The sequence below is a fragment of the Salvia hispanica genome, chromosome 2 (genome assembly GCF_029641045.1).
Source record: "Salvia hispanica isolate PSC_SH4W2 chromosome 2, Shi_PSC_v1, whole genome shotgun sequence".
In the NCBI taxonomy this organism is placed as follows: domain Eukaryota; kingdom Viridiplantae; phylum Streptophyta; class Magnoliopsida; order Lamiales; family Lamiaceae; genus Salvia; species Salvia hispanica.
Window position 1 is genome coordinate 54,595,487 of NC_142693.1, and position 60,948 is coordinate 54,656,434.

Below are 60,948 nucleotides of genomic sequence, written 5' to 3' on the forward strand. Positions count from 1 at the left end.
AATATATCTATGCTATAGTAATAGTATAGAAAAAAACCATACAATTGATCTTTTAAACCCGCTTCAAGCCATGATGACTAATCAGCAAATCTCGGGGTAAACAGCCTTGACTGCTTATGTTTACTTTCACTTAATTCTTGTACGTAGGAAATGAGATTTCATTCTTTTAACATCAAATTTTTAAGCCGTTTTATTTCACTCATATAACTATCTGGTTTAATTCATCAATCCAATGATGAATAAAAAACCGATATTCAAACTGTTTGACTTTCTTGTTAGAAAGAAAAGAAATGGGGAAATTTTTATGTCTCACCGAATCACACGTAGAGATATTGATAATACACATAGAGTTAATGGTATTTCATAACTAATTGATTGAGCAGCAGCCCTTAATCCACCTAAAGAGGAATATTTATTATTTGATCCATATCCTGACATAAGCAATCCAACGGGAGGAAGACTTGAAATGGCGATCCATAAAAAAACACCAATACTAAGATCAGCTAGAATAAAGTGATAGCTAAAAGGAATTATTGAATAACTTATTAAAATGGATATGACTGCTATGGATGGACCAATACTGAATAAACGAGTATCTCCTCTAGATGGAAGAATATTTTCTTTGAAAAGTAGTTTTGTACCATCGGCTAAAGCTTGAAGAATTCCCAAAGGCCCCGCATATTCGGGTCCAATACGTTGCTGTATCCCTGCGGATATTTCTCTTTCTAACCAAACAATTACTAAAACACCCAGTGTGATTCCTAATACAAGAATGAAAATAGGGACAAGCATCCATATGATCCCATAAACTTCTTTTAAGGCTTCCAATATGGAAAAAGAATGTGTAGCTTCTATTTCTATTATATCAATTATCATTTCAACGATCAACTTCTCCCATAATGATATCTATACTACCTAGTATCGTCATAATATCAGCCAATTTCATTCTTTTAACTAACTGCAGAAGAATTTGCAAGTTGATAAACCCCGGCAGTCGGATTTTCCATCTCCAAGGAAAAACACTCTGATCTCCGATCAGAAAAATTCCCAATTCTCCTTTTAGTGCTTCGACTCTTACATAAAGTTCTTGCTTGGATAATTTAAAAGTGGGAGAAGGTTTTTTACTAATAAATCGATATTCAAAATCATTCCATTCAGGGTCTTTTATTTATCAAAGCGTCGGCTTTCTAAATTCTCATAGGGCCCCCCTGGAATTCCTTCAAAGGCTTGTTGGATTATTTTTATGGATTCTCTCATTTCACCGATTCGTACTAAATAACGAGCTAATGAATCACCTTCGTTTTGTCATTGAATCTCCTAATCAAATTCGTCATAACACTCATAACGATCAACTTTACGAAGATCCCATTGTATTCCCGAAGCTCGTAGCATTGGCCCCGATAAACCCCAATTTAGTGCTTCTTCTCCACCAATAATACCTACGCCTTCAACTCGTTCTAAAAAAATAGGATTTCGTGTAATAAGCTTTTGATATTCAGCAACCCCAGTTAAAAAATAATCGCAAAAATCCAAACATTTATCTACCCAGCCATAAGGTAGATCAGCAGCAACTCCTCCAATACGAAAATAATTATGCATCATGCGCATACCGGTAGCAGCTTCAAATAGGTCATATATTAATTCTCGTTCTCAAAAAATATAGAAAAAGGGGGTCTGTGCTCCAATATCTGCCATAAAAGGACCAAGCCATAACAAATGGGAAGCGATACGACTCAACTCCAGCATAATAGCTCTAATATAGCTAGCCCTTTTAGGTACTTGAATATTGCCTAGCTGTTCGGGTCCATTTACGGTTATTGCTTCTGTAAACATGGTAGCTAAATAATCCCAACTACGTAAGGCAAATATTGTATAATTGTTCGATTTTCCGTAATTTTCTCCATTCCTCTATGTAAATAACCTAATATAGGTTCACAGTCAATAACATCTTCACCGTCGAGAGTAACGATCAGTCGAAGAACACCATGCATTGATGGGTGGTGAGGCCCCATATTCACTATCATAAGGTCGTTTCTTGGAATTGGTGTAATCATAAGTTTTTACCGAGTCAGTCTTCCATGCATTTCTGAAAGTAAAAAGAAGTTCATTCCCATTTAAATGACTAAGCTCATCAAAAAGTATCATGCTTCAAATTAACGTCTATTTATTTCTCGAATATCCAACTCATCAATTAATTCTTTATAGCGTCCTCTACTTCTTTTTTGACAAATAGGCTAGTAGTCGTTGACGTTTTCCCAAAATTTTGCGCAAACCTCTCTGAGATGAAAAGTATTTTTTGTGCAATTCCAAATGTGAAGTAAGTCTCCTTATCTTAGTGGTGAAACTGAATACTTGAAATACCTCATGGACATAGGATGAAATAGTATGTCCCGACCGCAAAAAATCAAACCCGCAGATACGAATCTTCTTGTGATGTGGTAATATGCCAAAAAAATGGCCACTTGTTCTTCAATATACACAAACCGCTTGTCACGAAGAGTACCCAGCTATCAGAACAACGCACATAGCCTACCAAATGCATTCCGGTCCATCCTAAGATAGACCAGGTAGTCCGTGTCCGTAACACCAACCAATCTATTCATGTCGCTGTCTTGTTTATGCACTATGTCGTTGGTGTTGTACGGTAGTACAAGTTGAGATCTGTTCCTTTTATTGTGTTGATCCAATCGTTTGAGGATCAGGTATACGATACATAGTCGAGCTACATGATAATTTTATATAATCTCCTCTATCATATGCAACACAGTTTTTTAATTAGGAGTAAATAAAATTACTGTGTCAAACAAATTAAATATATGAAGATACCAAACCAAATCTTTCATAATGATATGTATTGGCAGCATAAACTTGAAACTAAAATAAGTATGGACAAAAACATATCTGCATGGAAGGTGGATATCACAATTGTTCACAATCTTCAATAACACAATCTTTTTCATCACATCAATTTGAAACCATTCCAACATTGTATATTGTTTGATATTGCTAAGAAAAGATTACCAAATTAAAACAAAAACTTATCAATTTTTTGTCAAAAAGAATGAATTTTGACGCTTTCAAATGAGATGGCTTGTTGAACCCAATCGAATAAAGAAGAAGATTTTGAAAACCATAATTGAGTAACCCAGATTGCCAATTAATCGACAAAAAATGTTCTTCCGATGCTGTGGAAAATATTAGGGCTTTTGTACTCAATTAATGCAGCGAAAATCCAATCTCTGAATACTAACCTTCTCTCCACGCTGAAGTCAATGTGGGGTTCCGATGTACCTTCTTCAAAAAACTATTGTGGTTGTCGGTAGTTTTTAAAATAGCTTGAGGTTGAAGGAGGCAAAAATGGTGATATGTACACACAAATATGATAAATGGATATAGGGGTAAAAAAAGAGTTATTTTGGTATATTATGTAAGGTATAAATAAAAAAATGAGAAAAAGATATGCTATCTCTCAATTTTGTGTAGATACGCTCACTACAGAATTGTGCATTTATGGAGCGGGCCAGTGCACAAAACTTGGCCTTTTAGAAAAGGTAAATATTGAACCAAACATATGAAAACATTAGATATCAGCCGCTAACTATGCTTATCTGACGAACCAAACCACTCATAAATGTTAATGTATGTTATACAAGTTCTTGTATTGCTAGTTTTAGTAGAGCCATTATGTTTTTGTTTTTTGGTGAACGTAGCATATGCATTGTCCTCATCATATTGGAGAAGGTCCAAGGTCCCAAACATTAATCTAACTCATAACACTTTCATCTTCTTTTGTTTGTCACCATTTTTGTTGTTTCATTTCTTGGTTGGTTATTTTTGGGTTTATTGAAATATTTGTCATGGATGTGTTTATGTTTCTTAAATCCACAAGATTCATATTAGTGGTCAACTAGGTTCATTGGACACCAACCTCAACCGAAGCAATACATGGAGTCTAAACTAATCCAACAGTCCGGCGGAGAGTTTAGAACATGGGTGATGGTCCATCGAGTTCGCATATTTTCAACTCGATGGTCCATAGGAATTATCTGTAAAGAGGAATTTTCGCAGATTTCTTTCCTTTTATGACTCAATCTCTTCTCAACTATAAATAGAGCCATAGGATTTTGGTTCAAACACCATTTGAGAGTTTTAGTATCGATCAAGCAAAGCAATGAAATGATTCATGGAAGACTAGAAGTGCATAATTCTCCACGAGAATTTGTCTAGCTAGCTTTATGTTAACCATATTTTTTCTTGTTTTTGATATACTTTAATTGTCTATGAGTAGCCAGCCTCTTATGATTCTAGGATTTGAGAATAGTTGGTTATGATATTTTCCTGATTATTTATCCAATATTTAGATCTAGTTTTACTTTAATAACTCATGTTCCTAATGTTTTTAATTATCTGATCTATAATTGAATGTTCTGTTGTATTTTACAAGACTCTCGAGAGGTGAGTATCAATACTTAATATAGGACACAAAATATAAAATAACCAAGGATGTTTGAAACTAAGCATGACACCAATAGATCATAAGAACTCTTACGAGTTACATGCTCTTGGTTCGAAATTGTACCCAATGTGCAATCCACTATCTAAATGTTGAGGCTTCTTTTTATAGTGTGTCTACTTAGCGCTCCAAGTGATATCTAAAATCTAATGTGGCATAATTTCCTCGTTCAAGCCTCTTAGGCTAGAGGTTGGCCAGCCGACACTCTAATATTTTTCTCTTTGTTCCTCTTATTTCACATTTTCCTTGATCTTCTCCCCTTTAGACCTGTCAACTTTAAGACATAAAAAATGCACATTTTTGTGCTGATTTGTCAATTTTAGAGCTTATCTCTAGCACAACTATTACAAAAAGGAAATAATATAATCGGTCTATCAGTAAGCTTTCCCCGACTAGACCTATTGTTGGTTTGTTTTATTGTTTTCATTATAATTTATATCTTCATTCAGCTTTGTGTTTTTTTTTTACCTTTAATAGTTAGAGTAACGTATGTACGATAATTTTTTTTCTTTATTTCTAACAAAAAGCACAAAGAAGAATCCCTAATTCAGGCATCTTCCATCATAATCTACCATGTTGCAAGTCTCCTTATTGACCCAAAGTCGAAATATCTTAACTTCCCACCACAATCTACCATGTTGCAAGGTCTCCTTCTTAAACACTTAGCCGAAATATCTTATCCATGGATCCAGCATTGATAACAACTCTTACCCAACAACCAAGATCCTTTATGGCTAAAATAATAACTCAAAACATGAAAGAAGAACAAAGCTAAACTTATGGGATTTTGTGTACGAAATACTATTAAGGCGTAGCAAACCTCTTGCAGTTCGAGGAAGCATAAAAACAAAAATATATTTTGTGGGATTTATACTATGGACATATCCAAATTGGGCTCAACTTAATTGAATTAGGCATCTGGCCCAAATGTTATGTGATGGCCCAAACCCTTTGTGACTCATTACTTACCGAAGGCTTCATCGATGGCCGCCACATGTGCACTCCACCCGAATCATGCTCCTTGGTCGTTGAATGCAGTCTATGCTTGTTGTGTGAGTGTAAAGTGGGCGACGGTTCACTCCCACTTAATTATTCACTCATACTCTTTCTCTCGTGATAAGGATTTCTACTTCTCTCGCTTCTCTCTAGAACTCTTTCTCTCTCTCTTGTAACCATCTCCGGTCATCTCTTGCGGCCGTTCCTTCTCTCCTATTTGTGAGTTTGAACAGAGTAATCTCTAGCTGAAGCAACCTCCAGGTTGTTTTGCTTGTTCCGACGCCTGGTTGAACTTTTGTGTTCGACCTGGTAAGTTGGATAGAGAAATAAATTCCACGATCGAACTACCAAACTAGATAATCCATTAAATTAAGTTCTATTTATTTATTTTATTCAAAAAGCTAGGACTTTGTAATTCTTATAGATTTAATATATTGGAATTCCATCCAATAAAACAGAAGATTTATCCATTATGAATTTTAATTCCAAGGTATTCTTATATTCTTTAATTTAATTTTTTGATCTAATTAAGAGCTACGGAATTTCTCTTTCGAAGGGAAGTAGACTACTTAAGAATTCAACATTTCATTTATGTTGAAATTAAATATGAGATTTCTTCGGTCCTTTTGGTGAGATACAAGAAATCCTTGTGTTCTTGAGATGTGCGAATTCATCGTGAGTGTGGTGACATCCAGTGTTGAGAAGGTTGTAGTGTGCGATAATCGGTGAAACCCTAGGGTTTCTAGTTCAGGCTATCGTACGGTGTTTATCTTGTGATGTCGGATGAGATTGAGGAGGTTCTTAGTGTCACGACCGCACTTTGCTAAGGATAGCGAAAGCGGGTAAATCGCGACTAATGGGGGATTAAAGGAGCGGGGAAAGAAAGGGGGAAAGAACTTGTGAATATGCTCGAAGGCCAAGTCGAACATTTCATAGATTAGAAGCCAAATGTACCATCTCATGGTCTTAGAACTAGAATGAATATTACATCGATAAATCAGAGTTCGAAGGTGAGATTCTAAGATGTCTCACTTCACAAAAGAGCAGCGGAATAAGTCCATACTAGACGACTTCGTGTATGAAGACACGAATCGTGAGAGATCCACTTGATTATTTAGTAGCATCGACTCCGATCATATCTCCATCCTCTTGACGTTCAACCTGCACATTTATAAATACATGCAGGGTTGAGTACAGGAGTACTCAGTGGACACATGCCGAAAACAAAACATACAATATATAGTTGTCATCCATCCACAGTATCGCACGGGGGTTTTTCTTAAAAGGCCCGAGCATACTAAATTCTCTGTGATCTTAAAAGTTCGATTGATCAATCTAAGTTCTTTTGGATCCTCGCCTTATCTGATAATCGTGTACCGTGAAGGTGGCCACCTTCAGCGGACACACCGCCGGCCAACAGCTGATGGCTCACGGCTCTCGTGCACATTATTCCGAACAGGATTTGCGGTCCTATTGGGAACCGAATTCTTTAAACTCGGGCTGGCATCGCCAAAACCCACGGGCTACAACCCCAACAGATAGGCCTCAAAACAAACATTTTATGGCATGACAACAACTTTAAAACAATCACTGCTTCATTCTGAGAAAATGATTTTTCATAACTTCAAAAGTATTTGCTTTATATCCACACTATAGTGCTGGATATTAAAAGAAAGCCCACCTGTTGTTCTTGAATTACTAATGGTTTACTTAGTGTGCAGGTGATATAAGTTGGACAACTTGGTCTTCAGTCGGTGAAGACTTAAGTGCAGTTAGTGTTCCAGTTGTATCTTGTATCGGTAATCGTTTATTCATTTTGTATCTTGGTTTGTTGTTTTAAGAGATTGATCATCTCCCAATTTAATACAAAAGAGGTCTTGGTAAATAGTGAATTCGGAGGGATCTGATCCCTACATATTCGATTGAAAGACATGAAGACGCTTAATGTGTCTTGTACATGAACACGCTTGTTTCGCCAAGAAATCTGCGACGACATTCACCTCCCAGTATATATGCTCCACCTTATATACATATGTATCCATAATTTTATTAATCCGCACAACTCATCATAGTTCCTCTATAGGAGCACAAATGTACATTTTTACAATCCAAACGCTCGTATCTTCTTGGCTTCTTCGGTAATACTTTATATCTATTATGATAGACATACTCAAAAATGGTGTAGAATTTAAGTTTAATATAAGAGTAAAGGACAAAATTGGTCCTAAACATATAGCCAGAATACCAATTTCGTCAAAAACATTAACTTTTTGAAATCAGGTTCTAAACATTTGATTCGTTGTCGAAGTGGTCCTTTTAATTCGGTTCCGTCAAAAACTAACGGTGAGCGCCCAATTAATAAATTTTTTTAACTTAATTAATATACTAATGCATAATTAATTAAACAAAATTAGATAATTTTTTTTTAAAATGTTAAGAAATTTCAAAATCGACTCTTTCTCTCTCTTCTTCCTTCTCTTCCAACTCTCCTTCATTCTTCCCAAATTGGACTCTCTCTCTTCTTCTCTCCGGCGCTCAGCGTCTCGCGTCTTTCTTTCTCTATGCACACTCCTCCACAACTCGCCGTCATCGTGCATTTCTCTGCATTGCTGCTGTTCGAGATCAAAACCGTCGTCGTCCACCATTGTTGTCGCCATCAACCCCCATTTTTTTTGGTCCTCATCTCTCTCTCTCTTCTCGGCGGTCCGACGTTGTTATCTCTACGCTGACGCCGATGCTATTGCCAGAAGATGGTTTCGCTCCTTTGCCTGCTCGTCAACGAGCAGTATTGCTGCTCACGACCTCATCTTGCCTCGGTCCAACCCATTGTCATCCTCTCTCCGTCTCCCAGCTCCACCATCAACGCCCTCTCTTCTCTCCCTCCTTCTCAATCAATCTTACCCAAATTCATATTTTTTATCTAATCAATTTCTGGAACCTTAACCGTCAGCCGCTGCTCAACAATTCAATCTCTCTCCCCTTTAAATTTCTGTCCCGGTGCTGCCTTATGTGTAGAGATGTGTGTGGTTGATTATTGGCGAGTTGAGGAGATGGACTTTGTGGGAGGTTTTGACTTTTCTCCAAATCCAAACCTATTTGAATTTCTGGCATTGGAAGTAGTTGTTGATCTCCTCGCCACGCTCCATTGTGATATTCATGTGTTTTTCCTTTACGGGGCTTGTTGATCTTGAGGCAGCAGGTGATGGGGCTAATTTGGGGAGCCGAGATAGGAGGTTTAATCTTGCCCTGAAATTTGTGATGTTTGGCCGATTATGTTGATGGAATTTGTTGTTGGTTGAATTATTTGGTCATTCTAATGTACTGTGGTGATTGTGTTTTGATTATGCCATCCCCAATTTATTGTTGGTCGTTGTTGTGCTGATGGGGTTGCTTTGTGGTGCTTATATTATGTGTAATAGCCACCCCTTTATGTGGTATGGAGGCTTTTCACACTGCCCTATGATGAAATTTTTCTGAGGTGCTTTCATGATGGTGAATTGTTGATATACTTGCTAGAATTTGATGTTGGTTGCTGCTGTGCTTGTAACAGCCCGGATTTCTAGGGTATAATAAATATGACGACTGCTACTAAGGCGGACTTAAAAGCAATTAAGACATAGGCTAGGGTTTCATTTAAAGAGATTTGACTAAGGTATTAAACGAACTATCAAAGCAATAAGTCAACGGTTTAATCAAGAAAATCAATGAAGAATAGATATCATAAACTATGATCAAAAGTGAAGGGTTTGACATAAATCCAACAAAACACAATATGTCTCAATCTTCTAATTCAAAAAGAATAAATCAAATCAACCCAAAAGATAATAGGTTTCAAAATTTAGCGGAAGCAACCAAGAGAAAGTGGAGCCATGTATGACGACACAACTATACTTGAAGTTCAAATTATCCATCTTATTCAATTCAATTCTGCTCAACACCGCCGACCGCCCGTCGCCGCTCAACCTGCACATAGGGAAAACACATGCAGGGCTGAGTATTTTAAACATACTCAGTGAACTCATGCCAAAACTTTTTAATAGTTATGCCACCCTTACCATAGTGAACTCGAGTTTTTGCATTTATTTAAAGAATATCATCGAGTATCACAAAATAATTCATGGACTGGCCAGTCAAACAATACCTCCCATTTTCTCATCAATCAACAATATCATGGTGCGACGAAGTGTGGCCACACTTTCGCCCACGAGACCGGCCGACTAGCAAGGACGGCTCCCGATCTCCCGTGTACACTAGCCTGATAGGGTTTGCGGCCCTACTCAGACCCGAATTCGTTTACATAGCCCTATAGCCTAATGGAGCGCACTCACAATCTAGGCATCAGGCACACACAATATCCAAAACAATCACAAGCATGGCATAACAGTTTAATCCACCCTTATTTCTCCACTTTCATAAATTTGCAACATAAAAGAGTTTAAGAATAAAGCCCACCTTGATTCCTAGATCACGAGTATGTTCTTCTTCTTGCTATCACTCCGTGAGCACGAGTTAACACCTTTAATTTATGTTTATCACAAGTAAGTCTCAATCATTGATCAAAATCATGCATGTTCCACGTTTCCCTTTTTCCCATCGATTAGTTTTAATATCACCGTTCAAAATCAAAGTACGATTATCATATCGCTTTTATTCGCACAACAACTCCAGATTTATCATCAAATCGTGTCACGCATGAGTGTTTTTCACACAACACATGCACACACACAACACACATACCGAGGCATGCACACATACACACACACAGTCACACACACACATACGGTTTCACACACACACTCCTATGCATCCCAATTTCATCAATTATTTCCCCTTTCACTCATTCTAAAAGCATGAGGACTCAAGAACACCGATTAATCGGTAGATGAAGAAAGATTAATATAGAAAATACCTTTTTCGATAGAACGAACGGTAGAACAAAGTAATAGTCTTGATTCTTTAAAGATTCTTGAATTTCAACTTCAATTCTTCTCCAAAAATGAAGAAATAATGGAGAAAAGTAGAAGAAAATTTGAGAGAGAGTGGGAGAGAGAGATCGACGAGAGTGAAAGAGTGAGGGGCGGTTTTGGTGTGCTAGGGTTAGGGTTCTCCTCTTATATTTATAGAGTGCAAGATATAATCTCATAATTAAATAAATAGAAGATTTGGAAGAGATATGATGGTTGTAGTTGGCAAAATTTTGGAGAGAAAAATAGGGGAATTCGAATTTTTAGGCTATTTATTTAGCCTATCGTTTAATTTGAATATTTCACAGAGTAGGATAAAATATCACGGAGCAGAATAAAAATAATATTTCTCCCAAAAATAGTAGAAAGTGGCGTGATTTTCAATTCCCTCCACAAGGAATCAATTAAAATCCTAATTTAATTAGGATATGACAAGATATGCTAGGATATTTGAATTTATTTATGGAAGAGAATAAATAAGGGATCAAATAATATAATAATAAAATCTCTTCTCCCCTAAAGTAGGAGATTTCGAAATCTCCATGAAATAATGTGGGGTTCGAAAATTTCATGAAATAAATAGGAATATTCGGACTCTGGATTTAATTTGGATAATTATCCCAATCAATAATTAAATCCAAGAAAAATAGTTCTTTCCAACAATTAGGAGGATCGAAAATTCCAATTAAATAAATAATACTCTTATTAAATTCTCACTCATCCCTTAGGAAAATATTCCACCAAAATATTATTTCACCCCGCCTCAGATTATAATCGCATAATCGCATCACAAAATCCACCATTCTAATTTCACCTCCACGTCACCTTTTCAACGACTTTGACCATTCCACGGCCACGTCATATTTTTCCACAATATTGACTATTCAATAGCCACGTCACATATTCAACAAGTTTGACTATTCAACTCCATCTCAACTCCAAATCGCAATTAGGTCACAAAGAATAATGCAATAAATCACTCATCATTTAATCCACATACTTCATAGCATTAAAAGCATTTAATGCAAAAATTTTATATCATGAAAATTAGGGTTCGCAAAAGTGGGATGTTACATCCTACCACTCTTAAAAGAAATTTCGTCCCGAAATTTGGCACCTTCATTGGAAGAGTTCCGGGTACAGTTCCATCATCTTATCCTCGAGCTCCCACATGGCTTCCTCGTATTCGTGGTTTCTCCAAAGTACTTTTACACTGACAATAGATTTGTTCCTTAATTTTTGAACTTTACGGTCCAAGATCATCTGAGGTCGCTCTTCGTAACTCAAATCTGGATTCAAGGTAACTTCCTCGTAGTGAATCACGTGCTTCGGGTCGAACACATATTTTCGCAACTGCGACACATGAAAGACATTGTGCATGTTCCCAAGGCTAGGCGGTAGCGCTAATCGATAGGCTACGGGTCCTACTTCTTCAAGAATTTCATAAGGTCCGATAAAACGCGGTTTCAACTTTCCTTTTACACCAAAACGCAGTATCCCTTTCGACGGGGATACCTTGAGAAATACTTTATCACCGACTTGAAATTGTAAGTCGGTCAGCGTATGACTTTTGTCTGTCTTGGGCTTCCTTCATTCTCACACGAATTCATTGAACAATTTCAATCATCTCCTCGACTGCATCGAGTCCGAGTACCCTTTGTTCTCCAACTTCATCCCAGTAGAGTGGTGATCTACACTTTCTTCCATATAATGCTTCATACGGCGCCATGCTGATCGTTGCTTGGAAGCTGTTATTGTAAGAGAATTCGATCAGCGGTAGTGCGGTCTCCCAACTTTTGCCTCGGTCGAGCACCACGGCTCTTAGCATATCCTCGAGAGTTTGTATCGTCCTCTCAGATTTCCCATCGGACTGCGGGTGAAACGCCGTGCTAAAGTTCAATCGTGTTCCAAGCTCGCGCTGTAGACTAATCCAAAATTTTGAAGTGAACTTCGGGTCACGATCAGACGTAATCGTCACTGGGACTCCATGCAATCGCACGATTTCTTTTATGTAGATACGAGCTAGTCTGTCCGATCCATGAGTTATATGAATCGGTATGAAGTGCGTACATTTGGTGAGTCGGTCTACAATCACCCAAATGGCGGTGTTTCCTTTGAGGCTTTTTGGCAAGGCCGTCACAAAATCCATGGTGATGTGTTCCCATTTCTACTCTGGTATTTCCAACGGTTGTAATTTTTCGTACGGTCATTGATGTAAGGCCTTCACCTGTGGCAGGCTAAGCAACGCTCCACAAATGCCGCGATATCCCACTTCATGCCATTCCACCAAAATGACTTCTTCAAGTCTTGGTACATCTTTTTACTTCCAGGGTGAGCAGTGTATGGAGTCTCAGGAGCTTCACTCATGATCTCGTTCTTGAGTCCCTCGTCGTTTGGCACGCACAGTCTTCCTTCAGAGATGAGGGCATTGTCGGACTCCTCACTAAAACTTCCCGATTTGCCAGTTCTCACTTCCACTCGGATCTCTTCGAGTTTTGCATCCATTCGCTGTGCTGCAACGATTCTCGTTTTCAAATCTGGTTCCACCATGAAGGTGGCGATTCGTCCTTCCACCTTTTCAGGTGCCCTTATCACTTCCAATCGCAATTTACTAAACTCTCGTATCAAACTTTCCTCTTCCGTCAGAAAAGTAGCTATTTGCGAATGGTCTTTACGGCTCAAAGCATCTGTCACAACATTTGCTTTGCCGGGGTGGTAATTGATGCCACAATCGTAGTCCTTCACTAGTTCGAGCCATCTTCGTTGTCGCATGTTCAAGTCCTTCTGCTCGAAGAAATATTTCAAGCTCTTGTGGTCCGTAAAGATTTCACATCGAACTCTGTAGAGATGATGCCTCCAAATCTTTAGGGCATGTTGTGGTCTCTACTGTTGTGACGCGTAGGCGATCACCTTGTTGTTTTGCATCAACATGCATTCTAGTCCAACCTTCGAAGCGTCGGTGTAGACTACGTAGTTCACTCCAGGCTCTGGCACAGCTAACACTGGCGCGGTGGTCAATTTCTCCTTTAGGAGCTGAAAGCTTGCTTCACACTCCGGGGTCCAATTCACCTTGACTCCCTTCTTAAGTTGTTGGGTCATTAGTCTCGCTATCTTGGAGAATCCTTCTATGAACCTTCGGTAGTATCCTGCCAAGCCTAGGAAACTCTAAATCTCGTTTGGTGTGGATGGTGACTTCCATTGTTGCACGGCTTCAACTTTGGCGGGGTCCACTCTAATTCCTTCTACCGATACAATGTGTCCAAGAAAATTCACTTCTTTCAGCCAAAACTCACACTTGCCGAATTTGGCGTACAACTTCTCGGACCTCAAAGTCTCCAAAGCGATTCGAAGATGCTCCTCGTGTTCCTTCTCGTCCCCCGAGTAGACTAGAACGTCATCAATGAATACTAGGACGAATTTATCCAAATATGGGTGGAATACCCGGTTCATCAAATCCATGAATACCGCTGGGGCATTCATTAGACCGAACGACATCACAACGAACTCGTAGTGTCCATATCTTGTACGAAACGCAGTCTTCGGTATGTCCTCCCTTCGAACTCTTAGCTGGTGATATCCAGACCTCAAGTCCATCTTTGAAAATACGCCGGCTCCTCGAAGTTGATCGAACAAGTCATCTATTCTCGGCAGTGGATACTTTTTCTTAAGGGTCAAATTGTTCAATTCCCTATAGTCCATACACATCCTCATCGACCCATCCTTTTTCTTCACGAAGAGTACCGGTGCGCCCCATGGCGAGACACTAGGCCTAACGAAACCTAGGTCCATGAGCTCCTGGAGTTGTATCTTGAGTTCCTCCAGCTCTTTAGGCGCATTCGATATGGTGCTTTGGATACGGGTGTGGCTCCCGGCTCGAGATCGATCGTGAACTCCAATTGTCGATCTGGCGGCGGTCCAGGTAACACTTCGGGAAAAACGTCTGGAAATTCTTGCACAACAGCGACGTCTTCCACTTTTCTTTCATCATTCTCATTGCCGTTAAGATAGACGAGATAGGCAGGTCGCCCCTTTCTCATCACCGCGGTAGCTTGCAGTGCAGAGATTATCGCGGTTCGTCGGTTCATCGAGATTCCATGATACACGATGGGTTCTTTTCCCGGAGCTTGTAGGGATATTTTCCTCTCCTTACAATGAATCGTCGTGAAATTCACGGCCAATCAGTCCATTCCTAGGATTACGTCGGTATCTCTCATCGCCATAATTTGCAGGTCGTGAGCGACTAACTTAAGTTCACCTAACACAATTTCTATGTTCGAGCATGTTCGAGAGATTTCTATTGTCCCACCCACTAGTGAAGACACTATCACCAAATGTTCAGATTTTCTAACAGGCAAGCTCAAAGTGTGAACACATAATTCAGATATAAACGAATGCGACGCGCCCGTATCAAACAACACAACAAAAAGGGTGTGGAGAATTTCGCCCATACCTGTCAAATTTCTCTTCTCGCGTTCATCTTCCTCAATCTTTGGTTTCTTCTGTTCCAACGCGTACGCTCTCACTTGAGGAGGAAGCCTTTGGCGAGGAGGTTGTTGCTGTCGTGACGGTGGGTCGCGATTTCCTCGTGGTTCATTTTGCGGTCCCCTTGAATGCTGACGGAATCCCTGATCATTTTGCCTCGATCCCGATCCTCCCGTCTTACTTGGGCACTCCCTAGAGTAGTGACCGTTCCCTCCGCAGGTGTAGCATTTGATAACATTCTGTTGCCGGCATTCTCCGAAATGGTACTTAGAGCACACGTTGCACTGTGGTGCCCTAGTCCGGTAGTCTCCTCTCTGGCTAGATGCATGTTGTCCTCCTCCGTGTTGGGACCGATGTTGATTTCCTTGGTACCGTTTCCCATCGTAGGAAGTTCTAGAATCCTCCCACTTCCTCTTCTCCCGGGAGTGATGCGATGGAGGTAAAGACGGTGTAGAGTTCTCCTAGGCTATCTCTCTAGCCATTGCGGCTTCAATATCCAACGCGAGTGCTAACACTTTGGCGTAGGGAAGTCTCCCTCTACTAGCCAACGTCATTCTTATCTCGTGCCTTAGTCCCACCAGGCTTGTGACTGGATGGAGGATGTGCATCGACTATAGGAAGCTGAATGAAGCCACGAAGAAGGATCACTTCCCTCTATCCAGTCACAAGCCAGCTTCCTATAGTCGATGCACATCCTCCATCCAGTCACAAGCCTAGTGGGCACCAATTCATTCTTTTCATTCTTGACAACTTGTATTCCTGACTTTTTGGGCACCATATGGACTGGACTGGCCCACTCACTATCCAGGATGGAGTAGATGATCCCTAGAGAGAGCAATTTCAATACCTCCTTCAGAACTTCCTCCCGCATGTTCGGATTCAGCTTCTGTTGTGCTTCTCGATGAGTCTTCACACCCTCCTCTAACTGGATGTGGTGCATGCAGAGATCAGGGCTGATTCCTACTAAATCGAAGAGGGTCCATCCTATTGTTTTCTTGTTCCACTTGATTACTTCCAATAGTTCCTTCTCCTGCTCCTCGGTCAAGTTACTGTTGACTATCACTGGGAATGTCTCATTCTCTTCCAAGTAAGCATACTTGAGACCTGGTGGGAATGTCTTCAGTTCCTTCTTGGTGTCATTCGTCTCCTGGGGCAAGGGATTTTTCTCTGCAACATCAGGTATTGCCTCCTTCCCAGATCCAGGAGAATTTTCCAAACTGGCCACATGGGCTGATCCCCTTGATCTAGCTTACTTGTGATTTTTACAAAAACTCCATGATGGCTTCTGCTAGCTCCTCATCTGTCAATTCCATTGTGTTCATTGCTGCACACCACCCTACAACTTCTCGGTCGATTAAATGAATCAACTCCGAGTTGTCAATTTGTTCCTGCATTAATTCCGTCTCAAGATATTCTTGGACCAGGGGGTTAATAACATCTATAGCATACAAATTTTCAACATCTAATGGCCTTTTCATTCCCTCATCTATGCTAAATGTATATATTTCCTCATTATAGTCCAGGCAAATCGTTCCATCAAAGACGTCGATAATGGTCTTAGCGGTACGTAAGAACGGTCTCCCTAAGAGCACGCCACTAGACTCAGTAGACTCATTATCATTCATTTTGATAACATAGAAATCAGCAGGATATAGAAAATCATGCACCTTAACTATGACATTTTCTAACACACCTTCAGGACAGATGCAAGTCCTATCTGCTAATTGGATTACCACCTTCGTATCGACCATCCTAACTCTTATCAGTTTCTTGTAGATTGAAAGCGGTAAAACATTTATAGATGCCCCTAGATCACACATGGCCTGCTCGACTCTAATGTCCCTTAGAGAAATGGGTAGTGTGAACATACCTGGGTCTGTGCATTTTGAAGGCATCCTTCTTTTTTGTATCACAACGGATACATTTTCCCCGATCACAATCTTTCCGTTCGGCTTTATCTTCCCAGCTATGAATTCCTTGATGAACTTGCTAAAGGTAGGCATCTTCAGGGCCTGCAAGAAAGGCAGGTTAATTTCCAGCTTGCTAAAAATTTCCATGAGGTCCTCTGTATCATCCCTCTTTTTCTTGGCTTCCCCTCGGTATGGAAACGGTTTCGTTCGCTTTACCGCATTTGTGGAACTCCCAGCTGGGGGTTTGCCAGCTTCCCTACTTACTCCTTTACTCTCTAATTCAGGTTCTGGATCCAGGAAAAATGGATCAGCTGCTTGAGGTAACGGTCTCCTTAAATCTTCCTTCTGGATGTCATCCTGAATCTGAGCTTTTCTGGGCCTAGAGCTGTCCTTGTGAAACACTTGGCTCTCCTTCTCCTTACTTACCTGAGAGGGTGTGTCTTCATCGATCTCCATCTCCGGTCCTTCATAACCCCGCCCGGATCTCAAGGTGATCTGACTAATGTTTGCTCGGTTTGGTGGCTTGACTGTAGCAGGAAGTTTTCCTTCATTTCCCTGCATCTCATTCAAAGAAACCGCAATTTGGGACAACTGTTTTGTCATCATGTCCATGGTTGCTTTGTGTTCCAACTGGGCGTCTTGCAGCTTGTGCACCACGTCATTGTTGGAATGCAGGTTATTCTGCATGAACTGCTGCGAATTCACTAGATCGTGGACCATGTCATCCAGATTCCTTTGTGGTTTGGAGTTGGATTGATTCGAATTCGACCCTTGACCTTGGTTCTGTCCCTGGTTTTGCCGATAATTCCCTTGATTCCCTTGGTGGTTATTGTACTGGTTGCTAGATCCTTGATTCCCTTGGTAGTTAGGTTGGGAATTCTGGCAATTTCCTTGGTTATTCCTCTGGTGTGGTGGCATATAGGAGCTCCCTGGATTGTTCTGATTCCTGCTTCCCCAATTAGTATGATCCTGAGTCTTGTATCCCACTTGCTGCCGCCCCTCCTGATTCCTTCCTGACCAGTTGAACTGCTTCTTTGGAGGGTGTGAATAATTTGTGATTTGCAGTGGAGGCAGTTGATTTGGATCGTTATCAGTCCATCTAAAATTAGGGTGAGTTCTCCATGGGGCGTCCTTTTGCCTTCCCTGATTCCAACTTCCATCTGAATTCCAGCTTCCCATCGAATTCGCCTGGGCCTGGTACTCTCCTTCACAGGGTTGACCGTAATAAGGTTGAAGTTGCCTTTCCTCTGGACCTGGGGATTTCTCATTTTCTTGTGGGGAATGAGGGTTGCACTTCTCAATTGCACTTAAAAGTGCTTTCTCTAACCTATCTATCATGCCCTCCACTTACTTATCGTCTTGCTCTGTTACTGCATTGGCCGATCCCCTTCTCATAATGCTATGCGGGTTATCATAGGCCCTCTTCGCCTCGATCAATCTCCCCAAGGTTCTCTGGCTTCACTTGCTTTATTCTTGGTAAAATTTCCCCCGCTCGAGGAGTTCATCAAATCCCTTGATTCAGGGTTCGCTCCTTCGTAAAACAGATAGTAAGTCTCTGCCTCGATCATCCTGTGGTTCGGACAGGCATCCAACAATCCCTTTCATTGACCAGATGTTAGAAAGGTTAGCTGGCAAAAAGTATTTTTGTTTCCTTGACGGATACATCGGTTATTTCCAGATTTATGTAGACCCAGAGGATCAGGGGAAGACCGCATTCACGTGCCCTTTCGGTACGTATGCATACCGAAGAATGCCGTTTTGGTTGTGTAACGCACCAGGCACGTTCCAGCGGTGTATGATGCGTATCTTTTCTGATTTTCTTGAGGTATGCATTGAGATATTCATGGATGACTTTACCGTATATGAGAATTCATTCGATACTTGTTTGGCCAGCCTTGACTTAGTATTGAGAAGATGCCAGGAGAAGCACCTGGTCTTGAATTTCGAAAAATGCCACTTCATGGTGTCTGAAGGTATTGTCCTTGGTCACGTGGTCTCTAAGAGACGGATACAAGTGGACAAGGCAAAAGTGGATGTGATATTGAAGTTACCTTACCCCACAAACCAAAAAGAAGTTAGAGGTTTCTTGGGTCACGTGGGATTTTATAGGAGGTTTATTAGGGGTTTCGCGAAAATCGTGCAACCGCTCACCCATCTGTTGCACAACGATGTAGATTTCGTCTTTGATGAAAAATGCAAGCAGGCTTTTCAATTGCTTAAGGACAAACTCGTGTCAGCACCAATAATCAGGGCGCCAGACTGGAATCACCCTTTTGAGATAATGTGCGACGCTAGTGACTTTGTTGTAGGAGCTGTCCTAGGTCAAAAGATAGATGGGAAAAGTTATGTGATCTTTTATGCATCCAAGACTCTGAATCAAGCTCAGAAGAACTATGATACCACGGAGAAGGAAATGTTGGTTGTCGTGTACTCATTCGAGAAGTTCCGACCCTATCTACTTGGGTCGAGGGTTATTGTTTTCACAGATCACGCAGCGATAAAGTACTTATTGGCAAAGAAGAAGTCTAAGCCAAGGTTAATCCGTTGGGTGTTGCTTTTGCAAGAGTTTGATTGGGAAGAGACAAGAGAGGAACAGAGAATAGAGTTGCCGATCACTTAAGCAGAATTTTTCAAGGGGAGACGGAAGAGGCCATACCCGATGCTTTTCCTGAAGAGCATTTGTATTATCTAGGGGAATTCCCTAGACCGATCAGTTGGAAGGCAGTTCTGGCATTAACCGGTCCAGGAGAATCCAACAAGGGGAAGCGAACACTAAACGCAGAACCATGGTTCGCTGATTTGGCAAATTACTTGGTCACGGGAGAGGTGCCAAATTCAGAAAAAATCGGGCCCAGAAGATGAAAATAAAAAGTGAGGCCAAATATTACTTTTGGGATGATCCTTACTAATGGAAGATGTGCTCAGATTAAGTGATCAGACGTTGCATTCCCCGAATGGGAACAAAGAGATGTGTTGAACATTGCCACGCCTTGGCGTGTGGAGGTCATTTTGGACCAAGGAAAACAACGAGGAAAGTATTGGATAGTGGATTCTACTGGCCGACGCTTAATAGGGATGCCTTCAAGTTTTGTCAGTGTTGCGAAAGGTGCCAACAGACAGGGGGAATTTCAAGGAGGGACGAGATGCCCCAGGTCCCGGTGATTGTCTGCGAAATCTTCGACGTATGGGGGATAGACTTCATGGGACCGTTTCCATCATCCTACGGGAACAAATATATATTGGTCGCAGTGGACTATGTGTCTAAATGGATAGAGGCCCAGGCTACCACGACATGTGAATCGAATGAGGTAGCGAAGTTTCTGAAAGCAAATATCTTCAACAGATACGGAGTTCCTCAAGCCATCGTCTCGGACCAGGGAACGCATTTTTTGCAATCGCACCATTGAAGCTCTGATGAGGAAATATGGTGTGCACCATAGGGTATCTACCCCCACCACCCTCAGTCTAACGGCCAAGCAGAAATTTCTAATCGAGAGATCAAGGCAATACTGGAGAAGACAGTTAATCCCTCGAGGAAGGACTGGAGTAAGAGGCTCGGTGATGCATTATGGGCTTGTAGAACTACTTTCAAGACTCCTATCGGAATGTTTCCTTATAGGCTGGTATTTGGCAAAATGTGCCACCTGCCCGTGGGTATAGAACACAAGGCATATTGGGCAGTCAAGGAGATGAGTATGAAGCCTTCGGCTTGTGAAGAGGAAATGAAGTTACAGTTATAAGAGCTGGAGGAACTAAGGCTAGAGTCTTATGAGTCTACTATGTGGTATAAGGAAAGGACAAAGTTATGGCATAACAAGAATCTCCGAGTCAAGGAACTCCATGTGGGACAGAAGGTGCTCCTTTTCCAATCCCGACTCAAGCTGATGCCATGAAAGTTGAAGTCTAAGTGGATCGGTCCATGTACCATTATCGGCCTCCGCGCAATGGAGCTGTAGAGATCCAGGGAAGTTCCTCTAACTCTACCCCCCTTTCCTTGTTAATGGTCATAGTGTAAAGGTCTATAGGGATAATTCTGAGTTGTGTGTAGTGGAGGAAGTGCCACTACGTGCACTTCCTATTATCACCTAATTAGACAAGGAAGTATTCTCGATGAACTCCTGGGTCAGGTAAATTGGTTTACATTTTTAATATATACACTGAACCAGGGGATCTCGGGAATATTCAAAAGGAATGTGTAAATAGTTTAATTGCGTTGTGAAAATAAGTAAAAATCCAAACAAAGAAAAAAATCTAAATCTTCCAAAAATATTTTCGAAGCACCAGACTCCGTAGGGAAATCGATTTGTCTTGTATTTTATCCTCGACCTAGGAGTCTGGCGTTTTCATTTTTTTTATATATAAGTGTAAAGTCGTGGTCAGGAAAATTAGCCAGGGGAAGGAAGTCTAGAGAAGGAATTTTAGGGGAAGGATTGAGGAAATTTGAATTTCAAATTATCCGATATTTTATGGGAGGTGAACTAATGGAGGAGGGGGCAACCCCGAGTGATGTTAGCGGGGAAACCCATGTCTATATTGAGGGGGGGACCCCAATGGTGGAAAAAATGGGGGAAACCGCGAAGGAGCCTTTGGGGGAGATGAACCCCGACGACACTAGAGTACTAGAGCCCGTCGGAGTAGGGCAACATTTGATTGTGGACCTGATGGATGACCAGGATGAAGACGAACTACGGATCGACGAAAGAACAGAGAGGCGAAGGGCTAGGAGGAGTCTACTAGACGAGGTGGACGATTTGGTTTACTTTGAAAAAGAAGAGTTCCCTGCCCGAGGGACAGCAGGTGATGAGGCGGAGGATAGCCGCCTGGCCAAGGAAAGGAAGAGGAAAGGAAAGTAGGCAGCTGCGACCCAGTCGAAGCGATCTAGGAAAACTCCCTTCGTCAAGGAGGTTGAGGAGCCGCTTTCCCCACCGACCGAAGTTCCCTTCGCCGAGGAACGAGCCGATCCTACTCCTGGGTCCGATTCCGAACCCAAAGAAGAAGATGAATCTGATGAAGAGTTTAACTATGAGCGCCCGGAGATTTGGCTAACTAGGGAATTGCTGGAGTCAATGAGGCGCTTTGATGATCAGAAAAAGGGCCGCAACATACAAGGAGAGATGCAACGCAGGGAAGATGACAAAATCGGGCAAGCAGTACAGCCCCGAGGAGCTCGAGACAATTGACAGCGATGAGGAGTTCCGTGCGTGTATCTACGCGATCGGATTTGAATTTATCTACTCCTGAAAGATCTTCACTTAGAAAAATGGCAGTAAAATTGAATTTGAGCAAGAGCACATTAGGTCAATGGGTGAAGCAAGGTAAACTAAGACCACATACAAATGCAATCAAACATGCCCTCACCAATATGAATAAGCTAGCAAGAGTTGGATGGAGTCTTAGTCAACTTCATCCACGAATTACTCAAAGTATAGTTCAATATCAAAGCATGCACAATGTAGTGCATATAGATGAAAAGTGGTTCTATATGACCAAGACATCACATAGGTACTACCTCTTGCCGGATGAAGATGAGCCATATAGGTCATTGACTTGACAACTTTTAGCTGCGTGCACAATATGGAATATCAAGCTTCCTGGGTCCATGGAATCCACTAGATCACAAGGTCTAGGAACTCGCGGAACGCTGAAAGACCTCGGTCATTGGACACAGTTTATCACTTCAAAATCCTCAACCCGCGTATACTTATGAATTATTATAGGGAAGCAGGGATCGATCCCACGAGGACAGATGCGAAATCATGCATTTAAAGGGCTTTTGGATGGTTTGGCTGCTGCCACGCAAATTTGGGTTGAGGAATTTATACTAGACAGGGGAAAAGAAATTTAACTATCTCTAGATCTAGGAACAGGAAAACCTCCATGTAACAAAGATTGACATTATATCGTCACTATCTTCAAAACAACTTCCTGGATCTAGTAATATCACTACCTAATCTAGCTAGACAGACTCGATGCATGCAGTGGGGACCATTTTCCCAAAATAGAAGTGTACGACCAAAAAGCTGCAAAATAACCAATTCTAAGCCTAACTACCTACAAAATGCAGAGCATCATCGGAATTTAACTGAAACATGATGAAAACATAACAATGTTAATAACTCAACGGCGACCAACAGAAACGCCGAGAAATCAAAAAAACTCAGATCTCTATCTCTTAGATGAAGTAAAACAAAAACGAAAGCAGAAGCTCAAAATCCATGCATAATTCAATTCCCCTGTTCAGATCCACACTTCAGATGCTAAATCCACTCCGGATCCAAGCACCCGAGACAAACTCCGGTCAAAATCATCTCCATAACTACAGATTCACCAATTCTCCGCAGATCAACAACAACAACCACAGATCAACTCATATTCAGATCAAGTACGCAAAGCATCTAACAAAGTGAATAACAATCAAACCTCCGGAACAAACTCCTCAAAACATAGAATCAACATCATCATAACATGAAATAAAATTCATAGATAAACGACAAGTAGCAAAACGAACAAATCGACTTCGAACGGCGAAGTTCGACAGAATCCAAAACATAAAAGCTGAAAAAGTAAATGATTGTATCTTCGTCCTCCTTGAAAAACGGTGTTGCACAGATTCTCCTGAATATTAGACCCCTATTCTACCCCAGAATTCCCATTTCCCAAGTGTGTGTGTGTGTGAGCTGAGAGCTATCGTCTATCCTCCCATGTGTGTTGCATGCTCCTTCTTATATAGGCGTGAAAGTGAGTCCAGCAGAGGCTTTTTTTGTGTGAATTGTCTTCTTCGCCCTCAGCTTCGGACTCCCCTCGTCTAGCCATTTTCTTTCTTGATTCTGCTCACTTTTCGTCTTATTCCTTCGGTAGTCCACTTCCTTCAATTCTTCCTGGACCTGGCGAATTTCCTTCACACACCTGGCTTAAACAATGTGTTAGACCTAGTAAATGGTGACTTTTCATCCTATAACCGATGCATGAAATTAGCCTTATCAAATTGCTCACACTTAAACCATACTTGTCCTCAAGTATAAAGACAAGAAAAAGAAATAAGGCGAATTTCAACGCATGGTTATCCCCTGGCCGACTCTCTAGACTCTAACTTAACACAGACTCCTAGACATGGCCACAAACTGACACACAAAATGATAAAACACTTACAGAAAACACATAAACACATATGCATGAACTAGCTTTTAGGCAACCGTCCCCACAAGATTAAGGTCAATCCAACAGGCTGCACTCCTCCAAATTATCCTTTTCCCTTCTTCCACCTAATCAATCTGTCGGTTCGTCAAGATAGCTTATTACTTTCCCAATTGTTGGAATCACTCGATCACTCATTCCTCACAGGGGTGTTAGGATCGAATCTCTCGTAAGTTATTGCCATACCACTGAAGCGTCGGGTTATGAGAGTTTCCTCCTTTCTACACTTCGTTTACCCTTTTGTTCCTGGGTCAGGTTACTATTGCTCCCTGCCCTTAGACATATTTTTCCCTGGACTTCGTCCAGCTTATACCTCCATTTCTTTTCCTGGACTTCGTCCAGCTTATACCTCCATTTCTTTATTTTTTTATTTTTTTATTTTTTTATTTTTTATTTTTTTTTTAAATTCTATTCACTGGACTTCGTCCAGCTTATACCTCCTTTACCTGGACTTCGTCCAGTTTATACCTTCATAACCCAATTTCCCCTATTTTTTCTCCTTCAGAACTCTTCTCCCTAAGCATTCAGTGGCGGCCCCATTTCACATGTGTTAGCTCAAAAATGTTTTAGGCTTATAACTCGCTCTTATAGTGGGGCTTCACAACTAAGTCAGCTAAGACATCTTCTATCGTTCTTACTTCATCCAGGCTGACCTCGGCTTATTAAAGGAAAAGGTTTCAAAGTTAAAATACATCCTTTCTTCAATTGCTCTCACTAAAGAGATCGTGCCGTATTATATTCACCAGCTCATGCGACACAAACACAACCTAGACATAACGACTCTTAACATTCTAAATACATACAAGCACTGACTCCCCTCCCCCTCCCACTTCACTCAAGCTTGTCCCCAAGCCATCGTCGTGAAGGGGGGAAACAGGGCAGTCAATCTAACATACAACAAACAATATATCCTAATAAACTTCTCACACTTAGACCGAGCATCGGTCTAAGTGGGAGAAGACAACATTAAAATAGATGACACAAACTTCTCACACTTTGACCAAGCATTGGGCTAAGTGGGAGAAGGTAGACACATATAGCAATTTTCAACAGAAACACAAACAATAGCAAAGACATACTAAAAAAAAAACAAAAGTTAAACTAATACTGAAAATAAAAGTTACTTGGTCATGGGGGGAACTCATTTCTGGGTCTGGCCCCTTCGAGAGCCAGATTGGGGTGGGATTCCGGGTCGGGTCATCTTCACCTTCTTCTTCGCCGGCAGCTCCGGCTCTTCTTCCTCCTTCTCTTGCTGCTTGGACACTTCTTTCTTCATCATTAGGGGCCTTGACGTAGATGGGGTTAACACCGGCTTGGATGCGGATGGGGTGACCACTGGCTTGAGCGGTGGTGGGGATCGCTGGATGGAAGAACTGCCCTGGCCGGGCTATTTGCCCTCACTGCTGGACCCAGGAAGCATCTTCTGCTGGGTCAGGGAGAGTGTCTTCTCCAACCACTTTGACATTTTCATCATCAGCTCCACGACCTCTGCTACGCTCATTCTGCTTGGAGGACTTCACCGCCAAGTCTGCAATGTTCCCCCACAATGCCTTTATCTCCTCTCGGGCCCCGCTTAACTCTTTCCGCATTCCACCGAGTTCCTTCGTCATCTCCTTCCTCATCGTTTGCATTTCCTTCTTCAATTCCTCAACCTCCTCACTGGGCACAGCTTCCACAGCCTCCGATTCCGCCTTCACCTTATCTCCCACCTCGTAGATAAAGGTTTCCTTGTCGTGTGCCTGGAGCAGCCCTTTGTTGAAGAAATATTCAACGCTGAAGGTCTCTGGGGGCTCACACATCACGACTAGAGGAGCGGTCTTGGCTGTCTTCATTATTATGTTCCGTTGGAGATAAGCGCCGAGGAGATTGCATGTGTACATATGTCGCGTGGGATTGCTTGTCATTTGATGGCAGGCCTGGGACAACCAGTAGCCAAGATGTACCCTTCTCCATACACCAGGTGAAGTAGAGGTCAGTGGTTGTCAGAGCTGAGTTCGCCGTTCCCATCAGATTGTAGCTAATGAATGTCTGGGCAAATCGGAGGATGCGGTCTTCAATGTGGGAGGCCTTGGAGTAGCTGGATTTGAAAGTCCCCGCATTAGGGTGGGTGACCAGCTCCCATGCTGCCCGTACCTTAAATCCTGGTGTGTTCTTTGGTGCGCCGACCATTCTCTCATTCCAGATGCCCTCTTCGTCATCAGCCCTGGAAAACAACCTCATTCTCAGGGACCACTCCCTGATGCTCATCTCATATTCTTCGCTGAAAAGCCGGAAAGTGATGGAGTCCGCGTCGAGGTCAGAAGTGTTCTTGAGTCGGAACGTTGAGAAAAATTCTCGCGCTAAGTGTAGGGTTTGCCTCTGCCCATTATCCATCCTTATGATGAATTTTTTCTAAGGGATTTAAATCTACTCAAAAGTTGGGAGTTTTTTTGGGAGATTTTCAGATTTGGGGTTGGTAGGTGATGAGGCCGATTCATGCATGTATTTTATAGTAAAACTGCACTGAAATCAGCAAACTAACGACCATTTTTTAGCCAGGTGTGTGTAGATTTCGCCGGAAACCGAAGATCACATCATTCCAGAGGGCGAAAGCAAAAGTTGGGAAAAGAGGAGAAAAGAGGCGGCTTTTGAACTGATCAAGTCATTATTCAATCGGAGCCAGCCAACCTTGCGTTGGAGAGAAGATTTTGAACTCCACTCTAATATGTGAAGGGCAAAAGCGTCATTTCAGGAGGTGGTACCCTAGGGATCAGAGCCCTTGCACACTAAGAGAAAAGAGAGTTCCCCCACATTTCATTTCTTGCTGAGTAGTTTAGGGTTCTCTTTTGAGTAGGTAGGATTTCTAGCTCTCTTCCAAAGTTGAAATCAAAGTTCTCTTCAATTCCTCGCTTTTCAATCCTCTGCACACACTTGGTTCGGTCTAGTTAGCTGGTAGTTAGCTGTTTTCTTTGATGTTCCTCACATATTTCCGTTTTCGTCTGTAATCCCACTCCGAGAAGGGGTGATGAAACAATTTCCTGTTTTCCTTGCTTAGTTCTGTTTTATTTTTCATGTAATCGACTCTCTTTCTTGTTCTATTTTAGTTTAATCTAAGTTTCTGTTTTTGTTTTCTTCGTTCTGTGCTTGTTTTATGGTTTAATGCTTAGATCTGTTTTCTCTTGTATGTTTTCTTTTGAGTCTTAGCTTAGATTTGTCGTTTTCTGTTTGAGTCTCTGTTTTTTGTTTAGATCTACGTGTTTTCTTTTCGTCTTTGCATTTTTTATCTGTAGTTCTTCTTTTTACACTGTCGTAGCTTTAGATCGTACGAGTAATTTTAAGTTTTACGTGTTTTCTTTTGTTTCGTCTTCTTCAGCTTTTCAGATCTGTTGCTGCTTTGTTTTCTTTATGCTGATCTGTTGAGGAAGACGATTCTGTTAAAGTTATTTTACTTTTCGTATCTTTCTGCAGGGGCCTGAGAACCCCGTTTATTCTGTTTGTCTTTTTATAGTAATGTTTTCTGAGTTGATCAGTTAGGTTGTTTAGTTGTTCAGGTTAGTTAGTTCTTTTCTTTTCCGCACCAGTAGATACTTAACCCATCCCCCAAAGTAAAGCGTGCCAGCAGCCAAGCCCCAAGCCGTATCTCACAAACAATTCAAAACGCCTCATCTCTGTGGGATCAATCCTTACTTCCCTATGCTAATTAGTTAGTATTAGTGGGTTAAGGTTTTTGACGTCGTATTCCCTTCAGCCTCTCATTTCTTCTCACTCAAATTGGAGCCCCTCAACTTGATCAGCCCGAGTTTTACCGGATCCACTCACCCGCAATTTTGTAGGTTAAACATGCAGAAATAGGCTTGCTTGATCAGGTCGACTGCCCAACTTGAGCAGCTTGCAACGACACACACAACTTTCAAGAAGAAGGAGGCGAGAGCGGAAAGGGTCGACTGTCAGTAGGAGGTGTCTTAAATGAATGTAGGTGATTTATTTGTAGCAGATTTGGAATTGTACTTTTTGGAGTTCAAATTTGCCTCAAACTCTTTGTAGAGGGAAATTTGAAATTTTCAGTTCCCCCTTTGTATTTAGAGCAGATTTGAACTTAATGTGATGAATTTAGTAATTGAAGGCATTCTTGTTATGTTGAGTGTTCTTTTTAAATTCAGTTTTTAATTTATGTCCATGAATATATTGGAAATAGGAAATAGAAAATGTTATTCTTATTAATGATGTTGAAACGTCCATCAATGAATCAACTAAAAGTTTTTGGCAACTTCTTCTCTATGCAATGAAACGTCCAACAATGAAACAAAAATGTTAGCACAATTGAGGTGAGTCCCAAATTCCACTATCATACACTATTTATTACACACTCCAAAACTTTCTTAAAATTCATGCCCTTTAGAAATGAGACTGTTATTGCTGGACGGACGGAGCATAACATATACTCAAAAATAAAATTGAATTTGGTGCAAATGGTTAGAAGATGACCTAAGGAGACGAGATAAAATTTTTAGAACTTTCAATAGTACTTAGTACTATAATTTATCTGTTTCAAATTTATATTTATGATTGCTGCATCAAATTAAAGATTTTATCATAATCTTTAACTTAAGATGCAAACTTGTACTATGAATTTAATGTATTGCGATTTCATTCTTCTCAAAATCGGTTCTACATAAACAAACAAATAAATACATCGACAAACCAACGAAATGGGCTTCCAACTATTTTTAAGAAGATGAGCGAAGCATGGGGTAAAGTTTGCGACAACGCAAGTATAAGTGAAATGAAGTTACCAAAGCCATTTTACGCACTATTATCTTCAATAATAGGAATAAACCAAAATTCTTTGTATCTCAGATGAAATAAATTATAACTAAATTAAACCATGTCTCACAAAATGTTTCTTACGTTGGGCAGGCAGAAGCTGATGAATCGTAATACTATTGCTACCTTCCCCTTCCTCTGCTAGGTGCCTGTGCTTCAACTTGTTCTTTTCCACCACCTTCAGTTATGTCGGCTGGAAACAGAGACATAATTTCAAATTATTCTAAGATGAGAATGAATGGAAACAGACAACAATAACATGTGGCAAATTTTACTACCACCTCTTGCTTGCATACCGTACGTTTACAAGGCTCGGCGGCTCTCTCTGGGGCGGATATTGGTTGGAGCACGGCAATACAAGAGGGGATTGGGTTCTGGTGCCGGCTAAGCCCCCGCTGGCGCGGGGGCTTGGCACTGTGTGGTTCCGTCACTGACTACAATCAGAATGGTATATCAGAAAACTCTGGCGAGTTAATTAGTAGTACTAGTTCATATTTGTAGCAGCTCTACAGAAAAGCAAAGAGATTAGCAAAGAGACTAATTAAGACATACTGTACTCTCCAACACAAACACAACAAAGAAAAGAATAAACTAAAACACTCTCCAATAGTTTCTTCCAAAAAGTTGCCCTTTATCCAAAATCTTGCAAATAACCTATTAATCACAGTACAAACACATTCCAAAATGAAACCCAAAACGGATCACAGATTCACAGTATCTTGTACATTTCACATAAACATTTTTACTAGAGTAGAGCACAAAATATTAAAATGTAGCAGAAGTTTTGGCACAAAATCGTCTACCTGAAGTGGACTATCAAAGACCTAACTTATACCTTTACCCAATGAGTGGTATCACCCTCAATCTTGATTCAATATTTCTATGTGGCATTTTCCATGAAAATCAACAGTGTTTTCAAAATTTATTTATAGGTACTATAACCATGTTCTTTGCTAATGCTGAAGGGCTATAGAGAAGGAAGTAGCATCCCAAGACCTGCAAAGCACAGGTCTAAGAAATTTTGAACATCATTACCTTTCTTTCTCCATAATATTATTGGATCATAGATTCATAATAGCCTATAACATTAAAAAAAAAAAACAACATACGGCAGGGAGTTCCTATAAAATAAAATAACAAAATAATACAAGGAGATGCCTACAGACTATTCCATAAAAGAGTTATATCGTTGCTTGATGATTAAATTAGTGGGTAGTTATTTTAAGTTAATTGGTGGCAACATCAAGCAGTTAGTGTAATTTTATCTTTATTTCCTCAGTATATTATATAGTTCCCTTGAGGTTTGATAGGATGGAAAGTATAGAGAGTAGTTTAAGGACGGTAATTTTACAGTACGGCCTCGTAAGAGGATCATCATAGTTCATTTCAGTTCATATTCAATATTCTGTCATATTTCAGTTCGTGTGTTTCCCTGATCATGGCTGCTGAGTGATATGCTACTTATGCCGACAATCGACATTTTATCGAGAGTATACGATCCATCCGCCTTTACCTCCATATCATAGGGAGATAGCAATTCATTCTATCACACTCTCAAAAGGAACGTACAATTGCTGATCAGGTGACCGGGACCTGTGTCCCCTTTTAATGGATAATAATGTTAAGCTACAAACATAATTTCCAATGATCCAATCTTAACTCTGACACTACCTCTGAATGACTGAATCCATAATCTGCATAAATTGCTTACATTTTCTATCCTGGATTATTAACTTACATTACAGATATAATGGGCACACCTACCCCAGAATTTATATTAACCATGTAAAATTACTAAAATAATTTCCAATCTTAACTCTCTCACCACCTAATATACATTAATTGTGTATATTTTCTGTCCTGAATAATTAACTCAAAATTGCAGGTATAATAAACGCACCTACACTTAAAAAAACAATCAACAGCAGGAAGTTCCAATATAAGAAAATAATAAAATAATACTTCATCTGTCTCATGTACTCACACTTTTTTTTTTGGGTCGTAAATTAAGGATTGAGCAATTAGTGTAATTAAATTAGTATTTTAAGTGTAATAAGATACGTTTAATAAAGGAACACTTAATTAATTCTAATATCTTAATTAAATATCCTAATTCTTAATTAGAAAAGTTAATTATTGCAAGTAGTTTGGGACTGGTAAAAAAAAAAAAAATGCAAGTAGCATGGGATGGAGGTAGTACAAAAGATAAAGAGACGCCTTCAGAGTATTCCACAAAAGGATAATGAGCCAAGACATTACCATCAGGTCCCCGAGCCATCAAAGTAAAGAAGATGTTATTGAACTTCTCCATCTTCTTTGCATCCTGAGCTTGGTCTGTCTTAAATTTGATACGCTGAAAGAAAAGAAATAAAGAAGTTACTGATCGTCGTTCTTGACATAGATTTTCACAATCCACTTAGTAAGTTATAATCTTAAAATTGTGGCAACAAATACAGTAGCCAGTCATATTCAGCTAAATTCTAAAATCTCAAGCATCTTCAAGATCTTTTTGTTAACATATCTATCAAGTGTGCAAGGTAGGCTAATTTAGATATGATAATCACACATTTACACTGGATGCATAACGAGTAAGAAAGATCTTTCACCTTATGGATGGTTTAAGTATATATCATATGGTAAGGGTATTAGTAAATCTAGACAAGATGATTATAATTTCCATTTAAGATACACAATTGCATGTTCCAAGAAATAGGTCTGCCTGAGGACCAGAAGGGAGTAGATGAATTGCAATTTATCATAATCAAAATGGAGGAAATCTCTCTAAGAAGTGACATATTTCACAATTCACATCAAATATGTAAACAAGATTTTTATTGAGAATATCACCTATATATTTTTATCTGTGAAATGAACTTTCAAACTTAGCAGCAGCATCATTCCTATTATATACTATGAAATCATCCAAGTACAAGCACACAATAAGAATCTTACTAACAAATACAAAAAGTTGAGCAACACAGAAATTCACCCTCAAATTCTAAGACACTTGCTACTCCCCCCCTGCATGTATGCCAACATTCCAAAGTTCATCCAACACTAGGACAAAATTAAGAAATAAACAAGAATATGAGCTAGTTTATTTTATATTAACAAAAATAAGGAAATAAAGAAGAATACAATGAAATAGAATTACTCACCAACTTCATGTACTTCTCCAAAGCTATTTCTGGTACATCTTCTTCACCTTGAAGAAAGATGTCAATTGAAGACAAAGTATTAAAACCTTAGTTAGTTGAGTTACTTTGAATAAATATAGATGCTGCGAATGTGGGCAATCTTGTGCCGGTCCTCTCCACTTCCTCCCCGACATCGCCTCTCCAGCTGAGGGCACCGAACGATGATGAGCTTTTCCAGATTTGGCAGAGTTGGAATCGATACAACCTTTGGGCAGTCTACAACGATGAGTCTAAAAAGAGATGGTAGCTGATCTGGGAGTGATTCCAGCTCAGGAAGATCATCTAGGTATAGATTAGCGAGGTGCTCAATGGCTTGAGACAAGCGCCTCATCTTCGGAAGATCCCGTAACATGAGGAACTCAAGATTATGCAGATGTTTTAATATCCTGTGGCAACTCTAGTACTTCTGGGCACTTCCACATGAGGAGGTCCTCCAAAGAAGTAAGTTGCCGCAGCATCCCTTCTGGTAAACATCTCATTGTCTGACAATAGCTTAGACGTAAACGTTTAAGGCCTCCCCCATCTCCCACTTTTTCCTCTCTTTACCTCCCCTACAAAATCTTTTGATCTCTTCGAGCAAGGGAAGCAAGTAAGAGAGGTGAGGAGTCGAGCTAAGCAATCGATTTCTGGGCTTAAATTTCAAGTGAAGATATAAGCTTTAAGGGTGGCCATGTCATAGGAATAATATGAAAATGTCTACTGAAACTGGAACTGAATGGAACAGCATAACATCAACATTGTAATAGAGTCATTCTTTGCTTCCGCCAACACAACAATGTTTACACCGTTAACGGGCATGATTCAGGTCTAGAAATGTATGACTCGATTGAATTTCAAATGTTGGCAAACAAAATATGTAATTTTACCGAACACGACACCTTAAGATAGCAAAGAAATAGATGAGTAGCAAAAAAAGGTCTAATTAATGTACTTGCGAGATAACTCAGCAGAATAACAGCTAATCTCTAAACATTGTAGCAAAGAAATAGAAAATTAGATATGAGTCAAGTCAAATCATTCGACAAACCTTCCCTTAAATTGATATGACAATAGCAGTGTAGAAAATAAAATCATCTCTTCAATCATGGCTCTCCAAGTAAAATCATCTAACTACAAGCACACAATCAAAATATTGCCACCAAATTCATTAATAAAGTTGAGTAAAACAGAAATTCAGCCACATATTCTAAAACACTTGCATTCTAAAACAGAAATGCAGCCACACTCAAAGCTGTACCACTTCGTGCAAACTTTCCAAAGTTCCTCCAACCTATGAAAAATAAAGAAACAGACAAAAATAAGAGTTAGCATATTGTATGTAAATAACAAAATAAAATAAAGAAGAATACATTGAAATACAATTACTCACCATCTTTGTAAGCTTTCTCCAATGCTGTTTCTGGTACATCTTCTTAATCTTGAAAAATGATGTCACCACATATTACATAAAATCAACAAAAAATAGATGAGTTAATTTGGAGAAACAGTGATGCTGCGAACATGGGCAATCTTGTGCCAATCCTCTCCACTTCCTCTCTGACATCGCCTTTCCAGTTGTGGGCATCCACTGACTGTTAGCACTTTCAGATTTGGCAGATCTGGAATGGATACAACCTTCGGGCAGTTCATAACAAAGAGCATAGAGAGAGATTGTAGCTGATCTGGGAGTGATTCCAGCTCTGGAAGATGGTTTAGGTGTAGATAAGTGAGGTGCTGAAAGCCTTGAGGCAAGCGTGTCATCTTGTGTAGAGCAAATAAATAGAGTTTCTTAAGATTATGCCGATGTTTAATATCCTTCGGCAACTCAAGTAATTCTGGGCAGTTCGATATGGAGAGGTCCTCCAAAGCAGTAAGGTGCTGCAACATGCCTTCTGGTAAACATCTCATTGTCCGACAACTCCCTAGACATAAACTTGTAAGCTCTTTTAAGGCTTCCAAACCTTCTCTTGTGAAAGAGATCTCTTTTGCATTCTCAATTGTCAATGACCGCAGCTTACCGAACTTTTCCAGTGCTTCTATTGGGAAACATGTCATGTTCTCTTCAACTTCGATTGACAGATCACTAGGAATGTCGTGCTCAGATAATAAAGCCAAATCTGTGCTTCTACATGCTAGTTGCGTCAACTTTCCGAGGGACGAGAGTGATGGCAATACTAATGAAGAACAACGCTGGATATTTAAGGATTTCAAGATTTGGGAATGCTTCTTTACTACTCTGTTGCTCCTTTGAGAGTCCCTTAAGATTCGGGAGATCAGTTAAAACCAGTTGTTTCAAAGCCACGAACAGTATCTTTACTGGGTGACCACTCCCAAATTCTTCTTCTTCAATAATATACTCCACCCCAACATTCTTTAAATACAGCCTCCTAAGATGAGGTAACTCTCCCAGTTTTGGAAAACGCTCCCAGTTTTGGAAAACGCCTAATATTTTTGCAATCACTTATCTCTATATGAACTATTTTCCTCTGCGTTGAATTTTTCATCCAACGTGGAAGATATCTACCACTGAAGCCTTTTATATAAAGAGATTCAAGATTGGGGTGAGGTTCAAGTGCTTCCAACACCATTTCATCAACTTCATCCTTGTACAAATCATTTCTTTCCCACGACAACCTCAACTCATGAAGATTGTTTTTCTCTGCAATCTTTGCTCTCTTAGCATCCATATGGTCTTTTACTCTCTCCAGATGCCTAATCTCAAGACTTCCACCGAGGTTCAAGCATTCCAGTTCCCCAAGTTGGTTATCTCTCTTGAGACCAACAACAAACATACTCAACGTTTTTAGGCCATTTAACTCTCTCATTTTAGATGGCATCTCACACAACGAGTTGCAGCCATACAAACCTAGATGTTGGAGATTACGTAGAGATGTGAACTTCTTAGGTAAAGCCACAAGTCTATCACAGTAGTGCAAGTAGAGGATTTGCAAATTCCAAAGAGTACACAACGAGCCCGGGAGAGTGCGAAATTTAGATAGAGACAAATTCAAGGATCGCAAATGTTTAAGATTTCCAATGGAAGAAGGCAAATCTTTTACTATGTTACGAGGGGCATTTAACACTCTTAAACTTGTGAACTCTAAGATGGAAGTGATGTTCATATCTTGCTGAAAAGATTTAGGAAACACAAGAGTTTTGTGTAGCAAATGTACCTCGCGGATAGTTGATGCACTTCCTAGATTTCTTTCACTTTGTACTCCAGGAACTTTGTTCTCCATTATTGACTCTGCCAGATCATGAACGAGATCATGCATACTGATATTTTCATACTTATCTACTTGTAGAAGAGATCTGAGTAGTAACTCATTACATATTTGATTTCCAACATCTTCCACTTGTAGAGTCCCCTTTGATGAAATGTAGCCATGAGCCATCCATAGAAGGATCAATTCTTCCTTTCTATGGCAATGGTCCTTAGGAAACGCTGCAAAATAAGCAAAGCATTGTCTGAGCTCCAACGGAAGATGATGATAACTCAATCTCAAAGCGGGCATTATCAAACTCTCTTCCATCGACAACTTCCATATCTCACTATCTCTCACATATATCCATTCCTCTGCCCTCCTTTTAAACCGTAAGATTCCTCCAAGAGTTGTAGCAGCCAGGGGCACTCCAACACATTTCTTCACGATCTGTTTCCCAATTATCTCTAGCTGTGGGGACACCTCTTCTCCCGGACCGAAGGCGCGATGCAGCAGCAGTTCCCAGCAATGCTCATCCGACAGCCCCTCAAGGCAGTAACATGGAAGTGTTGTCATTATATCAGCAACCTTCTTCTGGCGTGTGGTGACGACGACAGATGAGCCGGCTAAGCCACATGATAGAACGTCTCTCAACTCAAACCATTTATCCTGGTGGTCGTTCCAGACGTCATCTAAAACAATCAAATATCTTTTTTTGCTCAACAATTCCCAAAGGTGACGCTCTGCAGCATCCAAGTACTGCAGATCCGAAGCTTTTCCGCTCCCCGTGGCAGATTCAATCATGGCCTTCACCAAAGTCTTCATCTCAAAATTATCTGAGACACAAACCCAAATCCTTAGATCGAAGTGCTCTTCCACCTGCGGATCGTTGAAGACTAGTCGAGCGAGAGTGGTCTTCCCAAGGCCGCCAACGCCGATGATTGGCAACACGGACATCTTCTGCTCCTCCTTCACATCATTCACTAGCATCTTCACAATCTTGTCTTTATCTTCTTCCCTGCCTTGAATCTTATTAGACTGGTTCAATAGGGAAGCTGTCTCGCGTGAGGAAAGAGCAACTTCTCTCGGCCTATCAACAGGCATATCGCGCAGATGAAACTTAGCACGTTCCGCAGCAACAACCTCCACTTTCTCGTTGACTTGCTTCATCATCCTTGCAATGTTGTGGCGATACAGAACTTTTTTGAGGCCGTAGCGACTGAGTTTTGAACGAGATTGGTTGAGTTTGGAGACATGAGTGTTGCACTCATCCAAAATGTCATCAATCTCATAAGCAAGTACTGTGAGCTTTTGCAGCCAGTCCCGAATTGGCTTGCTCTCGATTTGCTTGTCTTCAGCATCCTCCAATACAGCTTGAATGATGGTGAGAGTGCTGCAGAGCTTCTTCATCTCATCGTCGACACCCAAGATCAGTCCAATCTCCTCCTTGATAAGAGAGGTCAGATTGTCAAGAAGGAGTTGAAGAAATGCCTCTGCCATTATGGAACAACAACAATTAGTGATTCTTTTTCAGATAGCCAAATGAGATATTAGAAGGATGAATGTGAGAGGAAGGTATGTAATTGCAGTATGTATTCGTCCATATGTTTATAAAGATTGAAACTTTTATTGGTTGTTACGCTATAAAGAATTGGTAGTATTATATTTTGTCCACTAAACATTTCGAATCTTGCCATAGATTGAAAAGTTTGTTGGTTGTTACGCTATAAAGTATTGGTATTGTATTTTTCCACTAAACATTTCGAATCTTGTCCATGTGATTTCATTTGATCATTTGATGATTGTAAATTAACATTTTATTTTGTACTATATTAATATTTTTATTCTAATGCATTTTCTGAATCATGGATAATTTTGAAAAACTCATAAATTTGAAAAATAATGCTCCCTCCGTTCACGAAAAATAGGACACATTTGTCATTTTTGGTTGTCCACGAAAAATAGGACACATTAAAATAATATGTACCCCACATTCCACTAACATTACTTTTCTCTTACTAATGATATGTGATGAGTCTCGTTCTAAGTCTTGGTTACTGGTTAGTATAACGTGCTTTATTGGATAATATCTGCAAAATAGTTGTTAAAGTGTGCAGGTTGAGGTACTAAATCAGGAGGAAAGGATCAGAAGGAATTGGCGTGAAAAAGCAGTAAAAAAGTGTGCAACTGGCCAATATGGGCAGAAAAGGTGCAAACTGGTCAGGATGGATGACACGGAACTGGACACGAGAATGAAGGACTTGCTTGGAACAATCACCTACTAAAGAGGGGCAAAGTTGTCGTTTCGCATGAAGAGGCAACCCTAGAAATTAGGGCAAGCCACCCTATAAATAGGAGTTGAACATAAAGAGACTTATCACTTTATCATCATTTTAAAATCAACTTGAAACAACTCATTTTTTTGGGGGAGAATAGCTCCATTGGCTCTAAGTTCCACTCTCTAAATCCAGCAGCCTGCCATGAAGATTTCGGCCACCAGCCGGCGCGGAGTCATCATGCCTGAATCATTCCAGCCGCCGTAGTCCAGTTCCAGTTTCAGAAGAAGCCATCAGCCATTTACATGCTTTCTTTTAATGCTTTCTTAGTTTAAGAACTTGTTTTACTTGCATTTGTCTCGGATTTTAGTAGTTAATCTGTTTGAAGCATCTTTTGGTTTGAATGTTTGAATGACGTTAAGTTTTTATGGTTTTATTTGAGTTTTAGCTTTGTTATTGCTTTAAATCTCTCTAGTTAGCTAGATTTGATAGTTTTATGTTTATTTCTGTAAATTAAATGCTTGAATCTGTCTAGCTTTGTTAGATCTAGTTATTCCTTAATGTTTACAAGTTTTAATATGATTAAGTTTCTCAAAAATGCATGGAATTCGTTTCTGCTTGTTTCTGTCACCCTGTCCTGTTGACCACTATGCATAAATCTCAGTTTTTCTTGCATTCGTTCTTGATTTCAAGTTAAATATTGCATTTACGAATTTTTGAGCTTGAGCATTCATCAATGGAGTTTGTTAGATCTAGTTAGTTTAGCTTGGTGAAGAAGAAAATGTCACAATCAAAGATATGTTGCTTTTGTTACTTTTTGCTTTTGTACTTGCACTTTTTTCAGCTTTTCTGCAAACCCAGCAGCCAGTCTGCCAGCATGTCCTTTGATTCCCTTTCCCTTTTGTCTAACCATTTTTAGTAAGTTTCGTCTAGTAGCTTCTTATATGCATACCTAGGTGTCCAACTTTCACATTCACGTACACATCCAGTAGCATTAAGCATTTAGTTACCTACTGGTCAGTATAGGTAGAGTCTCATTTTAATTTTACGCCTAGGTAGAACTCAACCCCAAAAGCGTGGTAGCAAACCAACCCTTCCAAAATGTCTTTGCAATTGCACTTCGCCTACATCCATCTCTGTGGGATCGACCCTTACTCCATTATACTAGCCAGTAGAAATGGGTTGAGGTATTTTTGTTGACAAGAGGTTTTAGGCAGAGACCCAACGACACAGCTAGGTCTAGGTACCCTCCTGGCCAGTTGACACGTACACACAAGAGTCGCCGCCCTTAAAAAACCTCGTCTGTCAATATGGACCCCACATTCCACTCACACTACTTTTCTCTTACTTTACCAATTCTACATTAAAACCCGTGTCATTCACAAAGTGCTCTATTTTTTGTGGACGGAGGGAGTATAAAAATATTCTTCATCTTTCACTTTAGGTCATGCTTGGTATGGTGGAATGGAATGATATTCCTAATTTCATTTCATTCCTTCACTTGATACTCCCCCTGTCCCATAAGAATATGCACTCTTTCCATTTTAATCCGTCCCACAAGAATAAGCATTTTCCAATTTTAGAAACTCTTTTCACTCTAATGAGGTGAGACTCATTCTCCATTAACAATACTTTAATTACCTTTTATCTCTACTGATAAGGCTCGTTTCATGCATTGGTTTTGGGTTAAAATTCTGTGCATTTGGGGCGTTAATCTGTGTTAATGAGTTCAGGTGAGTAGTAAATCTGCCGGACCTAGGAGTTGCTATTACCTGACCTGGCAGATGCAAAAGAGATGAAATTGAAGTAAAAATCAGAAGTTGTCGTCCAGACCTGGGAGAATTAAAAGTTGGCGACAGGAACAGAATGGAGCATGAGCAGATCATTTTAAAAGTCTTATTCAAGGGCAAAAGCGTCAAATCACCAGAGGGATACCCTAGGGATCAGAGCCTCACATATATAAAGAGCTCAACCTTGAAGAACAAGACAGCCACTTCTACACACTCTTAGCTCAAGCTTTCGTTCCATACCTTAGTTTCACACTTCAAATTTCTCATTTCTCATGCTGCGCACTTGGAAATGGAGTGATTATGGCCACCGTGGCTTTCATCGTTATTTTGCTGCTGTGTAACACCGCCTTGTGAAGGTGAAGAAACAATATTTACTTGCTTTTGTTTAGTTTGTTATCGGTTTCAAGTACTTGTTGGTTTTGAAGTTTCGTAACTCTAGTTTCTGACTTTGATTTGCTGGATTCGAACCTATTTCTCGTTATTATGGAAGTTTATGTTGGTTTTTGTTGGATCTCACTGAGTTGATGTTTATTTCTTGCTTTTAGCTTTCGTTCTTGTTTATTGTTGGATGTTTGGAGCTGAAATTTGTTGGTTTGTTGATGGAGGTTGTGGATTTGCGTATGAAGATTTCTGGATTTGTTGAATCGTGGTGTATTTGAGTTGGAGTTTCGCGTATCTGGTGTTTTCTGTTTACGTTGTGCATGATTATGGCTATTTACTTTCTGTTTCTGCATCCTTAAGGTCCAGTAGCGTAGATCTGTTAGTTTAGGCTTTAATTTCTCGTTTTAAGTTTAGATCTGAAGTTTGCTCTGTTTTCATGGTGTTTAATACTTTGTTTTATTTGCTATTCTCGTTTGATTCCCGAAGAAGATGAAGTTGTTGGTAGTTAGAATCAGATCTGCTTTATGTCAGTACTTTTTCTACATGAACTTTACTTTTCTGCATTGTTCTCCAGACCCTGTCAGTACCTTCTGAATGTCTTTTTACTTTTCTGCATGCTTTTCCAGACCCTGGTAGTTTAGGGAAACTTGTCTCTACTTTTCACTTTGACCCTGCCTACCCAAATTAGGAAAGTCCGTCTAGTTAAGTTAACTCCAGTTGTCTTAGAACTTTAAAATATCTCATTTCTCAAAAGTCATGCACGTTCCGTACGTTCTCATTTCTTAGACCTAGTAGGTAGAGTAAAGTTTTTCCTATCTCTCAGACCCAGTAGTTTTAAGTTCTCGCCCACAAAATTGTGTGGCAGCAGCCAACACCCTTTTCCCAAAACATCCTCAAATGCAGTTTCGTAACACCTTCGTCCTCGTGGGATCGATCATTTACTTCCCTGTGCTAGTTGTAGTATAGTGGGTTGAGGTTTTTGAAGAAATAGAGTGCACCCAACGAACCCTTTCTGATAGTTTCATGATCTTCTAGCCTCTAAAGTCTAGTCGAATCCTCTGGACCTATTAGATCGAGTGAATATTACACAAACCGCACTGCACGTTTCTAGCATCTTCATCTACCTCTCTTATTTTACCAATTTTGCATTAAAACCCGTGTCAAACCCAAAGTGCATATTCTTTGGGGACGGAGAGAGTATATTTTCTCTTAGGAATCATCATTTCTTTTTAGAATCACCATTCCATTCTCATGAGAATATTCATTCATTCGATTTAACCAAAGAATGGTCAATCTATTCTATTTTTCCTTCTTTTCATTATGGATTTTCATACTATATTATACTCCCTCCGTTCAAAATAGTTTGTCCCATTTTTACATTTTGGTCTGTCCCATATAGTTTGTCTCATTTCACTTTTTTACCATTTTTGGTAGTGAATCTCATATTCCACAAACTCATTCCTACTCACATTTTATTATAAAACTAATATATAAAAGTTGGACCCACATTCCACTAACTTTTTCAACTCACATTTCATTATATTTCTTAAAACTCGTACCGGGTCAAAGTGAGACAATATTTGGGGGACGGAGGGAGTATTACTCAATCTCTTCTCAACTATAAATAGAGCCATAGGGTTTTGGTTCAAACTGTTAGAGTTTGTATGCTAGAAATCACGTTTCGAATGATTGAATACTGTAAAACTCTTATTTTATTTTCCAAGGAATAAAACAGATTATTTTTGTCATAATGTTGTTATGTTTTACATTTAATGGATGTTAATTGCATGTTTAAATGTATTAATTAACTTAACAAAGTCTAAGTCTTTGTTTTAGTAGACCGGTTGTGGGCGGCGTCCACTTTAAGGTAACACGGTCAGTCCTAAACAAAGAAAAAGAAGAATTTCACGACCTAGATGGAATTAGACTATTCATCGTGAAAGGTTGCAATGTCAGTCCGCATATTTCCAAGCCTTACTGAAATAAGATGACATTGGTGTGGTAAAGTACTGAACGGATCTAACAGCAAGACTTGTCTTTGTGCTATCTGACGAAAGGCGAGGTCTTGATAAATATTTGTTTCTTAATCAATGTAGGTTTGCATTGAGCATACGATATTGATTATGCATTACTTTTGACTTATCAAATGGAGCGGGTTTTTCGTAACCCAATAATCCTGATATATTGGGTAGTGGTGATTGGTATCTAGCGGTGCTAGGATTGATATTATATTGAATCATGCGCGAGGTGAGTCTCGTTTGATAATGTCCTCAAGAGGAACGCGAAACAAGGTTTTATTATTTGGAACCTAGCTAGTTGGAGTTTGATCACTCTATGAATAATAAATAAACGTTTCATGCTAAGTCCACTCTTGGGATTAATAAGAAATTAATTAATTAAGTCCATAGCAGACATTAATTAATTAATGAACATTTTTATCTTAAGCACGGGAAATGAAAGTTAAAACGGAAACCCGGATTACTTATAATTTCGGATTTGGATGTGGAGAGTTCAATATAACTTTGTAGTGGTTGCTCGTAATATTCCGATTAAAGCTTATATTAAATTGTGGGTTCAATTTAATTAGTAAAAAGTAAATTGGATGAGCTCATATCCAAAACCTTCCATAAATCCCTGTCTGGGCCCAAAAGGAACTTAATATAAATAGGAGAATAAAGGAGACAGAAATAACAATTAATACAACCAAAATTTTCGTCCCCCTCTAGGAAGAGGAGTTCAAAATTTTCAACTAATTGGAAAAGGATTTCTTCTGTCTTCTTTATTTAAGTCCTAGTATTCCGGTTAGATCAGCCTACACTGATATTGGAGTACAGTTCGGGAACCAGAGAGAAGATCCGTGGTCTAGTATTCAAAGCGTCACGTGGAGAAGTATCTAGTCATCATCAATTCTTTGGAGAATTAATAAGGAATTATTTCTGCTCCGTAGAAAAGCATGTTTTAGGTTTCAATATACTTAAATCATGATTAATTCAAGTTATGAGCATGATACATATGAGAATTACGCGAACAGATTTTGTCTAAATAATCTGCTAAATAGATCTGATTATTATGTAATTTATTTGTTCGATTATGTATTAAATTTTGAAATTCGAACGCTCTTTCGCTGCCAGTTCCTTCAATTGGTATCAGAGCCAGTGTTTGGCTCTGATTATTTGGATTTAAATTTCACAAAATTCATGTATGCATATATTATTTGATTACGAAGCATGTTCTTGTATTTTATTGTTTAATTTTATGCATGATGAACTCAGTAATATTCGAATCAAAGAACTTGAATTATTCGATAGTACGAGGCGTGCAATTCGTCGGCGCTTGCGCCGGGACGAATCGCACAACATGCGATCGGAAAAGGGTAGTCAAGCGAGTGGGTGTGTAGGGTGCGATCCACCGGCGATGCACGGACGAGGATGGTCTCGTGTGCACCGCCGGCGAGACCTCCGGACCTTGTGTATCTCGGCACATCGCGTTGGCCCAGTTGGGAGCACGAACACGAACGTGCGGCGACGTGAACGCGAGCAGTGGGGCTCGCCCACGGCGCCGTCATGATCGAGGCAATTTTCCGTGCTCCGACGCTAGGCTGTCGACGGAGCGATCGAGTGGCGAAGCCACCGGAGATTGCGAAAGAACCCTAACCCTAGTCGCCCCAGCCCTAGCGACGCGGGACCGAGAGCAGCAAAGCCGTTCGCGGCGGCTGCTGGTTCGCGTGAGATCGTCGGGGCGGAGGAAGTTCGCCGGAGTTGCGTGGCGGTGGCTGCGCGGCTGGACGACGACAACGGAGGGATATTCGTGGCGTTTTCACGCCGGAGAGGGAAAAGGAAGCGGCGTGCCTTAACGCGCGGACCGCCGGCGAAAGCTGGGCGGCGAACAAGTAAGCACACTACTTTTCTCTCTACCTTATCTCTCCAACTCTTTTCACAAAATATAAACTAAATTCACCAAGAGTGCATGGATATTCTCCTTTATTTAGCTTCCAAAGAAAAAGGCTTTAAAGGCTCAAAGTGGCTAGCTAGGGAAAAAATGTAATGAGTAAGGTCAATAATTAGGATATAGAAAGTAGCTAAGAATGATGGCCTGACGTCCTCTTTTATCATTTAAACACTATGAATGCAGATAAATCACATAAGAAAGAAATTTACAGCTCAAGTCTCACAAGGTATAAGCATGATTCAAGACAAACAAGCAATTCATTAATTGTGCACATTTTCACTAAACCTTCAAGTCAATGCATCAAGTCAACTCAACCAACACATAAAAGAAACTTTTTATCATAGGCAACTCGGTCTGATGTCCCTACACATGAGATTTCTAAGTTTTCTATGTTATGCTCATAACAAGATTCACCTTGGGTTTACTAAAAAAATAAAACTAATAATAAAAAGGAAAAACAAAAACTCACGGTCCACCACTTCATTCCCCCAAACTTATTCAAAACTACGTTAAGAATAAATTTGAAAAGTCGGTAGGGACGTGAGTAAACTAAAATTAAAAAAAAAATAAGGAAAAAAAATGATACCAATGTTGGGCTGCCTCCAAACAAGCGCTTGGTTAACGTCTTTAGCTTGACACTAAAAATACCTGCAAGCATACATGGTAGATCTAGTATAGCTAAAGGTCAGTACCGGGATATCGAACACAGGAAATAAGATTGCAACTGACTACCATATACTAAACATCACATACTATCTAGAGACACGGGATTTTTTGGTTTAATTTATTAAACTAGACATAAAATAAATAACCAAATAAAAGAAAGCATAAAAACACATGATACAAAACAGGCGTTAGAAAGTAGAATTTTAGGATTCAAAACACAATTGGCTTCCTTGAATTACGGTCTCTAGAGTTATTAAGTCGGTCACTTAACTAGATTAAACCCCCTCCCGAGGTGAGAAATCCGTAGATCATGTGTAAGGAGGTATAAGGATAAATCAAATAACTGCAAGAGCTAACACGGAAAATCAATTGAATATCTTTACCAAAAAAATCCACAAAAGATGTTCTACTCATAGACAAGTAAAAACTACAAATAAATTACGAGACATAAAATAAATAGATAAAACCCAAGGTTGAATCTTCAATCTCCAGTCTTCTCTTGTCTGGATCTGCAGAGCTCCGCTCCAATGGAAGATGGATGATTATGTATGGAATATGGGATGAATGAATGTGTAGAGGGGGAGGATTAGAGGCTCTGAGATAAAGATTATGAATTAAGTTAGAGGTATTTATAGGTTGGAAAAAAGGTTTATTTTGATAATTTTCGTGGCCTACAAGATAAGGGAGAGATTTGGCTTCACAATATAATAATTTATTTTCTTTGCGTGAATTTCCGCCTAAATTTCCGCCAGCTTTGACTGCACTGCGCAACGTTCGAAGAATAGTCATAACTTTCTCCACAGAACTCCGATTGAGACGTGCGAGATATCCACGCGAAGCTCTTTCGAAGATAAAGAGAATGACATATAGTAAGCACTGATTGGACTTCAAAATCTCTGGAAGAATGGGCTCGAACAGAGGCTGCTGCACTTTGGCCTTTTTTTCACCTTTTTCTATCTTTTTCTATCATTTATCAACAAACACATCAAAACTACCAAATGTATAACATATGCAATTTAAGAACATAATTTGCATGATTGACATTTAAAACGAGTTAAATCTAGCCCTTAAAAACATGCAAAATCCGTATTTGTCAACAAACTCGAGGGCCAAAATTACATAGAATGGAAACAAAATTTGGATATCGTTCTCACAGCAGAAGAGTACAAGTTTGTACTCAGTACTCCACAGCCTCCAGTTCCCGCGGCTAACGCATCCGTGGGAGTTCAGAATGCGCATAAACGGTGGCATAAGGCGAAGAGATGGCTAAGTTCTATATGTTGGCATCTATGTCTTCAGTACTCAAGCATCAACATTCTGCCATGGCGACTGCCGCTGAGATTATGCATAATCTTGCAAATCTTTTTGGTACTCAGAATCGAACGGCTAAGTCTCAAACCTTTCGGAGTATCATGACGAAGACTATGAAGGAAGGCACATCTGTGAGGCAACATGTCCTCGAGATGATAAGCCACCTCAACCAGATTGAGGTTTTGGGAGTGACGATCGATCCCGAGTCCCAGATTACTATAATCCTTCAGAGTCTTCCCCCTAGCTTCCATCAGTTCAAGCTCAATTTCGAGATGAACAAGCGGGACTACACTTTAGCTGAGCTGCTGACTGAACTTCAGTCGGCGGAGGACCTTATGGTTCAAGCCAAAGTAGCTATGCTGAGTTTGGCACCTAATTCCTCTGGCTCTAAGCCTCGCGCATGAAAGAAAAAGGCATCGAACCCAGATGCAGCTAAGAATGCTAAGGGAAAGAAGAAGAAGAAGAAGAAGAAGAAGAAGAAGAAGAAGAAGAAGAAGAAGAAGAAGAAGAAGAAGAAGCCTACTGGAAAATGCTTCAAGTATGTAGAGAAAGGTCATTGGAAGCCAAACTGTCCTAAAAAGGGCAAGGCTACAGGTATGCACCATGCTCTAGTAGTCAAGTCATGTTTGGCTTCGACATCTACTCACACGTGGGTTATTGATACTGGAGCAACTAATCATATATGTTTTGATCCTAACTTAATGCAGGTTACAAGATGGTTACATGATCGTGAGATCGAAGTCCAGCTGGGCGACGCTACTAAAGTGGCGGTCGTCGTAGTGGGAGACGTTTATTTACGTTTTAGTAGTGATAGATTTTTTATTTAGAAGAATGTTTTATTGATACCTTCTTTTAGAAGAAATTTAATTTCAGTTTCTAAATTGTCTTTGATGGATATTCGATTTCTTTTAATGACAATTGCATTATTAAGAAAGATGGTACTTATATCTGTCGTGAGATTATGGAAAACAATCTGTACACAATCACTTCTACACAGTTTAATCAACGTAAATCAGAACTCAATGCTACATCAAAAGTTTCAAAGAAAAGAAAAGAACCTTCAATTTCAATGAACGAAACGTACTTATGGCACCTTAGACTTGGTCATACAAACGAAAGAAGGATTCATGCTATGGTTGATTAAGATCTTATTAAAGGTCTTGAGAAGGAACCGTTTTCAAAATGTGAATCCTGTTTGGAAGGCAAGATGACTAAGAGACATTTTAGGTCAAAGGGTAATAGGGCCAAGGAAGTACTTGAGCTCGTTCATACTGATGTGTGTGGACCAATGTCTACCGAGGCAAGGGGCGGTTTTCGATATTTCATCACCTTCATTGATGAATTCTCGAAAATTGGATACGTCTATTTGATGCGCTACAAGTCTGAAACTTTTGACAAGTTCAAGGAGTTTAAGGCTAGTGTAGAGACGCGTCATGGTAAGAGTATCAAATGCCTGCGATCTGATCGCGGAGGCGAGTACCTAAGTGCCGAGTTTTTGGACTACTTATCAGCGTCGGGAATTCAATCCCAACTGACTGCGCCGAGCACACGCCAGCAGAATATAGGACCTTGTTAAACATGGTCCGGTCGATTATGAGTAATGCACAGTTACCAATTTCGTTTTGGGGACATGCCTTGCTATCAGCGAGCCATATATTAGACAATTTACCTTCTAAATCAGTTCCTACTACCCCATATGAGTTGTAGACCGGGCGTAAGCCCAATCTGGAACATCTCAGAGTGTGGGGGTGTCCGGCTCATGTATTGGAAAAGGATCCTACTAAGCTGGAACCAAGGAGGGAGGTATGTGTGTTTATAGGTTACCCTAGAGGATCGAAAGCTTATGAATTCTATAGTCTCCGAGATAAGAAAGTCATTGTGAGCACACATGCCACATTCTTAGAGGAAGACTTTATAATGAATCATAAGTCCAACAGTGAGATAGCTCTTGAAGAGCTAACTTCAGTCACAAGTTCCATTAACCAAGAACAATTACCTAGTGTAACAACAATTCCAGAAACTTCAACTACTACTCCAAATACTGTAGTGTCGCGTCGCAGTGGGAGGGTCTCTCATGAGCCCGAAAGATACATTGGTTTGGGTGAGTGCATGGATCACTCCTCGGACAGCAATGTATTTGATCCTTGGAATCTAGCAGAGGCACAGACAGATGTCGATCATTGCGAATGAGTGAAAGCAATGGATTCAGAACTACAATCAATGGTTGACAAAGACGTCTATGATTTGTCTATCCTACCCGAAGGCTGTACTACCATTGGGAGCAAGTGGATATAAACACGTAAACGTGTTAAAGTCTTTAAGGCAAGACTAGTGGCTAAGGGGTATACCCAAAGGGAAGGCATCGATTACGATGAGACCTTCTCCCCAGTAGCCATGCTCAAATCGATCCGTATTCTTTTGTCTATAGCAGCTTACATGGATTGGGAAGTATGGCAGATGGACGTTAAGACTGCGTTTTTAAACGGGAGTCTTGAGAAGACCATCTACATGGAACAACCTGAAGGATATGTGGTAAAGGGCAAGGAACACATGATTTGGAAGCTTAAGAAGGCCATTTATGGCCTCAAGCAAGCATCTAGATCATGGAACCAGTGTTTTGATCAAACTGTTCAAAAGTTTGGATTTGAAAAGTGCCCTAATGAAAGCTGTGTGCATAAGAAGGTTGAAAAAGGAAATGTTGTGTTCTTAGTTTTATATGTAGATGACATTCTTCTAATTAGAAATAATAAAAAGATGTTGTCATCAGTACGAACTTGGTTGTCCAGTCAGTTCGAGATGAAAGATATGGGTGATGCGGAACACATTCTCGGTATCAAGGTTCTTCGCAACCGTGCAAAGAGAACGTTGTGCTTATCCCAAGAATCCTACATCGATACAGTACTTAGACGCTTTAGCATGCAAGATTCCAAGAAGGGTTTCTTACCTTTTAGACACGACATCCATTTATCTCAAGAGATGTGTCCAAAGACAGCATCTGAGATAGCAGAGATGAGGAGGATACCATATGCCTCGGCTGTTGGTAGTCTCATGTATGCTATGCTTTGTACTAGACTTAATATCTGCTTTGTTGTTGGCATGGTAGCAAGATATCAATCAAATCCCGGCCAAGGACATTGGACTGCCGTAAAGAACATACTCAAGTACCTTAATCGGACTAAGGACTATGTTCTAGTTTACAATGCAGCCGAGCTCTGTCCTTTAGGATATACAGATTCAGACTTTCAAGCTGATGTAGACTCGAGAAAATCAACTTTCGGATATGTGCTTAAGAAATGCAGACTCTACCATGGAAGCCGAATATGTGGCCGCTTCGGAGGCTGCGAAAGAGGTTGTATGGCTTAAGAACTTCCTTCTGGACTTAGGTGTGGTTACGAATATGCCCAAGAGCATCACCATTTATTTTGACAATTCTGGTGCTGTGGCGAATTCGAGGGAACCACGGGCTCATAAAGCGAGCAAGCACATAGAGAGGAAGTATCATATCATTAGAGATATAGTGCAGAGAGGAGACATACAAGTGGTCAAGATTGAGTCAGAAAACAACCTGGCAGATCCTTTCACGAAGGCATTAGCGGTCAAGCCGTTTGAGAGCCATGTTGAAGGAATGAGCGTTCGACTAATACAAGACCTCAATCCGCTTTCAGTATAAGTGGGAGAATTAGACGTTAGCACATTTTTTTGGAAGCAAAGCAATGAAATGATTCATGGAAGACTAAAAGTGACAAAATTCTCCACGAGGATTCGTCTAGTTAGCTTTATATTAACCATATTTTTTCTTGTTTTTGATATACTTTAATTTTCTATCAGTAGCTAACCTCTTATGATTCTAGAATTTGAGAGTAGTTGGTTATGATATTTTTCTGATTGTTTATCCAATATTTAGACCTTGTTTTACTTTAATAAATCATGTTCCTAATGTTTTAAATTATCTGACCAATAATTAAATGTTCTGTTGTATTTTTTTACAAGACTCGAGAGTGAGTATCAATACTTAATAGAGGAAACAAAATATAAAATAACCAAGGATGTTTGAAATTAAGCATGAGGTCAATAGACCATAAGAACTCTTACGAGTTACTCCATGTTCATGGATTGGAATTGTACCCAGTGTGCAATCAACTATCTAAATATTGAGGATATATTAAAGATTAATATTCCCGAGGACCTCATAGTATGATTGATGTGAATCACATTGGCATGATCTTTTATTCCCTAGTTCTATGCACTTTCAAGTATTTATAGAATAATTGTGTTGTAAGTTTGATTCTATAGGTAGTAACTCAAGGCAAAGTGTGCATTAAAGGAAAATGTCAAAATATAAACAATAATCGGACTACAATGTCTTTTAAGACCACCAATGTCTTCATCTTTCAAAGAGCTTAGCATGTGCACATCACCTTAATCGAAGTCCGTAGAGAAAGTTATGATCCTTTTATGAAAACTGCATAGGATAGAGACATTAGTTGAGTTTACGAACCCATGGACCTACTTGCTCGAAGCAGCGCGAAGTGAATGCAGTCAGTGACCAACTGGCTCGACCCAATGACCCCACTTGAAGCTCAATTTCTTTCTGATGCACAATTTATTAGCACTACAACTACTTGCAGGTATACACATCAAAAATATTTTTTCTCCTCGTGCAAGGGGATATAGGACTCGGGATTGGCAATGTAACCACACCTTGAAAGAGGTTGTGTTACGGGCACCCCTGAACTGGGCAGGTGGATTTGTGATTCTAACTAAGGTAGAAAATAAGTGTGGTCATTCTTAGATTAAGGTTGGGCAAGTGACTTCAACAAAAATCCATTTTTAGGATTTCAGAAATCAAACAACTTCCTTCAACCAACATGCACAGATGTGAATCTAGCTAATAACTCAACAACTTAACAAACAACTTCCTTCAACTTCGGACATGACTAGCTTCTTGATCTTGTTGAGAAATTCTGGTATGCAGAGCTGCCGAAATAGTAACCTTCGGATCTCCCGATGTTGGACAGTAGAGAAGAGAGAGAGTATCTAAATGAAAAGTGTCATTCAATAAATTGACCAAAAGCTTTTTCTTCGTGCTATGAGGCTTCTTTTTATAGTGTCTACTTAGCGTGCCAAGGGAGATCTCAAATCTAGTGTGGCATAATTGCCTTGTTTAAGCCTCTTAGGCCAGAGGCTTAGGCAAGAGTCCAGCTCAACTGCAGCACTTAGTTGGCCAGCCGACACTTTAATATTTATCTCTTTGTTTCTCTTATTTCTCATTTTTCATAATCTTTGCCCTTCAGACCTGTCAACCCGAAGACATAAAAAATGCACAATTTCGTGATGATTTTTCAATTTTAAAGCTTATCTCTGCAAAACTGATTACAAAAAGGAAACAATATGATCGGTCTATCAGTAAGCTTTCCCCTACTAGACTTATTGTTGGTTTGTTTTATTGTTTTCATTGTAATTTATATCTTTATTATGCTTTGTTTTTTTACCTTTAATTACAGAGGGAACATCTTTTTTAGTACATAAACTATCCTAAATGAGCAAATTTGGTCCGTAACATTTCATAATATCTTTTGAGGTTCATTAACTATAAGTTAATATCAATTTCAACTACTTTTTTGCTATTTTCAATATTTTTTGGATGAAAATACCCTTAAAGCCACGAAGGGCAATTCAATCTATTTACCCTCACATTTTCATTAAAGTATGTACTAATTTATTTTTGTTTCTTTATTCATCCACTTTCTTCTTTTTTCTTTCCCTTTACCCTAAAGACAAATATTAATTTATGCACAATGCTCCTCCATCACACTACAGTATATTCAACACCCCTCTCTCTCTACAAAACATACTTCTTCATGCATAATGTTAGGATTGATATACTGAAAACCATATTTCAAGCATGTTGCACGGATAGAATTGCTTGTATACAATAAACCATGCAATCCACTTTTAACCCAAGGCGAGAAGAAGTAATTTTATCGCATTGGTGTTTGCTTGTGCATTTATAAGATGTTTCTTAAACATTTAAATGTATAGTAGACTGGTCGTTAATGACGTTCATAGAAGGTGACGCGGTCGGTTATTTATAGAAGAGGAAATAGAATTTCACAACCTAGATAGGCTTTGGATACCTATCATGAAAGGTTACAGTGTCAGTCCGCATGTTTGCTTACCTTAGGAAAAAAACGACACTGGTGTGGTATAGCACTAAAGGATCTAAAAGTTGATATAAGTCTTTCTTGCTATTTACTGAAAGACGAGGTCTCGGTGATTGTTATTTCTTAATCATTGTTGATATAACATTGAGCATATGATATTGATTATGCACTACTTTGATTTATCAAATGGTGCGGATTTTTTGCAATCCAATAATCCTGATATCTTGGGTTGGGTAGTGGTGATATGTCTAGAGGTGCTTGTATTGTTATTGCAATGAAATGTGTGTTGGGTGAGTCCAGTTTGATAATATCCTCAAGAGGTGTTCGAAAAAGGTTTTATTATTCAAAAACCCGACCAGTTAGAATTTATTCCAGAATAATAAATAAAGATTTTGAATTAGACAACTCTTGGAAAAATATATTAATTAATTAAAGTCAAATAGCAGACTTAAATTAATTAATGGATATTTATATCTTAAACACGGGAAATAATAAATTAAAAAGGTAAAGCCCGGATTACTCATAATTTGGTATTGGACGGGCAGTCAATATTATTATACTATAGTGGATGATAATACTAATTTGTTGGACTTGTATTAAATTGAGGCTCAATTTAATCAGTAAAAGTACAATAGGTTTGGCCCAAGTCCAACCTCCATGGATCCCTAATCTAACTCATCATAACTCTATATAAAGGAGACTAAATAGAAGACTAATTGATTGATTTTTATCATTAATTAAGCACAAAATTTCGTGCTCCCTCTCTCCAGAGGAGATGAAAAAAATTCATTCCCTTCTAGTGGAAATTTTGTCTTCTGTCTAGTCAAGCCCTTTTCGATTCTGACAAGCTTTGCCCACCCAAAGGTCATTATCTGCGTTCGGGATATAGGTTAGAAGATTCCTGGTTGAGTACGAAGATCTTCATGTGGAGAAGGCACAAGCAATCATCGATTCTTCAGAGAATCTGTTCGGTAATTCTAAACCGTAGGAATTCATGAATTAGGGTTTTTATTCATTGTTTGTGAATTATATGTGTTCTAGCATGTAATTGATTGCTTAACATGTGATAAATTGATCTCATAATCTATCAAATAGATCCATATGTATGATTTATTTGCGAATGCATGACTTCCGCTGTGCAAAGGGCACCAATCCCCAGCACATAGCCCTTTCACTTCTCCTTGGAATTCCAAATGGAAAGATTGAATTTTTAGGGAATCTTGGTTCAAGATTTTGGGTCGTTGAAATCAGGTTTATGATTTCTGAGGCGGCGATTTGTTTGGACTGGAATTTTGATGGTACAAAATTACATATTTTAATGATGAATAGAGAGTAAATTACATATTTTGTAGTCTTTGTATTTGAGGTATTAGGGTCTTTTAGGGTAAAGGGAAAGAAAAAATTAGAAAGAAGAAAGGAGATGAAGAAAGAAGGAGAAATAAATTATATTAGTATATTTTAATAAAAAAGAGAGAGTAGATAGATTGAAATGGCTTTCATTGCATTGAGGGTACTTTGGTCATGAAAATATTGAAAATAGCCAAAAAGTAGTTAACTTTATATTAACTCATAGTTGACGAACCTCAAAAGATATTATGAAAGTAATGGACCAAATTTGCTCATTTGGGATAGTTGATGTACCAAAAAAGATGTTCTCTCTTAATTATAATAGTTAGAGTAGTGCATGTACACGACTCGATAATTTTTTTTTCCATATTTCTAACGAAAAGCACAAAGACGAATCCCTAATTCAGGCATCTTCCCATCATAATCTACCATGTTGCAAGGTCTCCTTCTTGACCCAAAGTCGAAATATATTATCTTTCCACCACAATCTACCATGTTCTAAGGTCTCCTTCTTGAACACAAAGCCGAAATATCTTATCCAAGGATCCATGATAAGCTCCGATTTTGCATTGTTTAAGGGCCATCATTTGGTCCGTTTTGAGTGTCAAAGTTGCATTACACGTCCATTAATTACATATTTTATCTATTTTGGTATTTTGACGTGTTTTGTGAGAAATATGCAATTTAGAACCCAAAAAGATAGCTAAAGTAGAAGTTGGAAATTTGAAGGTTTTGAGACGTCCAGCGGTCCGCTGCAACCCAGCCCGCGACCGCTGGCCGCCAACGACCGCTGAGTGATACGCTCGAATTTTGCACGGTTTTAAGGCCATTATTTGGTCCGTTTTGAGTGCCAAAGTTGCATTATATGTCCATTATTCGCATATTTTATCCATTTTGGTATTTTGACGTGTTTTGTGAGATATGTGCAAAATAGAAAAGAAAAAGGGCATAAAAAGGTGAATTTTCGGAAGCAGGAGCTGAGGGACGCCCAGCGGGCCGCTGCAACATGTGCAGCGGTGGCTGCAAAGAGTCCAGAAGGCTCTGACTCTCTCCAGCGGTCGTTGGGCCGTTGCCAGTGACCGCTGGGAAAACATGGCGCGCGACAGCTGTCTTCAAACTCAATTTCCCGATGATTCTGAAGTCCGATCAGGGCGTTCTACACACCATTCTCTTTTTCTTGAAAATTGTTTCAAGATGGTTCAGAAATCACCTTAATCGGAGATCTTTAGAGAGAGTTATGGCCATTCTACCAAAGTCGTGCAGAGCTGCCAGCTGCAGTCTAGCCGGAAATTTAAAGAAGGAAAGAAGATATTACCTTGTGAAACCAAATCTTTTCCTTCTACTATGGGGAACGAAAATTACATCTTTTCTAATGTTTGGAGGAAACTTATTACCAAATTTAAATCCTTCTCAAGCCTATATATACCCCATAACCTCATTCATAGAATTAAACCCTTCCATAGCCCCAAAAAGGGGAGCTTTCATAGCTCCTCCTCCAACCCTAATCTTTCACCATTCATCTTTTTCCCAATTAATTCCATAGCATAAATTGAGAGTTCTTCATTGTGCAAGGGGTTGAAGAAGGAATCAAGAGAAGATCAAGGCTACAAGGATTCAACCTTTGGGTTTTATTTGCTTTAGTTCTTATTTTCTTATTGACTTCCCTACAATCTATGTTTTTAGCTTATTCTTTCATGTGTAACTAAATTCATAGGATTTTAGGGATGTGTTAGTAACACTTTTTGGTTTATACAAATTCTGTTTTTTATTTAATAGCCGTTTTGTTTATACTTCGTTTCTTCCTTAAGTTGTTCTGTAATACTGCATGTTTGAGTGACACATTCGATGTTGATCTGCTATAACTTGCTACATAATCGTGAGAGGAGGTTGGCGAGTTAGATCCACTTAATAGACACTACGAATCTAGGATTGACAGCCCTGGTGTTAGTAATCTACGCTTGTACCGCATGGGCAAAACTTATGTGACTCGTTCTATCAAAGTATAAACTGTGCTAGGGTATTGTAGTTGGAATTTGTATAACCATAATTGTGAACGCGCATCCATAGAATTCTCTTATCTCTCATATTTTATCTTTGTGATTTAATTGCATTTAGTGTTTTTCTTGTTTTTAATTGTTTTTATTTTCAAAACTCTTGTTTCTCTAGATAGTATTTGACGCTTAGTACATAATAGCCAGTTGCAATTATATTCCCCGTGTTCGACAACCTGGTACTGACCTTTAGCTATACTAGATCTACCTTGTATACTTGCAGGTATATTTAGTGTTAATAAATAGTGCATCACTGAGCCAATAGCGGTCCACTCAGGGAAAGTTGTGCTGAAAAGAAGAACACGCCCAGCGATCGCTGGGGTATGCGCAGCGACCACTCCAAATGATGCAGAAGCTACGGGATAATTTCCAGCGACCGTTATTCAAGAGGCTGAAGCTACAGATCAACCTACAGCGACCCCTGGCCAAGGTGCAGCGACCCATTGCGTGGCGCACATATTTGACCTACTTTCTCCCCAAGATTTACCATACTTGGCTACTTTTTGCCTTAATTGAGGATGCACGAATTTACGGCTATAAATACCCCTCAAACCTCTCCAACAAGGACCTTCTTTTTGCCAAGTAATTTCAGAGCATAATATTTGAGAGTTCTTCTTTGATTACCAAAGTTCAAGGGTTTTGAAGAATGAACCAAGAGAAGATCAAGGCTACAAGTATTCAACCTTTGGGTTTTATTTGCTTTAGTTCTTATGTTCTTTATGATTTCCCTACAAACTATGTTTTTAGATTATTCTATCATATGTAACTAAACTTATAGAATTCTAGGGATGTGTTAGTAACGACTTTGGTTATACAGTTACTATTTATTTAATATCTATTTTGTTCTTACTTCGTTTCTATTCTAAGTTCTGGATAATTGCTTCACATTCCCATCTTTCTCCACCATTTGTACTTTGCTTTCGCGGTCTTGATCACGTAAACTTCGGGGTCATCTTGTGACGGAGCCTTCTTCTTCTTCTTCTTCTTCCGCTTCGGTTTTTCCTGCGGTGTAACTTTAGGGGGGTTAGGCTTGCCCTTTTTCGGGGCCGGAGGTACAGTATTAATAACAAAAATAGAAGGGTTAGAACAATCCTCCCATTCTTTCGGCCCTTTAGGCTTTTTCATGTCGATCATCAATACATTTCTGCACTCGTACTCCATCTTGGCTCTTTGTGCCTCCTCGTATTTGAACAACTCGCTCTCTATCTTGTAGGTGGACTTGCTAGCATTGTCGTTAAGCGTGATTTCTCCCCTACCTACATCAATAAGCACTTTGCTCTTGGCGAGAAAATCTCTTCCGAGGATTAGTTGCACATTTTTATCAACTTTCATGTCAAGTACAATGAAATCAGCGGGAAATGAAATCATCTACTTTTACCAACACATCCTCGATCATGCCCACCGCTTTAATTGTGGAGTTATCGGCGAACCTAATCATGCAGTTTGCCTTCATAAGTGGCCCGATATTGAGCTTTTCGTAGTATTTGAGTGGCATGATGTTGATGCTAGCTCCAAGATCACACAGTGCCTTGTCTACTTTTCCTTGGCCGATTGAACACTTGATAATGAACTGGCCAGGATCTCTCTGCTTTACTGTTTTCTCCCGTTGAATGATCTCACTGCAATGAAGAGGCAACTTAAGATCAGCCTTTGTAGGCTTCTTCTTTCGCATCACGGCCTCCCTAAGTAGTTTCGCATACCTAGGTATTTCCTGCAATGATTCAACGAGAGGAATGTTAATGTGCACCTTGCAGTACATATTCAAAAAGTGCTTGAACTATTCTTCAAGCTTAAACTTCCTCTTTGGCTGGAATAGGAGTACAATCCCATTGTGACGCACGAGAGCATCCTTGGGCGCGGGAGTTTCTGCTGGCACGGTAGCGGCCCGCTGCGAAGCTTGCAGCGGTGCGCTGGGCGTCGGGCAGACTCCGGTTTGAGCCCCAGAGGTGCTTTTTTTCTGCTTCGCGACCCACTTTTTGTTAATGTCTGCAACTCGCGCTGCTGCCTTCTTGTCCTCCTCTAACTTTTGTTGGACTTGGTCCATCTGATTTTTGATTGAGGTGACAGCAGTTGTGAGCGTGTTTATTCCAGCCTCGAGGTTGTTCAACCTTGCTTCCAAGACTCCAATCTTGGTGTCGTTGGTCTTTCTATCTTTACTCGCATTCAATCCTGCAGGGGGCTGCAAGAAATTATTGTTAGAGTACGAAAGGTTGGGATGAGGACGGTTCCCATTATAATTATTGTAATTACCACCCCCATGATTAGGGCGATAATTATTGTTGTTAAAGGATCTGTTGGGACTGCCTCCTTGTTGCACATAGTTGACATCCTCAATGGGAGCGGCTTCAGCGTCGGGTTTGGTGATTGCGATAATGGAGGTCGGTGGAATCGGATCTTCTCTCCTCGATGTATCCATCTGATTCACCCTTACCTTTAGCTCCGCCAACTCCTTCACCAAGGAGCTCTCCTCGTCTGCCTCTACTACTGCAACTCTCCTCGTTTGATGCCTCTCTTTTGACCACCCGCAACTATTTGTGGCAAATTCCTCTATCACCGCCATAGCCTCTGCTCCGCTCTTCCTTAGGAATCCTTTGTTCCCCCATGAATCCAACATAGCGCAAATTTGCTTGTTAAAGCTATTATATAAAATGCCTACCTGCTGGTCCACGGTGAAACCATGGTTGGGGCACTTGCGGAGTAATCCTTTGAAACGAGCAACGGCCACATAAAGAGGCTCGTTTGGGCGCTGGATGAACTGGAAGATTTCACTCTTCAGCTTCAATATGGTGCCCGGCGGGTAATACTTGTCGAGGAAAGCAGCCACTATGTCCTTCCACGTGGATACTTGCTCTGTAGGTAGACATTCAAACCATTCCTTAGCAAAATTTGTAAGGTGATACACTCGGAATTTGCACGGTTTTAAGGCCATTATTTGGCCCGTTTTTAAGGTCAAAGTTGCATTACATGTCCATTATTTGCATATTTTATCTATTTTGGTATTTTGACATGTTTTGTGAGAAATGTGCATATTTGAGCCTAAAAAGGGAGTAAAAACGCGAAGTAGGAAATCTGGAGCTTCTCCAGCGACCGCCGCAACACTTCTGGCGACCGTCGGCGCTTAGCGGAGACAAAGACACGCCAGGCGACCGCCGGGAAGTGCGTGGCGACTGCCACAAGGAGTCAGAAGCTACTTGACTGCGCGCGGCGACCGCCGGCCAAGGTGCGGCGGCCCGCTACAAAAACGCGGCGCATGACATCTGTCTTAAAACTCAATTTTCCGGCGATCCTGAAATCCGGTCGGAGTGTTCTACACACCATTCTCTTCGTCTTGAAAAGAGCTTCAAGAAGATTCAAGAATCAACTCAATCAGAGTTGCCTGGAGAGAGTTATGGCCGTTCTACCAAAGTCGCGCAAAGCTGCCAGCTGCAGTATAGGCGGAAATTTGAAGAAGGAAAGAAGATATTACCTTGTGAAGCCAAATCTTTTCCTTCTACTATGGGGAACGAAAATTACATATTTCCTAATGCTTGGAGGACACTTATTACCAAATTTAAATCCTTCTAAAGCCTATATATACCCCATAACCTCATTCATAGAATTCAACCCTTCCTTAGCCCCCAAAAGGGGAGCTTTCATAGCTCCTCCTCCAACCCTAATCTTTCATCATCTTTTTGCCAATTACTTCCATAGCATAAATTTGAGAGTTCTTCATTGTGCAAGGGGTTGGAGAAAGAAGCAAGAACATCAAGAACGACAAGGATTCAACCTACGGGTTTTATTTGCTTTAGTTTTATGTTCCAATTGTTTTCACTCCAATCTATGTTTTTAGCTTATTCAATTATGTCTAACTATATTCATAGGATTCTTTGGATGTGTTAGTAACGACTTTGGTTATATAAATTCCGTTTTCTATTTAATATCCGTTTTGTTTTTACTTTGTTTCTTCCCTAAGTTAATCTTGATGCTTCATGATTGAGTGACACAATCGTGTATGATTTAATATAACTTGCTTCATAACTGTGACAGAGTTCTAGCGAGTTAGGTCCACTTAGTAGACGCTACAGTTAGCTTCCCTTAAAACGGCACTGTTAATTGAGAGTGGGGATTTTTCAAGGGTCTTAGGAGCTTTATGGAGTTACGTGTTAGGATTGACAACCCTAATTTTTTAATCAACGTTTGCATCGCATGAGCATAAGCTAGGTGACTCGTTCTATCAAAGTAATAACAGTGTCAGGGTATTGTAGTTGGAATTTGTATAACCATAACTGTGAACGCACATCCATGGAATTCTCTTATCTCTCATATTTTATCTTTGTGATTTAATTGCATTTAGTTGTTTGATTGCTTTTAATTGTTTTTACTTTCAAAAACCCAAAACTTCTCTTGTTTCTCTAGATAGTCTTTGACGCTTAGTACATAATAGCCAGTTGCAACTATATTCCCCGTGTTCGATATCCGGTACTGACCTTTAGCTATACTAGATCTACCCTGTATACTTGCAGGTATTTTTAGTGCTAATAAAAAGTGCATCAAGTTTTTGGCGTCGATGTCGGGGAATATTTTTGCTTTAAGCTGATATTGTAGAAAGGTTGATTATACTAATTTAGAGTGTAATATTATATAATTTTATTTTTCTTTTTATTTTTTTAGGTACTTGAGGAGAGCAAGCAGCAACAATGGATGCGTTTCAATATTAGAGACAGCCGACATGGGCATACACCACCAATGATGAATCCGAGCAAAGGTGTCGTCGACTTGAATTCATAATACAAGAACTTGGAAGACATAGATAAGAGAGTCTACAACAAGGGAGAGATATTCGAATGGAAAACACGATGAAGTCCATGGAGAAGAAATTCAAAGAGATGAGTGAAGTACTCGAAAATATGAAAAAGAGGATCACTGAGGCGATACTCCCATGTTTTGAAGAAAAACCAATCATTGAAGAGGAAAAGGAGGAACAGCCCCGCACCAATTGGGAGGAACTGTTAGAAATTTGCATCATCGAGGTACAAGAAAATAGGAAGGTGGCCAATCAGAGGTTGATGAATTTGGAAAAAAACACCGACCTTTTAGAGCAAGGATTCGCAAGTCTTGTCGCACAAGTGGGGGAATTGGAATACAATGTGGGGAATCTGGCCACTGCAATAGGGAGTAAAGAAAAAGAGAAGGAACAAACTGACCCCTCGCCCGCCGTTGATCATCCTCAGCGGCCCGCTGCACATCTTCACAGCGGTCCGCCGGGAACTTCACAGCCATCCGAGGCCGATACGGACATAGATGCAGAGCAGCCGTTGCACCACTTTGCGGCGGTCCGCCGCCTGAAAGTCAGTCCCCAGAGTCGCAAGTTCCTAACGCCTACACCATGACCATGCCTTCCCATGAGGTTGAAGAAGATGAGACAAATAAAACTGTGGTTAATTCTTTCAAACCCTCTCTCTCTATAATGTTAATTCCCTTTATTGCTGACAAAGCTGATTTTGGTGAAGATTCACAATTAAGTCATGCATGGAGGAAAAGTTGGAGCAAAACCGAGAAATCCAAGTTCAAGCTAAGAAGTTGTCCGAAATATCTGAGGTACGATTTGTGTGGGTTCAATCTTTTCAGTTCATTGTCACATTTTGTGTTTGCACAATCTTCTGCTGCAGCACTTGATAAGCTCCGTAGAGCATGGGTGAGGTATAAAGTCCAATGTTGATAGCTTTCTTGTTTTTAGTAGTTTCTAGTTTTATTTTTATTTTCGCTTTGTTTTAAAATTTTCGTTTTATTTTTA

The 60,948-nt window shown here is 39.9% G+C and overlaps 1 protein-coding gene and 1 pseudogene across 2 annotated transcripts; both read right to left on the reverse strand.

The window, feature by feature from the left end:
- Nucleotides 1-33,076: 33,076 nt before the first annotated feature.
- LOC125215606 (disease resistance protein RGA2 pseudogene) lies at nucleotides 33,077-36,804 on the reverse strand (annotated as a pseudogene). The gene is made up of 2 exons (XR_016135242.1): nucleotides 33,429-36,804; nucleotides 33,077-33,329 (listed from the first exon to the last, which is right to left on the reverse strand). The product of XR_016135242.1 is annotated as a disease resistance protein RGA2 pseudogene (transcript).
- Nucleotides 36,805-56,523: 19,719 nt separating this feature from the next.
- LOC125197628 (uncharacterized) lies at nucleotides 56,524-58,104 on the reverse strand. Its single transcript, XM_048096327.1, has 2 exons — nucleotides 56,998-58,104; nucleotides 56,524-56,886 (listed from the first exon to the last, which is right to left on the reverse strand). The coding sequence occupies exons 1-2, from the start codon at nucleotides 58,102-58,104 to the stop codon at nucleotides 56,524-56,526; spliced, it is 1,470 nt and encodes a 489-aa protein (XP_047952284.1).
- Between the last annotated feature and the right edge of the window lie 2,844 nt (nucleotides 58,105-60,948).

Coding starts and splice junctions, on each gene's coding strand:
- LOC125197628 (XM_048096327.1), bottom strand. CDS start 58,104: ATGGCCTTAAAACCGTGCAAATTCCGAGTGTATCACCTTACAAATTTT. Junction 56,887..56,997: donor TCGTGCGTCACAATGGGATT/GTACTCCTATTC, acceptor GAATCATTGCAG/GAAATACCTAGGTATGCGAA.